The following is a 72,089-nucleotide window of genomic DNA, read 5'->3' as shown; positions in this document are numbered from 1 at the left end:
AACAATAGGTGTTATATAAATCATTTAAACAATATCGAACAAGTGGAGGGTTTATTTTGCAAAAGGACCACTTACAAGTGGGGGCCCTTGTCATTCTTCTCTCTTCCCCTCCTTCCTTTCTTTTCCTGCGCCCCCTCCCTTTTCCTTTGCTTCCGCCAAGAGAGACAGAGAACGAGAGAGTGAGAGAGAGATCTAAACCCCCCGGTGACCGTATTTCACGAAAACGGAGATTTAGGAAGAGGAGCTCAAATCTCGTACATCCATCCGTTCCATCGGTAATTCCCCTTTCTATTTCTCTCTCATTTCGTGATTCCTTGTTTTTAGGGTTTCGGTGAAAACCCGTAGAATCGTACCAAACTTATTATTCCGTGCCTTTGTTGTTTCTATAGTGTAAATTGACTGATTCCGTGTTCCAAAGTGCCACCAAATTTCCAATTTACGGATTTTCCCAAATTTCTCGATTCCGTGTTTTTAGGATTTCAGTGAAAACCCGTAGAATCGTACCAAATTGATTCCGTGCCTTTGTTGTTTCTAAAGTGTAAATTGATTGATTTCGTGTTCCAAAGTGCAACCAAATTTCCAAATTACGGATTTTCCCAAAAATTGATTAGGGTTTAAATTGTAAAAGTGCCGGAATTTAATAAATTGACCTATGGATAGATCCTAACGAGCACGGCTAGCGGGATTGACGAGCTTACCGAGTCACGAGATCACGGACCCTCTACGTGCCCTACATAACCAGGTGCGGGGGTTCACGGGATCTGTTTTGGGGTTTATTCGTAGAACTAAATAACGGTGCATATTATTATATTTATGTTGATTGCTTGATTTAAATAAACTGTGCATAGCATGTTGAATCTCTGATTGAAAGCATTTGTTGCCGCATTGCATTAATTGTGATATTAGTGTAATTGAATTGTATAACTGTTATGATTCTAATGTTGGTACGGTTTATCGATTGTTGATCTGTCGTTTTGAAAAAGTGAGTGGAACCACAGTATGACTTGGATTGATTGTGTGAAGTGAACAGTGTATCATAGTAGAAAGTCTAGCTAGCTACTAGACTTTCATCCAGGACCGTTATGCGCATCTGGAGAATGGCCCTAGTGAACCCAGTACCGGTTGGGTAAGGGAAGTGCAGTGTAATTTTAGGTAGAACTATGGTTCAGTGACTCAGTGAAAGTGTCAGTGATTTCTTATTGAGAAAAGTGATATTCTGTTGCATATTCGCGGAATATGCCCGTGTATATTTTAAGTGATGAATTGATGAGATTGTATGACTTGAAACTAGAAAATAGAACTGTTAAGCCGGAGGTGATCGATAGTTGATATCTGTACCTCATAACCAGACTTATATATATTATATCTGTAAAACCAAATCTTTCTGGAAATTCGTTGATTGATGTTGATTTTTGTGAATTGAAACCGTTTGAATCTATTCCCGGTACATGTGCATTTATTATTATTGGTGAATAAATAAATAGATGCCCTATTGCTAGTGTATTTAGTTCTGGTGATGGATTTCTCACAAATCCAGTAGCCCTTTAAATTCCGCACTGAGAAAACGGATGACAGGTTTTCTCACCCCCTCCCCTCGGGGAATTTTTCCCCTTTGAATTGATATGTGCAGGTAAACGCGAGTGAAGTGGGACTCGGGCTCGACGCGTGAGTTTAGGACGAGCTAATAGGTTATGCCAAACCCTTTATGTCCATTTTGAATGTGTAGTTGAACCCGTAGTCGGTTATTTTGATGTATAGGTTGTTATCGAACCGTGTTATGTTATAAAACCCTAACGGTATGTTTTAAATTGTTGTTATGACTTAAATGTTGAAATTGCATATTCAACGTCACTAAAATTGCTAGTGAATGGGGAATAATTGTTTAATTATACGGGAATTTGATCGGGTTTGAAAACGGGGTGAAATTTCACGAAAATGGGCAAAGGAATGAAAAACAGTACCCTTATTGCGGGCCGCAATAACCCTATTGCGGGCCGCAATGAGAGTAGACAGAGAAAAATTTGCAGCTTAAAAAGCCAACTAGGTCATTGCGGGCCGCAATAAATTCATTGCGGGCCGCAATGAATGGAGGCAGAAGTGCTGTGCAGAGGCTGGGAATTTTGGAATTTGTTGCGGGCCGCAATAAATTCATTGCGGGCCGCAATGAATGGAGACAGAGGCAAATTTCAAAGGCTGGAAATTTTGAGAAGTGTTGCGGGCCGCAATGGGTTCTGAAAAATGCTGTTTTAGGGTATAACTTAGTCAAATTAAATCGGTTTTGAACCAAACTTGTTATAAATCAAATCATATGATAATTTGACTAATCTGGGCCGTCGGTAAAAGGATTTTCATACCATTTGACCTCTCCAAAACAACGCTCGCAGACAACGCTCGCAGGGGGCTGCCGCCCCCCTGCTTCGTAACCTCAGACAACGCTCGCAGGGGGCTGCCGCCCCCCTGCCACCCCCCGCATACTAATAGAATCAGGCCCACCCACATAAAAATATAATAATATAAATATAAATCCGCATGCATGAACAAAACCGCATTTTAAAACAAAACTGCGCGACCCCCTGTTCCGGGGTTTGACAGTTTTAAGTTGGTATCAGAGCCATGGTTTAAACCCTAACCAGACCGAACCATAATCAGACTTGATAGGATTCGCGAGTGGGGTAATCTAGATTGGGACGGTAGTGTAAGTTATTGTGAGTCGTAACGTGAATGTGTTGAGTTTTCAGAAATGGAGAGAACTCTCGAAGAGATGCTAATTGCGGCCTACGAGCGAGGTCGTAGTACTGAGCAGCAGGCTCAAGGACCACCAGGGCCAACCGTACCAGTGATTCCAGTGGTACCGGGGGAAGAGTTCAGACAACTCTATGAGGCATTCATGCGCCTTGCGCCCCCTCGGTTTGACGGGTCGGGAGGATACCCGGAAGCGGAGGAATGGATGGTGAGTCTCAAGGCTAAGTTCACCCTGTGCCGGGTGCCTGAGGTAAATAAAGTTGAGCTGGCAGTGCAGTTGTTGGAGAAGTCGGGTAGACACTGGTGGGAAGGCGTGAAGATGGAATTTGAGGGAGTGGAACAAGAGATCCCTTGGACCTGGTTCGAGCAAAGGTTCGGGGAGCAATATTTAAGTGATCTGCATCAGGAGGCTCTGAGGAGCCAGTTCCTGAACCTCCGCCAGCGTGAAAGGTCGGTTGAGGAATACAACAGGAAATTCTTTGATCTGGCACGATATGCCCCGGATGTGAAAGGGGATCCGGTAAGGTACCGAAGACAGTACCTAGACGGGTTGGACCCGGCCATTGCCCTAGCGATTCATCACTCATTAGCTGCTGGAGTTCCTGCCCTAATGAAACAAGCTGAGCAGACGGAGGTGTATCTCAAGAGGAGTGCACAACAGACCAATACCCGCAACGTGAGACTCAAGTTCGATCATAAGAAAGAAGCTAGCGGGTCAGGAACTCGACCCCAACCTGCGGGTCAGCCAACAGGGCAAATGGTGGTATCCGGGTTTACCCCGAGAGCCGCTAAACCGTGGTGCAATGTGTGCAGGATGGCACACACACAGTCAGAATGCCGCCGCCTCAGGGGTGCGTGTATCATGTGCGGCAGTATGGACCATTGGGCGAAAGATAAAATTTTGCTCTGTTGAGCGATGCACACACACATTTGACTTCTCCAAAATAAAATTTTCCGTGCTCTATTGAGCGGTGCTTCGTAACCTCAGACAACGCTCGCAGGGGGCTGCCGCCCCCCTGCCACCCCCCGCATACTAATAGAATCAGGCCCACCCACATAAAAATATAATAATATAAATATAAATCCGCATGCATGAACAAAACCGCATTTTAAAACAAAACTGCGCGACCCCCTGTTCCGGGGTGTGACAGTTGTATATACTATATATAAAGGAGACATGTATATACTATCATATAAATTTTTCAATCAACGAACGAGGACCAATTTCATAATATTCATTGTATTTCACTCTAAACAATACATAGAATTTTGTATAAATACAGAAATTTTGGAAATGGAAGTCAATTGGCCTCCCTTCAATATACTAATGGATTCAACCCTGCATGTGATGAAGACGTCTGCTTATGGGCATGATCCCTATTTTTTTCTCAAAAAAGACGTCTGGTGGTTAGCCCATGAATATTTAGCCTTCGAAGAGAGTGATGCTCGTCTGTGCCTTCCACTGAAGTAGAACTAATGAATACAATATTTGATACATGGTTGATAAGCACCTATGTATATATATTACATTATTACCCAATTTTATTTTTGGAAAACTTCAGTCGTCCACTACTTTTATTGTTGATTTCTTTTCATCGTTTATATTTTTATCTTTTGATGATAATCATTTATGTGTCAATTAAAACTATATAATAATTAAGAGCAAGTTAAAATGCCCCATTATTTCCGTGCCATAATCAATCCTGACATCCTTAATTATTTGTTTTCAAAATTTTTAATAGTCGATCCAAAGTGCTCAATATTGTCTCCATATTAAAATGTGTGTGCAAACCAAATTTTATATTTAAAAAAAAAAACAATATTAGTTTTGAATGATCCATAATCTTATGAAAATAGTGATATTGTACCTATTCAAAAAAAAATTGTAGAAAAAAGTTCCAGAAAACATATATATTGTCTTCAAGCAAATTTTTATTATAAAAATTATGTTTGAATTTTAATTATAAAAATCATGTGGTGCAAGTTATGAAATTATTAGGACCTGACAATTTGAGCATGCACTAACACGTGTCCGATTTTTTTATTTATATCCAAAAAAAAATATAAATTTAAAAAACTAACCAAACCGTTTGTTATTTTCCAAAACTACCCAAACCGGAAAAAAAATTTCCGGTTTCAATACCAATTTCCGGAAAAAAAATTTCCGGAAATTGGATCCTAAATCCGGAATAATTTTTTCCGGATTTAGGATTTCTTTTTTTTCTTTTTTTTTTTTTGCTAAATCCGGAATAATTTTTTCAGGATTTAGGATTTTTTTTTTTTTTTACGAATTTTTTTTTTCAGTTTTTATTTATAATTTATTTATTTTTTGTATTGAAGTATTACAAATATTTAATATATTTTTTAAAAAATAGATGGAATACTATATAATTTGATTTATTCGGAAGACTGCTACAAATAATCCGCATCAATATTTTTCATGCCGGATTTTTTACGGCCGTAAAAAAAAATAATATAATATAATATATGTATATGTATATATAATATAATATATGTATATATATGTATATATAATATAATATATATGAAAATGAAGATATAAAATATGAGGTATGATGAGGTATAAAAAATATGAGGTATTGGAACCCTCGTTTAGTGCCTCAAAACTTCAGTTTAAGTTTTCGTTCAACGGTAGGCATTCAACGATCGGTATTTTCAAAGTTTTCAAAGTCCAAACAGTCGATCCAAACCGTTCAACATGATGGATATTTTAAAATGTGCTTGCAGATCAAATTTTACATTTTTCTAAATTTTTTTAGTATTTATTAAGATGGGTACAAAAATTCAATGGTCTGAATATAGAAAGCGATTTTATTAAATACTTAATAAATAGTAAAAAAATTCAAAAAAATATAAAATTTGATATGCAAGCACATTTTAACATATATATTATATTATATATATATATATTATATTATAAATACATATACATATATTATATTATATTATTTTTTCTTACGGTCATAAAAAATCCAGCATGAAAAATGTTAATCCGGATTATTTGTAGCAGTCTTTCGAATAAATCAAATTATATAGTATTTCATCTATTTTTTTTTAAATATATTAAATATTTGTAATACTTCAATACAAAAAATAAATAAAAACTGAAAAATGAAAAAAAAAAATTTCCTAAAAAAAAAAAAAAAAATCCTAAAACCGGAAAAAATTATTCTGGATTTAGCAAAAAAAAAAAAAAAAAAGAAATCCTAAATCCGGAAAAAATTATTCCGGATTTAGGATCCAATTTCCGGAAACTTTTTTTCCGGAAATTGGTATTGAAACCGGAAAAACATTTTCCGGTTTGGGTAGTTTTGAAAAAAGACAAGCTGTTTGGTTAGTTTTTTGAAATTTATATTTTTTTTTGGATATAAATAAAAAAATCGGGACACGTGTTGTACCATGTAGGATGTCAGCATTTCATGGTGTTATATATTCCACAATTATTAGGACCCCATAATTAGAAAACATTCTACCAATCGCACATGGAGGACCTGGCTTGATGACAAACCATGAAATGTACGACGCTGGCAAATTGCAGTCGTTAATGGCAATTACTTATATTTGTACGTAGTATAAATTTTGGACCAATATTTTACTGTAGAGCTACAGTTTTAGAGAGATGTATCCGACAGGTGGGCCGACTCTGTGACTATTTTCCTTGTACGTATGTATAAAAATGTTTCTGGTGATCAAATTTATTTAGATACGTAGAAAATCACTTCATCTAAATTTTTTGAACTATCCAAAAACAATGATTTTCTATAAATCTAAAAAAATAATACAAAAAATCTAAAAAATGTTAAGTACTTTTCTTGATTTCAATTTGTACTAAGTTTACATATAATTAACATCAAAAGAATTAGATATATGTGGTTTACACAATTTGTAGGATATCAGCATTTCATGGTGTTATATATTCCACAATTATTAGGACCCCACAATTAGAAAACATTCTACCAATCGCACCTGGCTTGATGGCAAACCATGAAATGTACGCTACTGGCAAATTGCAGTTGTTAATGGCAATTACTTATATTTGTACGTAGTATAAATTTGGGACCAATATTTTACTGTAGAGCTACAGTTTTAGAGAGATGGATCCGACAGGTGGGCCAACTCTGTGACTATTTTCCTTGTACGTATGTACGGAACATTTAATTAATTCGAACGTACTCCAATTAATCGGTCCAGAGCCAAATTGCTACAAAACAGTCGAGGTGTTAAAACTTAGGTATGACCAATTTTTTAAACTTGAAAAGCAGTATTTCAATCCTCATTAATGTGAAAACACATTGCGCTCATTTAATTAGACAAATACAGTTAGAGATAGTGTATTGATGACAATCTTTAGTTAAGGGACATGTATATACTATATATAACGGAGGCATACATTTACACTTTTTAATATTTTGGTTGGTAATAGTTCCCCAATGAGCAGGGATGGTAATACTTAAATTATAATATTTCTGGTTTTCTGCGTTAAATTCAACAACTAGAGCAATAAAGGGGATTTGAGATTTTGTAGAATTTTTATACGCGTTAACTACCTTTTTTTTCCATGATTTCAAATTTATTGCTCAATTTTGTAGAGCGCAAGCTATACATTGGCTTGCTTGATCGCAAAGACTCACAACAAACCAAGAAAGGTACAATGTCTTGACTGTATCGCTCCCTCTCTATCTTCTTATGGTTAATGGCAGTCCTAGGATATGTCCCAACTTGTCGAAAGGGGTGTTGTATCTGAAAAATATGATTAAGAGTAAAAATTTTTTCATTAACTTATCGGATACGAATAGGAATAATAATTTTTTTTGTGATCTTATCCGTTATCATATAAAATAATATTTAAAAATAAAATTATATATATAGATATATATTTTGTATAATGATGATACATGATACAATAAAATTATATATTTATTAAATTGTCATAATACAAATTAGTTGTATTCATTATTTTTTTTCTTATTTTAGAAACTTTTTTATCGAAAACACAAATTAAGATGTTAATGACACTTTTTTATCAGTTTACCCTACCCGTACCGTATTCGAATGATAGAATTACACTTTTGTGTGGAGTTAACTATATATTTTATCATCACCAAAATTTAACTTCAATCAAATATCTTGACTTTCTCCTTGATAGCACCATAGCTATTAGATAAGAATTGACAAAAAGAAAATCTTGTAATGCAAAGCTCAATATCTCGTACGAAATATATATAAAATCATCATATTTTGTGGAATTTATATTTTATATAAAATAATTTTAAGAAGAGAGATATTATCTTCTCTTCATTGTCGCTCTTTATCATCCACATAAATTTTGTCTCATTATCATGCTGAAAAAAGTATGACGACAAACATATATAGCTTTTCATCATAATAGAGTGAGACTATGATAAAGATAAGTTAGAATAGCTAAATTAATATATTAATTTTAGAGTGATGCTTCTATGGACATAAGGACCTATTTGTAAAATGAATATATTTTTATTTTCAAAGTTCAAACAGTCGATCCGAACCGTTCATCTTGTTCTCCATATTAATATGTGCTTGGAGACCAAAATTTACATTTTTCTGAATTTTTTTACTATTTATTAAGATGGGTACAAAAAATATCAAATTCAGACCATTGAATTTTGTACCCATCTTAATAAATAGTAAAAAAAATCAGAAAAATGTAAATTTTGGTCTCCAAGCACATATTAATATGGAGAACAAGATGAACGGTTCGGATCGACTGTTTGAACTTTGAAAATAAAAATATGTTCATTTTACAAATAGGTACTTATGTCCATAGAAGCCTTTGCCTTAATTTTATTATAATATTTGAATTAGAAGTTTGAATTATATGTATATTCGTATTCGTATTTGTTTAATAACCGGTTCATATTTATATTAATTTAATATATGCTTCATCTAATTAAGACACGTACTGTTACCGCGTTAGAACTCTCTGGACGATCAAAATTGAATTATTTCTTTCAACTACTAACTATATATGCTGTAGCCCTACAGTAAAATATTGGTCTAAAATTAATACTATAATAAAGATAAGTTATCAAATTATTAGGACCTATCAATTTGAGCATGCGCTGACACGTGTTGTACCATGATACGTAGGATGTCAGCATTTCATGGTGTTAATTATATATTCCACAATTATTAGGAACACATCACATGTTGGTTCTAATGATTCTAATATTTGAATTCAACTGCTTTGGAGTCCAGCCCTCCGTTTTTAATGTCTCCATTATGATAGTGGAACCCATCTATGTGCTGTGTTCGTACAATATATAGCATTTATATAATCTGACATAAATATATTTTAACTATAATAAAAAAAAACATTCATTAGTCAACACTACTAGTACAACAATAAATGAGCAAATTATTTTAAACGAAATAAAAGATAAATAAATTAAACGATGGATAAGCCTAATTCATTTCCAAAATTATGTAGAATCAAAACAAAATTCAGACCTTTTCCAGAAATTAACGGGTATATTTTTTAAAATCCATACATATCCTCTTCAGTAAGTATAGGTAGACAACTGCATTTATTAATCATACAACGTTTAATATATACAAAATTTATAACAAAAAAAAGTATATACATGTAGTGCTAGATTTTGGCAATGATTTTGGTTATTTTCATAATAAAGTTGTTTATTTTATTAAATTTTCATAATACAAATTAGTTGTATTCATTATTATTATTTTCTTTTTTTTATTGTTGTAGAAACTTTTTTTATCAAAAGCACAAATTAAAATGTTAATGACATTTTTTTATCAGTTTACCCTATCCGTACCGTATTCGAAAAAACTGGCTAAAGGTAAAACAAATTTCCCATTATCATTACGGGTACGGATATAAAAATGCTTCCACCAAACTTGTACCGTACCTGTTAACACCCCTAGTTGTCGGGGCTATTAATATTTATTTTTCCTGCTGTGACCTCTGTACAAAATTTCATTTAACAAACAATTTCCTGCGGTTAATTTCTGCAATAATTATCCGCTCCAATATGTGGTCTTTTAACCCCAACAGATCATGAGAGTATTTATTTATCGTTCTTGATGACATCAGACGTTGAAGGAGAAAGGGAGATCCCTTTGGGACATCATAGTTTCACTGTCATATGACATCATGCACTCATTTATTCACAACTGTATGCAAGTAAACAGATAAGTTGATCAATAATAAAACAATTACTAGCTAGTTCATCATTTAAACAAAAGGGTGCGAAGTGGTTCTGGGGTAAGTTTAGCCGGGCTGATAGCGGTCAAGGTATTGGGTTGGGTTGGGTTGTGAAATGGGCTTGAGAGAGAAGCATAAAGAGAGTGGTTGTGTGGAGAGAAAATAATAATTTGGGCTGCTGGAAATTATTAACAAAATATTGGAATATTCTTATAATATTTAAGTATGAACTTGTTAATAATATGATGCAAAATAATATATATTTTTACGTATGTTACAGATCTGTCAACAGCGGAGATTGAAAGATAAATTTTTGAATTGAATATCAACCCTCCATCACATAATATGTCTTATTTTGATTAAATACATCTATTTCATATGTAGAAGTCTATATTCAGTTAAAAAATATGCTCGCTATACAGACTGAGACATTTCCTCCTTGCAACTATTTTGATTCTTGCAATTAAATTATTTCATTATATCTCTATTTCCCCTGTTTCATTTCTTCTCTTCCTCTATAGTTTCGACAATGAAAATGAAAATAATCATATATTTCTGTATTTTGTTTAGGGTTGTTGTATATTTGTGAATAGATGAATACAGATCTTGTGCTGATGGAAACAATCATATATTTCTGATCTGGAGAGAAAATGAAGAATATCTAGAACTTTCGTGTAGAGCAATAATATGTAGAGAAACTTTTATTGTTAAAATAATTTCAATCAAGAATATATACGTAAAGAAAATCCTTATTTGAATCATTAATTTAATCATATCTTTTTCAATTTTGTTTCTTTACATATCATTTCTACTCTAATCGTTTAATGACATGTCTTGGTTGTGGAGAAAATTAGATATTATTTGGATATGTTATATTTAATATGTTTTTTTTCATGTTATATTTAATATTTGATATTTTTCTTTTATATATTTTTTTTTACATTTGTTGTTTTTTTTTATTTTTATATATTATTTGGATTTCTGCTTTTTTTCATTTGTCTTTTATTTTCATTTAAATATTTTTTTATTTTGTGTGAATGTCAAACAAACAAGTCTCTTCATATTCTATTCAATCTTAATTATAATATGTCTCCGTTGCAATGTATAGCATGATACTAGTAATGTATGTATGTGATTTATTAGTTTGAACATCCTTCATTATGTAATACACCAACCTATAAATTACATATTGAAGGTTATGACATACCGCGCGGCTGGAAGGTACTTCCAATTCTTTCCGCTGCTCATTTGGATGGATCAATTCCCAAAAATCCCCAAGAGTTCAATCCTTGGAGGTGGCAGGTCAGTAAACAATGAAGGGATAAAAACCACAAATAATTTAGGGTACAATTCGATCATTTGGAGGTTGTAATAAAAACCAAATAATATTTGTTTCTATCGATATTAACTGTATTGGTACAACTTCAAAATAAATTTGATACAAATGTCCTCAATGTTTACATATCTGAGATCACACAAATTCTTAATTAATTGGACCATTATTTTTATACATATAGAACAAGTCAACAACACTATCAGCAATAGAATTTATGCCATTCGGAGCTGGTCATCGTATGTGTTGCGGAGCAGAGCAAGTAAAGATGGAGTTATCCATCTTCCTACATCATCTTGTTCTTCAAATCATTGAAGTATTTAAATCCTTTGATTAAAGGCCATATAAATTTAAATTATATACACTACTACAGATAACCAAATTGGCATTTAATTAACAAGTATTTTTGAACCGTTGGTCATCGGGTCGTTAGCATTAGTATGATGGACCAATGCCGATAGTGTTGTCAACAACCATTGGTGTTGGATCATTATACCAACGGTTCATTAGTCTGATGGACGGTGTTGGCTATCTTTTACCATCAGTTCGACCTAATGACCAGATGGTGTAACAAGGAGAATGACATCCTTGCGCAACGAAGCGATGGCGTTGAGCATACAACACCGTCAGTTCTTTGGCACATACACCTGTTTTGGAAAATAAACCTTTGCTGTTCAGCATGCTTTGCTCTTTAAAATCACTTTGCATGTGGCTAGCCATAAATATTAATTTCAACAATGTGAAAATAATAAATAACAAAAAAATAATATCATATTTTCCAAATTACATGTACACAATACAAATTATATGATCCAATTCCATAAAGCAGTCTACCAAAATTACAAAAATATAAACATAAAACATACACAATTTCATAACTGAAATCAATTATAACATCAGTTATTTAATGCTTATTAGTCCTTCAAACATACATTTGAATCCAATCCCCCAAATCTGCATATCTTACCACAAAATCAACTATAAAATCATGAAAGTTTTTGAAACTAAGTGATGACAGTCAAACGTATCACAACTTACATAGGCTTTTGGCTTACGTTTATTTGAATATATCACCTTTATGTTATTTTGCATGAGAAATCGGTTACTGTTGTGTTCTTTATGTTTTATTACAGAAAACATGATTTGGGGCTGTTTTACATCAATTGGAGCAAGAATTAGGGCAAACCAACTACCCGTGAAGCAACGGGAGTTCACTATTACGGACCGTATTTATCAATACAGACCTAACAGCTCCAGTACAGACCATACTTAGATGAATAATCATTACGTGTTGAAACGTCTAGTTCACAAGGCTGAATACACACCGTATTAGCAAATACAGTCCGTATTAGATGTGAATTTTTGTTTGAATTTGTGAGAGCTGTCTCCTGATCAAATTTCTTGGAATTCATTTTATTTCCAAACACCCCCAGACTCCTATATAACACTTCTGGACAGAAGTAGAAGATATCTTTAGATCCTTAGAATAGTAGATTAGTGGAACAAAGAATACGCTTCTATTTCATATTCTTTTTGTGTTAGACAAGTTTAAAACAGTGAATGAGTGAAATTGGATCTATTCCAAAAAAAAAATATTTCACAATTCCACGTTGAATGAATTTAACATACATCTTTCAACTATTCTTGCCTAGTCGAACATGCTCTTGGAACATTTTTTAAATATATAGGAGAAAAATATAACTTAGGAATTGAATTTCATACTTTTCCTTGCTATTTTCTCCATCTTCACTCTTCAATCTCCAAATTTAATTTTGAAAATGACTTGGATTAATAGAGACATTTTGGAGTGATACAAGGGCCCAGTACTTGAGCCCACAAGTCTAATTAAGTTATGCAGCTCTCCAGTTCTAACCATCGTTTAATTAAATAAAAAGCTACATATATAAAATCAACAAGACTAGAGAAAGAGGACTTATTAGTTATCATAAAAAGAAATATAAATATCCCAAAAACATATGCCAACATTGAACTAATAAACTCAAGCAAGCCGGCTCAATATCTCTTATTTTATAACAATTAAACATGATGCCACAAATTTTATAATTTCCTGGCTAACACACAAATGTAATCAAACAATTAACAAAATGAACCAAACTATTATATCTTCATGCAAACAAATGGCTCAAAAGAAGAAACTTAAGACAAGCAAAGCAAGAGAGGCAACGATAGCATATGCCGGTACAATGGTTGATGCATCTGACATCGGCCTTGGTAATGTGCTTGGAGCACTTGCAGGCGGTACAGCCTCTGTCAGGAGTGCCATGATACCGAACATGACAATCACCACGAAAAATCGCTTTGCTGCAGCCGCTTCCATCTCGCTCCTTTTTTTCTCTCTTTTTCCTTGTGTGGAATATGGTAATCCTTTGTGAAATTTACAAGAGAAAGGGTTGAAGGGTTGATTCTAAATAAAACCACACTGATAAGTATTATGAAAATATAGTTTTTATATATTAAGGCAAAATATTTTAAATGCTAAACACGGAGTGTCTCTCTCATACTTTATGGCACATTTAGTTAATCATTTTTTGACTATGTATATATTTTTACATAAATAAAGTGTGACAATATAATTTAGAGGAAAATATATTTAGTATATTTCTTTTTGCACTCTCTTAATTAAATTAAAAAAAATGTTTATGGGTTTTTAGAATTACAAATTTAAATAATGTATATACATACATTATGAAAGACTTCATATTAAGTACAATTTTGCTTAATTGCACAAGTCAATATGAAAAAGAAGAAAATTTGATCCATCATTATCAGAGATACATACATAATTTAACATAAATAACATGAAAACTTGATTTATCAGTATCAGAGTTAATATCTCTATTAATAAGAAGAGGGATTGTAATACCAGCAACTACACAAATAATTCATCATTATATAGAAGTAAGAGAAATATACTTGGTTCAATATTGAACTGATATAATGATATTTATTAACAAATTCGATCGTTAATTACCTTTGATGTAAATTCGTTTACAGTGTGATGAACAATGCAAAAACCTAAAAATATCGACAAACCAACTATTATCCAATCCATCAACAACTAGAATTATAAAATGACAACTATATATATCCCACTCCAAAAATTTTATTCATAGGAAAATGATAAAAGAAAAAATTAGAAATAGGAAATGCTTTTTAGGAAATTCAAAAATAGAAAGGTACGAAGGAGCCATGGCATCCCTTAAGACATCTCAAACAAACAAAAAAATAAAAATATTACACATGGGACGCCATGTCCCATCCAAACCCACTTATTTAATTGAAGGAATGATAGACATGATAGACTTCAGTAACACAAGTAACAAAAATCCATAAAGTAAAAACTCTGTGGGTATGAATGGCTCATGGCGGCCTATTTTTTTTTTTCTTCTTCCTGATTTGAGATGTGCTATGGTGTCCTGCAGGGACGCCATGACTCCTTTTGCCTTTCCATTTTTCAATTTCCCATACAACATTTTCTATTTTTAATTTTTTCTTTTTTCATTTTCCTATAATAAAAATTTCGGCCATACCCCACTCCCCCTCCCCCCCTTTAAATTAAATATATATCAACAAATGAAATTTTTAAAATTTGTAATGAAATTGTATTTTTTTTTCTTTTCTTTTTCATTTGTAATGAAATTGTTAACATTCAACCAATTAAATATATATCAACAAATGTTCAACTAACATTACATAACAAATATTACAATTAAACACATGGAAACGAAAAAAAAAACATTCCCCAAAAAACCTAAAATAGCTAATAGCTCTATGCATTAAAATAATTAAGGGGTTGACATGCAATAGTAGCAGCATTCTCCTATAGAAGAAACCAGTCAGGATCTTCTGTCAACAAGTTGTCGAATACGATCATAGCGATAGAGGAAGTGGCCACTGCCGACAACAAGCGCTGTTAATATTCCATCTGACCTCGTCAATGCCAAGCGTTTTATTGTATATGGTACAATGATGCCAAATTTCTTGAAAATAGATGGCCAACGGAAATTGAGGAAATACATGAAAAGAAGCACGGCTACATTCGTCATCTTCACCGACACAAGAAGTGGTGTGTATGCCAGGACGGAGATGAAAATCACGATGTTCAACATCACACACGCCATGAAAAATCTATCCATTATTACGGCTACTTCTGTCTCACTCTGTTCTCTCTCTCTCTCTCTCTCTCTTTGTTGTTTGCAAGTAAGGCAATTGATGCTTTGTGCAATTTTCACAATGCAAAAATGGGAGAGGAAAGGTGGAATATATAGGAAAATTTCCAAGGATTGATTCCAAATAAAGACACGGTAAATACATAAAAATAGTTTTTTTTTTTTTTTTGTTCTTGAAAAGAAAGTTTGAAATGCTACACAGGGAATGTCTTTATTTTCCCGATTTAATATTTATATCTATTTAAATTCATAACACCTTTTTAGGATTCGAAATCTAGTTTCTAGCTGAGAAATTTATAGTTAGTTATATATATAATTAATTCAGAAATAGACAAGTTAAAAATAGTAATTGCATGGATATATTTTTCCTACTTCTATTGGACTGGGCAACCCTTTATTCTAAAAACATCATTGAGAAATATGGCTCTTATAACTGGCTTAATGTTTGTTGAATTATAAATTAAATCAGGCTAGAAATTTTGACACATCCGATAATAAAAACCAACATTCCTTAATTGAAGCTCTAATTTGGGGAGATATTTATGTCTATAGGATTGTATAAATATCTTTTAAATTAAATCTTAATTCAACCAATTTGATCTGACCACATTGCACATACATAATGCATTTAAATTCAAGGGGACATTTCATGAATACCCTTCAAAAAGCTCCGACATAATTTATTTCCCTCTGAAATTCCTATAAGTATGGCTACGGTGCTTTACAAAGCGCGGATCAGTCCATACTATAGATTCATATTATGTTTTTGAAGTAATTAAAACAATCCTTCTAAACTGCTCAGCATGATCTCTATTTGAAAATATAGTTGGAGACCGGATATTACTTTTTTAGAACATTTTTCACTATTTTTTTATAGGTTGAGAATCACTAGTCTTGGATGGTCCAAAAAAAATGTTGATGTCCAAGCACATTTCCATATAAAGATCATGTTGAACGGTTCATTGTAAATAATGATATGGATCCATAGTATAGATCGATGTGTGCTTTGCGAATTGAAATGAAGAGAAAATGTACTGACAAAGGGAGGGAGCCAGACTTAAGTCTATGTGAAGAGGCACGAATGAATCGTACACGGCTTCTACTAAAAAACAGTGTTTGAAAACTGAGCAAAAACATACACAGATTTTTGAGAAAAATTATTTATGAAGTAGTACAATGGTACATAATTTATTAATAATAAATCGTGTACAAATATGAGTGCGTTTAGTACACGGTTGTTTTTTAAAGGACCATGTGTGTATGGTTGACCTTATTTTTACACGAGAGTCTCCTTCCATTGCACACTGTTTATTTAGAATTTTCTTGCATCCGTGTATGATATGTTGTTTATAGTTGAGGTTTTGTAGTAGTGGTAGGTCTATATCTAGTTAATTATATATATTATCAAGAACTTTTAAGGCTTGGTAGCGCCTATAGAAATCATTTAATTCATTAAAAGAGGGAAATAAGTGCACTTGCCTTAAGAATAAACTTCTGATCTAGTGACTATATGCAATGTCCTCTGTTTAGGAGGTTAGAGATTAATTTGTACTTGGAACGGTGACATATTTTTTTAAAAATAACAATGCACAAATAAGAGATGAAAGCTTGACCTTCAATTTTTTTTTTAAAAAGTATATTTGGAATGTCTGGTTTCCAATCAAACATTTCATAATTGAGAAAGAAAGTAGGAATTATATATTATACAAATTATCGTCCCTCAAATACTCCTAATTGATTTTTCCACCTATCCAAAATTCAACATATAAGGTTGCATTTTATAATAAGTAATTATAAATTCTATGCTATAGACAAGTATGTAATATATAATAACTAATTGCATATATTAAAATTGATTAGAGAACGTTTGGCAAAGGTAAAAACTAAACTATTTTTCAATAAACAAGTATGTAGTTTTCAACAAATTAAATAAGTTGCATACTGTAATTCTTTAATAGTTAAATATGTATTTTGAAGATATGATGATAAGTCTGGATGCATGTTCCAATTGACTGTGAACAGCTGTCACAAATGATTATGAGTCTAGATGCTCATAAAAGAAAAAGAAAAAAAAAACAATATGTTCTTTAGTTATCAAATATGCATAATGTAAAAATCAAATATATATTTCAGAATAAGGGAAGAATAAAATTGAGATTCTTATATGTAATATTTCTACCTTCAGTTAAATATTTACTCTCCAACAACAAATATCCTACAAATATACACTTGTTGTTTCTCATAAAAGGAGACGTAAATTATAATGAACCATTGACAAAATAAACCTAACTAAATTACCTATTATTAACTCCATGTAAATATGGGGCTGAAAATAGTAGCAGCAAACTCCTATAGAACAAAAACCAGTCAGAATCCTCCCTGAAGAAGTGACCGATAACAATAACAGTGATAGAGAAAGTAGCCTAAAAAAAACACATAGGTGACTGCTACTGATATCTGTTATGTATGTGGGCCTGATTCTAGGAGTATGCAGGGGGTGGCAGGGGGGCGGCAGCCCCCTGCGAGCGGTGTCTGAGGTCACGAAGCATAAAAATCCTTTCACCGACGGCCCAGATTAGTCAAATTGCCCATTAAGATGTGCGGTCCAGATTAGTCTGTTTTTTGCACCCTTTCAATGGTTTTGTATTTTATATATGCATTAAATCTCTCTGTAATTGTTGTAACTGACTTTGAGAAATAGTGGATTTTGTTTGGCGAGCGGCCGTGGGTTTTCTTCCCCTAGAGGGTTCCCACGTAAAATCTGTGTGTTCTGATTGTGATTCTCTCTCTATTTTCTTTCCTTTTGTGTTGTGTGATTGCTCTCGGGTACTCATATTGTCAACAATATCGTCAAGGAAAATCGGGGTGGTGTATGTTCCTTGATGGTCTGAAGAAGTCGCTGAAAACTAACACAGAAGGAGACCAAGTTGTTGAAAACAAACATGGTGATGGATACATCTAACATTTTAGCCAATGACAATGGGGCTGGTACACATGCTATGGCCATTGCTGTCATAACGAAGAAGATAATAAATGTCACCAAACATCGATCCATCACGGCTTCTTCCATCTCACTATTTTATGTCACTTCTTGTTGTGTGTAGTAAGGTCAAAATATTTTATGAATTTGGAACAATGGGAGCTTGAGAGATAAATGGTCCAATTGATAGGTAAATTTTTCTTGGATGGATTTCAAATAAAGCCATGATACTACAATAAAAATAGTTATTATCAAGAAAAGAAAAATTTTAAAGGCAAAGCACGGATTGTATATTTTTATATTTACCAATTTAATATCAATGTCTGATTAAATTCTTTATTGGATGTCATTTTCAATTGTTATGGATTCCAAATTAAGGTTTTAGCTGACCAATTTAGAGTTTTCTTATAGTTAATACATAAATAGAGAACTTATAAATAGCGTTAAAATTTTCAGCTTATTTTGATTTTTTTCACAATAGCTAACTTAATGGTGCTGATTCATTTTATTTTTATTACTGCAATACGTAACTTGGTAAAGAAAAAGAAAATATTTTGTTGTTGCCGCCATTTTTTGTCTAAAATTGAAAGCTACAATTCTGCTCCAGAGCAACAATACCTCACCTCATCATAATCTGTTAATGTCCTATGGAATTACAAACTAAGTTGACTTAGTTAAATTTTCTTAATAACTCATTAAATTCACCTATTTTTAACCTATATAAAAAATAGTAAAAAAACATTCTAAAAAATGTAAAATTTGGTAAGCAAGTATTTTTCATATGGGGATGATGTTTAAAGGTTCGGAATGACTTTTGAACTTCAGAAATAGAGATATTGAGCCACAGCACGAGCCGATCGAATCCCAATGAAGTTTAACAGTTGGATCGGAATAACATGTTCTCCATTGGAATAACAGCAGATTTGCGTTTATTGTTTCCTACAAATAGTACTATATGAATATGGTTATGCTAACCAAAGAAATTTTGATGTGAAAATGTGATATATCTTTTTCTAATTAAATATATATTTTAAATATAAAATGTAAGCTTCAAATAATGATCTTATTGTTTCTACAAGAATTGCGTTACATACAAAATTTCATAATGTTTATTTTGTTCATTTTATATATACTAAATCAAGGATTCAAAAAATAAATAGTGTAATTATTTTTCTATCATTAACTAAATTCCTTCATTACATGGAATTTTGATCTTGTTTTAAATTAGCCAAATACATATAGTTACTTCCATTATGCGACATGCCCATTTCATTGTTGACTTTTGTTGAGAAAGAAGATCAAGATCTCAGTCCTACATCATTGATCAAGCGATCATTATAATTTGTATTATTTCAAGAATTGATGAGTACAGCTGTATAGAGTTGTTAGAGCATTAATTAGGAAAGTTACCAACGGTACACTATTCTAGCCATTGGAATATTGTAATATAAATAGAGAGAAGTCACCACTGTAAGAAAAAGAGATCAATATACAAAAAAATACAATGCATTTTTACCATAAACCATTCTCTCTGTCTCTTCTCTATTTTCCTCAAAAATTCAACAACTTTTCAGAGATAATCTCGGGATCTTGACTTAATTGTATATTTCTATATATAGTCTAGTTTTTATAAGCATGGATTCCTACTGGTAACTAATATTTTTTTTTTCTAGTGTAAGATCTGAAGGCGCTGACTTCTTGAAGTCAAGTCATTTAACATTTATTGTTTTCTACCACCAGTATTATAGATAGTGTTCTGCTAATTAACATATAAGTTTGATGTCCAAATGTGATATTTTTGATACATTTATATTTTAAATATAAAATTTCAGCATCAAATATTGATCTTAGTCATGAAACTGTGTGCATACTCTATATTAAGCTGATTTATTACATAATAAAACAAAGGCAGAATGAATACATTCGTTTATTCGTAGGGAAAACAATTTTATATTATAGTTCCATACAGCTTTTTATTAACATAAAACGACTAGTTAACACAAGAATTGAACATATTGCATTCTATAATACTCCAAAAAAATTCAACGAAATAAGAGACAAAAAAAAGTTAGTTTCATTTCATGGCATGAACAAATTCTTTTTATGTTATATAATCCACAACTTATTTAAGAAAAATCGAACAAACATTAATTTTTCCTAAGAACTATTGCAACAATTTGACAACATTTGTCATTTAAAAATAACAAAATAAATATTATTTTGGAAATCAGCTATTACACATATTTTAATTAATTTAATCCGCATATATTTGAAAAAGGTTGTGGATACGAACACACTATAAAAAAATATGAATATTTGTGATATGTCAAAATTAGACCACCGTAAAAAAACTATACGAACATTTGCCATGTTTTAGAATTATACGAACACTAAAAAAATATATATGAGTACGATACTAATAGCAGAAGACACATGTAAAGAATACAAATATTTTGCAGATAATTAATTATTATTGATTAAAAAGTTATCAGGGTCTTTATGCAAATATGCCGGGATCTATATGTTGGTAATGTTGAGACTTTTGTAGCGAACAGAAAAATAATTAATTATCAGCTTCAACACAAAAAATATGTAACAACATCATCACAGAACATCGGGAGTATACAAGTGTGTACTTCTGGATTCAAAATATCTTTTAGATCTAGTGGTATTTTAATTAAACTTGTGTCTACTTTTGAATGAAAATAAGGCCCACTTCTGAATTTGAGTCATGGCACAGCAGAAAAGGAAGTCAGCCTGTACTAATTCGGGTAAAAGAAAAAAAAGAAAATGACATGGTCTAATTCACTACTTCACTCAGAAGAATCATGATTTGTCATGAGAAAAAAGAGGTATACTACTAAGGATCAAAAATATGTATCGTGCTGTGCCTTTGATCAGGTGCCGTGTCGTGCCGTGACAAAGTCAGATTTTATACATGTCGTGTTGTGATCAAATTTGAAAAAATGGTCATAGCACGTGAATGGTCATAACATATTGCTCACGCCGTGACCAAATGTGACGTGTCCAAATATGGCCGGTCACGTTTAACTATTTTTTTTTTTATATAATTTAAGTTAGTTTATTCAAGATTCACAATTCGATCAAGATCTAACAGTCCCAATTATACATAACTCACATGACCATGTGTAGTTCCGTGACCAAATCTTTTGCATGATATGTCCTGCCAAATTGTCGAAACATGATCATGTCACTTGAAATGTCATGGCACGGGACACGTGACCGACATACATGCCATGTCGTGCCGTGATGTATCCGGTCATGCCATGACTTTTTAGAGCCGTATCCACTACTTACGTTCCGATTCGCATGGAGAACAAAAAATTACACTCTTGTCAATATTTTGTAGCTACCCCATATCGAAACTTTTTCTTTATCAGTAAACTGTTGAATGCCCAAATTTGGCCACAGAGAATTAGAAGCAGGAGTATTAATGCAAAACAGAAGTAAGAGAACGTAGTTTATTCGAACATAAGAGTACATCATATTATGCTAATAATCTTCATTAATCTAAAATCTGTACCCTTCAGCAGAGATTTAACTAATTAATCACATCTGTAAAGCATCTGTGATATGAAAAACTCAGTAGATGGTAAATAAGATACATGCATTCAAATATAATTATTGAGTAGACGCTGAAAATGCATTTTAATGCATCCCCACAAGTACAACGAATCATCGACGCCATGGTCAAGTACCCCTCTCGAATACGCCCTGGAATACGAGAGCCGTCCGGTCTTGCTTTGGGCTGTAATCATCCACAGTGCCCCGATAATGCTTCAATGCTAAACTGGTGCAGTTTGGTCTCGGCACTAGAACATCCATGTCAAGATCATAGTGTGTATAAATGAGCAGATCATGAAGTAGCGTGACAGGGTCCTTGTCAAAGTAGAACTGTACTAAGCCCCCTGTGACATTGAAAAGGACAATGTGGGAGTTTGTCTTGTTGTTGTACCAGTTGACGGTGGCGTTGGCCATGATAAAAATTTCTGGCGATGCGGCCTGTGGTTCGCTCATCGGTCGAGGCCATGTTTCACGATACCATTGCACCGAGGGGTTGACGAGTGCGAGCAGTAGCAGAAGAAGAATGGAGGCCCTCATCTTTACTCAAGTGTCTCTTTCTTTTGTTTCACTGTACATGTTCTCCTGTTTTCTTTCTTCATATAGATAAATCTCTGATGGTAATGAAGGGTATATATGTCATATGTGAATTGTAGCCCACGGTTTTGACATGAAGTTGTTAAATATATATATTAGTAATTGTCTTAAATGCATTCATTACCGGGCGTTGGACTTTGTATTTTTGTTGACTTTTCACCAAAAAAAAGTGTTCCGTGGCACTGATTGCAGAGTTTAATAGCTTTCAAATTAGTGCCACTTGTGCATTTTATTGTTGAATTTGATAAAAAAAAAATCTCAAGATCTTGACTGAATTGTGCATTTCTATATAATCTAGCTTTTTATTCATGGATTCCTGGTATATACGGTGGTAATTTAATATTTTGTCTAGTGTAAGATCTCGCTCTGACTTCTGAAAGTCAAATCATTTGGCATTTATTGTTTCCTAACAACAGTTTTATATGAGTAGGGTTCTGCTACCCATATAATTTTGATGTCAAAATGTGATTCTTCTTTTCAAATTTTATAATTTAAATCTAAAATTTAAACTTCAAATATTGATTATATATATATATATATAGAGAGAGAGAGAGGGAGAGGGAGAGATAGATAGAGTTGAGCTATGGTGAGTTGCGAATGAGGACCTTGTTTTACTTCACGCTCATATTTTCTATATTGAATTTTCTATGGTGAGTTGCGAATAAGAGCCTTGTTTTACTATATTTTTAGGATATTTCAAAATCACTGTTTTTTTGTAATTCACAATCCATTCAAAAACAACAGTTTTCTATCTATCTAAAACAAATAGTAAAAAAGTTTTCAAAAAATGTAAAATTTCATCTCCAAGCACATTTCAACAAACATTCACATATACAAATATATGCATTTTTTACATATATGTATATGTGTGTGTATATGTGTGTGTACACACGCACATATATCAACAAACATTCTATACATAACAAATTTTACAGTTTTGACACATGGAAACGTAAAAAAACCATTCACAAAAGAAACACAAGTAAAATAGCTAATAACTTCATTTAAATAAATGACTGACAATAGTAGAAGCATACTCTTATATAAGAAATCAGTCAAAATCATCCCTGAACAAGTGGCCAAATACAATAATAGCAATAGAGGCCGTACCCAAAACAATCACGGTGATTGCTTCATTTGCGATATATTTGTATGCTTCAATGTTATCAGAACCGGACCGGACATCGAACCGGTAAAGTCCTAGGTCAATGGTTCATCGGTCGAACCATTGGATCAACTGGTTCAACTGCTAATTTTTTAAAAAACAACTCTAATTTATATAGAGTACAGATATACTCGTAAGAGATCAAGTAAGAAACGTATAACTACACTGTCCCTCCCATAAATTGTTAGAAACATGAAATAAAAAACTTCCCTTAAAACCACAAAAAAAATCAAAATTAAGAAGAAACCTGATATGTGCTCTCTAAGCACTGTTCTCAAATATACATAAAATAGAAAAATTAAAAACCTGATATGTGCTGCCCGAGCACTGTTCCCAAAATATACACAACCAACAAATTAGAAAAATTAAGAATTAGCATTTTCAAGTGTACGTAATTTCACATGCTAAGTACCAATAGCATGAATGCTAAATACCGGATAGGGAGAATACCAATATCTTTGATCCAAAACCAGTAAGCTTAGAAAATAAAATGTTCAATATTTCTAATGGCTAAGTAAATAAACCAACATCAAAATTAAAATGCTAAAACTAAAATTATAGCTAAGTGAAATTCTACTCGGTAATTGAAACAAAATTATGATTTCTAACATCAGCACTTTGATTTTATTGATCTCCAGCTTTTTTCGTGTTGTTTGGTCTTCAACTTCATCTCCAGAATCAAATTCATTCAATTTCAAAAATTCATTTAAAAAATCATGAGTTCAAGTAGTATGTAATTAGAATTTAAAATAAATTATATTGAATTTCATAATTCAAGCTAGTTTACAAAAAAAAAATACCATTGTCTTCATTAATTTGTATCTTGAGTGCAGTCATTTGTTTGCAAAATTCCTCATTTTCATCAATCGTCAAGAGTGGTAAATCATCCTCCAAACTCAACTTGCTATCAACAATAAAATCTTCAAAGCTAATAGGATCATAATTTTTCCCACGGAATGATATCATACAATACAACAACTTCTTTCATACTTTTGTTGGAAAATTTTATTTTATTTTACTTGCAACACTTTTCATACATTTGATGCAATCTCAAGTTATAGCGAACATACAAAAGATCATTCAACTTTTGGTGCTCAATTATGTTCCTTTTTTTCTGAGTGAATGAACTCAAACACACTCCAATTTCTCTCACAGGAAATCTAGGTACTATGTCGGTACAGGAAATCTGGATACTGGGTACTATGTCGGTACAGGAAATCTGATCAGACTCGCTGATGGAGTTTCGCTCAAGGGGAAGTTTGAATACTGATGTTAGGGTTAATATCATGTTGTGTACTTGGTGGTGGATTTTAAGATAGCGAAACCATGTAATCATTAAGGGCAGTACGGTACCGGCTGAGGTTTTGGAGCACAAAGTTTTGCAGGAGGGAACTCTTTGATTTAAATTTTGTTAGCGTAGTATGGAGGCACTGTTTCACCATGTATCAACATATTTTTTAATCAAACAAACTGATGAGAAACCAACATGATGATTAATCAATTTGGTTTATCTAACTGGTGCCAAAGCACCATGATATGTTACAAACCGTGATTCTGCACGGTCAAGTATCAGACCTGAATGATACTAAATTGATATTTAAGATTCATTTATATAACAAAATAACATTGACATTTACTTTTAGAAAATCGATATGTATGTGGTAAAAAATATGCACATCAAATTCACAATTAATTTCTAAATAGTGGTTCTCACAAAGCAGTAAGATCTCAAAAAAATTAAATTCTATTTCATTTGAGCATTTCATCGAACACTTACAAGGCACGAATCAATACAATAAAATTAACTCAAAAATTGAAGCCTTTCACATATTTTACAAATTCAAATTAAAGGATTAAATAAACTTACAGTATTTGATAATTGCCGCCACTTCTTTTCAAAGCTAATCCTTGAGAATTGAGATTGATAAGCACCACCGTGAAAGACAAATAAATAGATCAAGAAAGGACCCATCCAAATTGAGAATTCAGAGGTTGTAGGAGGAAGGAGATTCCAATTCTCAGTGCTTTCCATCTTAATGATTTGAGAAATAGCAAGAAATTTAGAAAATCATGACAGAAATACGTGATTTCTGTAAGTTATGTAAAATCAGTTTTGAACCGGATTTTTAAGGCGGTCTTGTTCGGCAGTTTTATAAAAAAACCAACCGATTAAATCGGTTTTTACTGATTCAACTACTTAAGTAATCTTTTAAAAGAATCAAACCGTACAGGGGTCCGGTTCCGGTTTTTTTCGATTTAACTGGCGGTCCGGTCCGATAACACTGGTATGCTTCATTTGCTTCATTTGCCGAAAACAATCACGGTGAACACATTAAAAAGAATGTGAATATATTTGTATGTTTTGTCACATTTAATTTGTTGTTGATCATATTTATTTTCGTTTCATTATACGATATAATGTGGTCAACTATAATTGCATGGCTATGTATAAGTCACAAATACCCAGCTTAAGATGGGCTAATTTCACAATAAACATATTTGTAAATGGGATATTTTATAAAAAAAAATTATCAAACAAAAGACCTTAATTTTATCTGTAATTCTGCCGATCCGATTTTAAACGAGTTAAACGACTTTTCAGCAGAAAATGTGGACCAATTCTATTTGGCCCAAAATAGCCCAATAGAAGCCCAGCAAGTAATCACAATTCTATTACAAAGGAAAGTGGGTAGTATATAATTCTCCGAGTTCTATGTAGGCCTAGCTAACTTGAGCTCCAGAGTCCAGACCATGTTTTTTTCATTAATTTTCATGCATTAGATATATGGATATATTGATTAATTTGTCTAAACAACCAACAATTAGTAATTCCAACTGGGATTATATTTTCAGTTCCATCAAGCAATTACTGAACATTATTAGTAACAAGCTTATATCCACTCATTATTTCCAATTAACTCGATCGGATTATATTTTGATCAATTAGTCATAACAATATTATATTAATCAATTTGTCTAAACTCATGCAACCCAACAAAATGGATACAAGCATCTTCTAAACGATATTTTGTTAGTAATTTTAGATGAGTATTTTATTTTATAATATTCAAAAGAAATATATTAAATAAGATTTTCTAAACATTGCACATGCTTTTAAATTCAGAACCTTTTTTTTCTTCTAATTAACATGAAACAGTAAAAGGTTTCACCAACTATGGCGAGGTCATGATGACTAGAAATCAAGCTATGAGCTAATTCATATATTTTTTAATTACCATATCAGTTGGGTTATGTACTAAAAAAATGCTAAATATTTTAAAAATAGAAGACTTGCTTTCACCATCTATGGCGGTATTTAATTTTTTTCATTAGGACAAAAATAAAGCGATTTGGACATAGAAAGGAACATTGATGTGTTTTGTTATTGTAATTAAGATGGTACAGGATCAAGTCATAGAAAATATTGTTGATGTTACACCAATAATTTCTTTACCATTGAAAGCTAGTAAGCTACAATTCCATGCATGTCTCGTATATGAATCCATTTATTGCTAACACAATCAATGAAATGCAAACGTACGATGAAGGCATATTCAATTCCATGTGTATCGTTATTATTTCTCTTTCTTCGGAATTTCTTTTTTTTTGGGTGTGTGTGTGTGTGGGGGGGGGGGGGGGGGGGGGGGGGGGGTTAGGTAGCGTAGAATCTCTATTTCATTAATTAAATGTTTTTAAGGGTTGAAAGTGCCTATATAATTAATTTGTTACTCCATTAAAAGAGAAAATAAGTACATTTGATATATATATTAAGAATTAATCTTTAGTCTAATAGCGAAAGGTATAAGACATCTTTTTATGTGGACGTCGCAGGTTTGAAACATGGATATCAAATATGCATTATGCAAATATATATTTTCAGATGCTCATATATCAAGTTTGGAAGTTCAATTCAAATAGCCGAATAAATTAAATATAATTAGAAATCTAAATGCAAGTAGAACAAAAAGATTCGAAATAATAATTTGGTAATTAAACTCTTAAATCAATCCCTAGACGAAAGTTGAATTATTTAAGAGAAAATTGAGGTAGATCTTCTAAAATCAATTTTCTATATATATGACATTTCTTCATCTAAATATTTTCTCCAGCAATAAAACTCTTATATTTAGCAATTTAATATCTATTTATTTTTAAATTCTTAATTGGATTGATGTAATTAAATTTCATGACCTATTATAGATTTCAAATCAAGGATTATTTTAGCTGACAATTTATATTTATTAATAAAGAAATAGAGAAGTAAAATATATACATTACTCTACTAAATATCTTGAGAATTGTGACTCCTAATTTACAAATTAGATGCGCTAAAATACAAAGATGTTCTATAAATATCTTCAACTTAGAGCTTCAATTCTATAAATATCTTAATTGAATTTCTAAGTTGAGAAGATATTTATGTCTATAGGAATGTATAACAAAATTGTAGACTAAGTCTTAATTCAACCAATTTGATGTGACATTGTACATACATGCATTTAAATTCAAAATATTTTTCTGATGAAAAAAAAAGTAAAAGGTTTGACCAACTTACATGTGGTCATGACTAGAAATCAAGCTATGATCTAATTTATATATTTGAAATAAAAAATAAGTTTAGTCCCCAAACAACAATCGGAAGAGAAATTTTTTAATTTATTGGCATGAATGGTTCAAGGCCAATTGATTTTTTTTTAGCTTGAGGTTTTATGCTAGAAAAGACACTTCATATTTTTCTTTAAAAATAGAAGGGACATTGTATGTATAACTCTCAAAACCATGAAATTAGGTAATTTCCCTTCTAAAATTTATAGTTTTATACTATCTTATTGGCCCTTTTAAACTTTAAGGGGGGATTTTATGTATACCCCTCAAAAACTTCAAATTATGTAATCGACCTCCAATGTTTTTATTATCATATTCACCCTTTAAATTTAGAAAACTCGCAAATTACCACTTTATTGTGTTTACTATTAAAACACATTTTAAATTTAAAGAGCACCAATTTTAACCTTTATTAAGAAAATTTAAAAGTACGTAACATGTTAATTTTAGAAAATAGTCAGCAAATGGATTATTTATCTACTAATGATACATACACAAGCATATACTTAAATGTTACTATGTATGCATCAAAAATAGAAAGTTGAGTCATTTGGCCTCGAAAGGTGACCAATTAGAAGACTAATAGTTTTTCTTAAACATGCTACATATTTTGTGTTTCTTTATTCGAGGGTAAAATGCGTACTTTATAAATTTAAAATGTGTTATCATAGAAAAGATAATAAAATGGATAAACTTGTGGGATTTTTTAAATTTTTAAAACGCTAAATATGATATTACAAATTATAGATTGGAGAATATATATTTCGAAGTTTTTGAACTCACAAATTGCTCCAATTTTCAAACTCACAAATTTACCCAATTTATTTATTTCCTATTAATTTTCATTTTAAATTTTAAAGATCCCATGCTATCCTTTATTAAAAATAAAATAAAAAAATATGTAGCTTCTGTGAGATGTGTTCCATCTTCTAATTGCTTAATTTGAGAGAACAAATAATTTCCTACTTATGATACACATAAGTTTCTACCTAAATATCATGTGTCAAAAGTTATAAAATAAATCAATTGTCCACACAAACTAGCAAATTAGGTCTTTTACACCTGCTAGATATTTTTTCTTTTAATAAAGTGTGAAACAGAAACGTTTTCAATTTTAAATGAGTTTTAAATAAGAAAATAAACAAACTGAGTTAATTTGTTAGTTTTTTTAAATTACAAAGGTAAATATAATATTATGAATTATATAAGGACAAACATAATTTCCCAAAATAAAAAATAGATACTTCATATTTGACAAACTAACAACCTTAATTAGTCTCTTATTAATGAATAAGACAGCTCTCCTTACACTTTTGTTTTAATTAAATCCATATAATTGTAGAGAATCTGAAATGCCAATAGTGAACAAATTAATTCATATTTGACAAACTAACAACCTTAATTAGTCTCTTAAAAATTTCAGCTTTGACCAACGCTTGTTTATTCTTTTTTTTTTTTAATAATATCTAACTTTATGGTGGCATTTCATTGTTTTAATTAATTATTACAATTTGCAGCGTGCAGCTGGGTCAAGTCAAATGAAATATTTAATTTGATGTTAACGCTATTCTTTAGTTAAAAATTGAAAGCCACAATTGGATGCTTGTTTTATTTTATGTCGCCATAATTGAAAATATAATTAATGAATCATATTCAACGCCATCAAGGTATAGACTAAATTTCATATGGGCCCCCTCCCCTCCCCTTCCATTATTTTTTTTTTTTTTTTTTTTTGGGGGGGGGGGGGGGGGGGGGGGTTAACTTGTATAGAAGCTCTATATTTTAAATTATTTGAATAACATGCATATTTTTTTTTTATAATATATAAAAAACCCAATAATGTTTTTCAAATTTTTTGTCTAATTTGTCTTAAGTTTGTATACATTATATAAAAAAATGATGACAACAAATCAATAAAAGATACTCCAACAGATTAATTTTAAGTGGAGTCATATTATTTTAGGAAAAAATGCGGTGTGAATTGTCCAATACTAATGCAGTGAACTAGATTCAACATATAATGAACCTATAGCTGTGTTAAAAAAAATGACAAGTTAAGGATATAAGAATAAATATAATACACAATATCGAAAATTTTTATTCGAAAATAGTACATGTAAAATAAAAAAATAATTCATTTTCTTATAATGCACATAAACATATCAACATTGTAACTTTTTAGAAAGGAAACAAATTCAGCGAACAATTTTAAAATAATTTCTAAAATTCGTGAATAATCAAAGAAGAGTATTATTTAATTTATATATTTGTTAGAAAAGATATAAGTACTCACGAATTATTCAATAAAAAAGCTGGAGGACATGCTCCTAAGTCCTAATCAAACATTTATAAATTTTAAAATAACAACTACTAATTAAAATGAATTCAGCATTAGACAGCTGCAATGTAATGCTATGCAACTTGACATATGATATGTCATGGAAGCTATTATTTTCCTGTTTCCAATATTCAACCTTCTCAATTTTATATACACTGTACAATAATAGAAATTTGAATGGTAGCCCTATACATCATTTCTTAATTATACAACTAACGTGACATTAACTAATTACTTGTCAAGAAGACATGGTATAAACTGTAAAGTATGTATTCTTTGGTGTATAAATAAATAATACTTTTAAGAAGTCGTTCTCCTTTTGTTTCAGATAAAATAATAATTTCAGAGAATTTCATGCATACCCTTCAATTATTTTGATATTATGTTTTTTGTTCTTTTAAATTCATAATATTATATTTATCCTTCTAAATTTTAAAAAAACTGACAAATTTAACTGAACATTTCACGTACACGAACGACATATTTTTATTATTTTAATAAAGAGTAAAATGAAAAATTTATAAATGTAAGCAATAAGATAGTAAATATGAAATACTTAATAAATAGTACAAAATTTCAAAAAAAAATGTAAATTTTGATCTCTTAGCACATTTTAATATATCTATCATGTTGAACGATTTGGTCGACAGTTTGTACTTTGAAAAATCATGTTGCAATATATTGTGTAACTTTAGAATGTTGTAGATCGATATCTGCTCATTATATAGTATTAGGAATTTTAGAACAAAAGGTTCGTAATTTTGAAAATTTTGAAGGCTACTCATGAAATTTTCTCTACTCATAAAACATGTCACTGTCACGGGAAGGAAGGGCAGAACGGGCAGATTGGCCAAGTCTAAGAAACGCGCTTCCTGGTACCCTATATAAGATGCCCTTCCTTCAAAGTACATCAAAACATAAACCAATAAACCTCATCTCTCTTCTACAAATACAAGCTTTAACAAAAACAAGGAAGAAGAGAAATATAACCAATGGCGGCACCAGCATTCAAATCCTTCGTCTTAGCAATGGCCGTTGTTTTTGCCACTTTGGTGATGTCCGATGCGCAAACAGCAGCGGCCCCCGCACCAACTCAGTCAGATGCTGTTGCCATAATCCCAGGTTTTGCTGTGGCCGCTTCAATGGTTGCGCTCGTGTTTGGTTACATTCTTCATTGATTAATTAGCACACTTGCTTTCATGATGAAGATTTAAAAGATTGTGGGTATATATCTATGTTTTGTGATATTTATTCTATGATATACTGTGTATATGTCGAATGTTCTAATTAAATTTAATAAGAAAAACAGTGATAATATACTTCTGGATGCTGGATCTTTTAATTTTTCTTTTATTTCCTTTTTGATTTGTATTTTTTTTTTTTGGAGTAAATGTAATCTGCTTGCAGTATTCATGAAATAAAAACAATTAAGATAACGTGTTATTGTATGGATAAATATTTTACAAGCACCAAAAACTTATTCTGACCAATTAAAAAATTACATGACGTTTACAGTTTACCAGAAGAACAAAATTATATACAGTCAAACATTGATTACAGACCTTGATATGATTTGACTTTTTAATTATAACTTATAAGTAATCCCATACAATAAAAACAATTGCAATCAATTAACGAAATAAACTTCACCCAAAATATCGTAAACAATTTGCAATTCTAATGCATATATATATACCAATTGTAATTTTAGCTTCAAGCAACACAAGGACTTTAGAATCAAAAGAACATTCGATCGCTGCATGATGTCAAAACTGCTCTCTTCATTAATGATATTACCAGGAAGAATGTACCAAGTTGAGAAATAATGTAGCATCATCAACTATAACTTGTGTTTCTCTTTATGAACAAGCAGCAACATTGTATAGTACACCAAATGAACTGTATAACCACAATTCCACTAACAAAAATTAATATTGAAAAATGTACTTACCGGATCACATACTATTAAACAAATATACCGAAACATTTAAATAATTTACTAGTACTTAATAAGAAATATTTAAATCAGCAATGACATTACGCATTAATTACAAAATAAAACGTACCGACTACAGCCACCTAATTAATTCCAATCAACAAATATTAAACTAACGTGACATTAATTTATTGGTCAATAACACATGGTCTAAAGTATGTATTCTTTGAAGAAGTTGTGTTTTTGTTTCAGAGATAATAATAATTTCCGCTAATTTCATGCATACCCTTTAATTATTTCGATATTACATTATTTTCTCTTTTAAAATTCATTATATTATATTTATCCTTTTAAATTTCAAAAGCTCACAAATTTAACTACACATTTGTCACACACGAACAACATATTTTTATTTTCTTGATATATATATATATATATAAAGAATAAAATGAAAACTTATAAATGTAAGCAGCCAAATAGAATAAATAGATAATTGCTTACATGCAACAATGGTTTAGTTTATTCAGCAGTTAAAAAATTATCAAAATAAATGTACTAAAATAACTTAAATATTTATTTACACTTTAAAAAATAATTCAAAAATTTGTGAATTTTACATGGACATGTATGACGTATTACTCCTAAGATGTTTTGAATTTGTCATTTAAAATTAATCAGATAATTTTTTATTTATTAAACTCAAAAATACGGTAGCTCAAAAGCCGATTTTTTTATTTTTATCCAAAATTTAAATTGAATTTCAAAAATAAACCGAACCGCATTTCAAATTTTAAAACTACCCAAACCGCTAAACGGTTAACCGGACCCTAGGTTCGGTTAACGGTTTAGCGGACCAAGGGTTCGGTTAACCGTTTAGCGAACCCTTGGTTCGGTTAACCGTTTAGCGGACCAAGGCTTTGGGTTCGGTTAACGGTTAACCGGATTCGTTGGTTCGCTGAACCGTTAACCGAACCCATTTTTTTTTTTTTTTTTTTTAACTTTTTTTTAAAACAGAAAATTTTCAATTTTTTTTTTCTATTGAAAATATACATGAAAATTCGTATTTAGATTTATCAAATTTACACCAAAAATTTTTGTAAATCAAATATGAAATTTAAAATTATAGAAAAATATACATACACATACACATATACATATACATATACATAAATAATATACAGTTACCAATTTTTTTTATTTTTTTTTACTTTTTTTTACTTTTTTTGAAATATGTTACTAATTTAAACTGAGAAATTCATTTTGATGGTTCATGATTACGGATCTTATACGACGAATTTAAACTGAGAAATTCATTTTGGACGAATTTTGGATTAATCCGAGAGTAATTTTTTTTTTGGGATTAATTACTAATTTTAATCGGAGAATTATTAATTTTATTTAATTCTTTGGTTCGTATAAATTTTGAGAATTATTATTCTTGAATCAATTCATAATTATTCTCTATTATTAAAATTTATGGGAGATGCAAAAGTTGGAGACCTTTAACCTCCCAAGAGGCCTCACATGTGCATCTCTATTTTTGCTATATTGGATCTAATACAACTTAAGATGAACAAAAATTCGGTCCAACCTCAATGACAGCCATGCGTTTTGGCAAAATGGGCCGAACTTGCTGAATTTTGGCCAAAAGTTGATTGCATGGCTAATAAAGGGGAAGGACCGAACTATGTGTTATATGTGTTGTATTGGATCTTGACTATATGTTATATGATAGGATAAGATGGGATTGCATGTACAAAAAACTATATGTGTGTATATGTTGCACAAATTGTATTATGTTGGTATTTTCTATGATTTTATATGAATTCATATATAATTTTCGGCCTAATTAATTTTCTGTTGCAGAAATTTATTATATATATTTTCATATAAATAATTTTAGACCTTATTATTATTATTATTATTTTAGACCTTAATAATTGGATGTTGCAGAAACTATATATATTCTGTCGGAATATTTATTTTATTAATATTCTATATAATCTATATACACTAACCCTAAACCCTAAACACTATATATTCTATATAATCTACATATACATATAAAATAAAATTCGTATTTAGATTTATCAAATTTACACAAAAAAAAAATTTGTAAATCAAATCTGAAATTTAAAATTATAGAAAAATATACATACACATATACATATACATATAAAATAAAAAAATACATATACATATGCATTTAAAATTTTCTGTTTTTAAAAAAAAAAAAAAAAAAAAAAAAAAAAAAAAAAAAAATTGGGTTCGGTTAACGGTTCAGCGAACCAACGAATCCGGTTAACCGTTAACCGGACCCATGGTTTGGGTCCGGTTAATGGTTAACCGAACCATTTTGAAAAGGTCCGGTTAACCGTTAACCGGAAATTTGGTCCGGTTAACGGTTAACCGGTTTGGGTAGATTTCAAATTTGACATCCGGTTCGGTTATTTTTTGAAATTTAATTTAATTTTTGGATATAAATAAAAAAATCGGCTCAAAAGCGATCTCCATCAATTAGCCACCATTAATTGTCCTGATATAATCTCATTCCCTCAAATCTTCAATAATTAGTCCTACTTTCTCAATAAATTAAAATAAGGGGTATGCAATCAATTGTGGAGCAAAACAAAATATTGACTCACAAGTCCATGTCTTTGCGTCAATTAACCGTGTCCATCGGCAAAATTTAAGATGAGTAAACAACATTCCAAATTAACACTGTATGCGTGATAATAACCCCTCATCATGTTTACATTCCAAATCAATTGAAATTGAAAATCCAATATATCAAACCGTCATTTTTACAACGACCAGCCATAATATATCTTTCTTTATCGATACTAGTAGTTGGACCTTTTTTTTTCTTTTTTTGTATTTTTTTTTTTTGGTTCATATTCCATGACCGTAGGCCAAGTTGGAACGGTCAGATTGACCAAGTCTAGGAAACGTGCTTGCTTGTATAATATAACATGCTCTAGATCTTATTTAAAGAATGCTTTTGTTTTAGAGATAATAATAAGTTCCGAGAATTTCATGTATACCCTTAATTATTTTGATATTACATATTTTTCGTTTAAAATTCATAATATTATATTACACTTCTAAATTTCAAAAGATCACAAATTAATATATATAACTGAACATTTTTCATACATGAACTGAGTAGTAAATTCGTGAGTTATTGAAATTTAAAAAGATAAATAAAAGATTATAAATTATTGAAGGGAAAATTCATAATTTTGAAATTTTTGAAGAGTATACATGAAATTCTATGATAATAAAACCTATCACAGTCACTGGCAGAACGGGCAGATTTGCCAAGTCTAACAAACGCGCTTCCTTGTACCCTATATAAACATGCTCTTCCTTCAACCAACATCAACACAAACCAAACAAACCTCATCTCTCTTCTCCAAATACGAACTTAAACAAGGAAGAAGAGAAATATAACCAATGGCATCACCGGCTTTCAACTCGTTCGTCTTAGCAATGGTCGTTGTTTTCGCAACTTTGGTGATGGCCAATGCGCAAACAGCACCGGCCCCGGCACCAACTCAATCAGATGCTGTTGCCACATTCCCAGGTTTTGCTGTGGCCGCCTCAATGGTTGTGCTCGTGTTTGGTTACATTCTTCATTGATAAAGCACTCTTGCATGTTGCTTTCATAATGATGATTAAAAAGATTGTGGGTACACATATATATCTATGTTTTGTGATATTTTTAATTTGTTAATGTTCAATTTCGTTTTATTCTATGATATACAGACATACAGTATTACAGTGTACATGTCGAATGTTTATGTTGTGATTAAATTTATTTATAAAAAAAAACAGAGAAAATACATCTGGATGCTGGAGCTTTTAATATTTCTTCTTTTCTTAAATTTTTGCATTTTTTTTTTTTTGGTGGTTCGAGTAAATGTAGCCTCCTTTCGATGTATTCATTTAGGATTTATAGTTTTATGGCTAATTTACAAGCATCAAAAGATTATTTTGATCAATTAAAAAATTATTTGATGTTTACGGTTTACCAGAAAAACAAAATTATATACAGTCAAACATTGGTTACAGACCTTGATATGATTTGAATTTTATAATAAAATTAATAAAAGCAATTGCAATCAATTCACCAAATATATTTCACCAAAAAAATAATAAAAATTCTATACATTCTAATTGTCGTTTAGCTAGTAAGAATTTTACAGAGTAGATTTAGCTTCATGCAACGCACATACTTTAGAATCAAAATAACATTCAAAAACACATCATGAAGTCAGAACTGCTCTGAAATTCTACCAATTTGCATAAAGAAAATGAAAAAAATTGGACAAGGTTTTCTGGACCGAATTTAACAATGTTCACAAATTTTGATATTTTGTGACGTGAACATTTATCATTAGCACCCAAATAAACAAGCCGAGTAACCAACGATTAGGGTCTCACTAGTACTAGATCTCCCCTCGTCAGCACAATAAATTTGATTTGAACTTTTCATTAGAAGGATTTACCAGTAAACACAGCAACCTCTCATGCATAAAAGACCCAAACAAAAATATCACAAACAACACAGATTATAACAAAACAACATAGTATTCATTGTACCATCACAATTCCACTAACAAAAATTAATACTAAAAAGTACTCGACAAAAGCAATACTGCCCCTACAAGACAACCAATTTTTTTTTAAGGAAAAACTCAAGCATCCTGCTTGTTGTAGAGATAAGTCAGCCCGCACTTACCGCAGTAATGCCTATCAAAGTGATTCGCCATAAAAGTACCGGCACCACAATCAGCATTCGGGCACTCTTTCCTGAGACGAGTGACCTTACCAGTAGAATCATCTACCTTGTAGAACTGGAGCACTGCAAGCTTCACCTTCTTGTGCTTGTGCTTGATCTTCTTCGGCTTGGTGTATGTCTTCTTCTTCCTCTTCTTGGCCCCACCACGCAACCGGAGAACTAAGTGGAGGGTTGATTCCTTTTGGATGTTGTAGTCGGCAAGGGTTCGGCCGTCTTCCAATTGCTTACCAGCAAATATCAGCCTCTGCTGGTCCGGTGGAATCCCTGTTCAAGCAATAAATATTAGAAGGCACAACATATAAACTGTTCACATGGCTCTGAATCCTCTGATGTCACATATTGATCAGGAGAACATTTTTTGTCCTCTCAAATTATATAATAAACTAAATTTTCCAGTGTCAAATTTCTAATTGGAAAGATTATAGATAAACAACCCAGATTTGCTTTTAAATAACTGGGGCAAGAAAATTTACAGGTTTACATCAGACATAATCTAGGTACTCTTAAGAGATCAACAGTTCAAGCTACACAGTACAAAATCACACACAAACAAAAAGTAAAAAAAGATTAAAAAGACAAGTAAAAACTGTAACCTCCAAACCTTGCAAACATTTTCGACAATGTCAAAATTACAATAGGAAAAATCCTAACTGGAGTACTCAAATTAACCAGATTTACCTTAAACTTATCTTATTGGACTCAAGATTACCTAAACTCGGAAGAAATTAACTGGTTAATCTAACTACAGATTGTTTTTATTGAAATTATGTAATACAAGCCATCTAATAACTAGAAACGAGCAAGGATGCCAGGTAATTTACTAGCAGCTCATAAGAAATATTTAAATTGGCAAAGGCATGAAGGTATTCTAAAACAAAATATATTGCTGATATACTGGCAACAGAAACCCACCAGTTTTCACAATATGAACATCCTAATCAGAAATATCCTAAATAAACCCTCCTATTTGCTTTCAAATAACTAAAGAACTAACATTTACTGGCAGCAGATCAGAAATATTTATATCAGCCATGGCACCATTAACATTTAACATTAAACAGGTTTCAATCAGACAAATTAATAGTTCCATTTCTGGCACCATTAACATTTAACATTTAACAGGTTTCACACAGACAAATTAACAGTTCCATTGCTGGCACAATTAACATTTAACATTTAACAGGTTTCAATCAGACAAATTAACGTTTCCATTGCTGGCACCATTAACATTTAACATTAATAAGGTTTCACTTGGACAAATTAACAGTTCCATTTCTGGCACCGTTAACATTTACTGGCACCATCAACCTGTTAAATGTTAATTGTTAATGGTGCGAGTTATACCCAAGGACTAACATTTAACAGTAATCCTGATGCGGTATTACCTAAGAACTAATATTTATCAGGTTTCACTGAGAAAAATTAACAGTTCAACCTACTTATTTACTATAAACAACTGGGGCAATGAAATTAACAGTACAAATTAACAGTCACCATTAACATTTAACATTAAACAGGTTTCAACCACACAAATTAACAGTTCCATTTCTGGCAACATGAACATTTACTGGCACCATTAACATTTAACATTTAACAGGTTTCACTCAGACAAGTTAACAGTTCCAATGCTTGCACCATTAACATATACTGGCACCATTAATATTTAACAGCAATGAAATTAACAGTACAAATTAACAGTCACCATTAACATTTAACATTAAACAGGTTTCAACCAGACAAATTAACGTTTCCATTGCTGGCACCATTAATATTTACTGGCACCACTAACATTTAACATTAAAAAGGTTTCACTCAGACAAATTAACAGTTCCATTGCAGGCACCATTAACCTTAAATGTCAATGGTGCCAGTAATACCTAAGGGCTAACATTTAACAGTAATCCTGATGCGGTATTACCTAAGAACTAATATTTAGCAGGTTTCACTCATTAAAATTAACAGTTCAACTTACTTATTTACTATAAACAACTGGAGCAATGAAATTAACAGTACAAAACGCGGGATTGAAACGAGATTATTAACAAAAGAAAGTAGAAAAAAGGTAATGTGAAATCTGAGTACCTTCCTTGTCTTGGATCTTGGCCTTGACATTGTCGATTGTGTCAGACGACTCCACCTCAAGGGTGATAGTCTTCCCCGTTAGGGTTTTCACGAAGATTTGCATCTCTCTCTCCTCTCTCTCTCAGGCGCTCCAATGCGGCGGCGGCGCTGGAACTCTCGCTAGGGTTAGGGTTTTCAAACAGGAGGCGCAATTTGCAGTCGCACGGTGTATTTATAATGTTCGAAATAAAATCTCCTATAGTAACACAAATTTTGTGCTTATATCTGAACCATCATGTGTCACTTTAATTATCGTGTCAGGCAGATTGAACAGTTACGATGCATTCTCAAAATATAGAGGTACTTTAGGGATTTCGAATTCGAATTTCCAAAGAGAAAGAGGGAGGTCGGAAACCATTTCCGATCCGTTCGATGTGCGTCGATATTCGTGTGTGCGTTTCGATTCATGTTGAAGGATTAAATAAATCTTTTACGCTATCGTAAAGCAATCGAACGGTTGGTTACGACAACCCCCGTCCCTTTTGAAGGGCTCATACCAGGCCGTTATTTGGGCCTCAAGAAGGGTTTTGTTTAATTAATTGAGCCTGTTTCTTTTAGCCCAATAATTAGATTTGGGCTCTATCTCGGTGGCTATTCAAATTTAAAGTTTGTATGGGTCAAAAATATTCACAAATTGGTTGCTTTCTTTGTTGAAGAGAAACCCGTAGGTATACAAATTGGTTCTGTTATTATCTTAAACTTTTTTGATAATTTTTAGAGCATTCTAGTATTTTCGAATTTTTTGGTAAATCTTGGTAATTTCTAGACAATTATGGTATTTTATAAACTATTTTGATAGCTTTCTGGACCATTATTGTATTTTTTTTTAACTATTTTGGTAATTTTGGAGACCATTACGATATTTTCGAAGCTACTTATCTATTAAAATATTAAATTAGAAGTTAAACAAAAAGTAATCTTGATCAAAGCCATAGACCGCAGAGCAAGATATTGAACCAGATTTGAATGGTGGCTTTAAAAATTGGAGCAAGTTTTAGAAAGTGGGCAAATTGAGTTTAAAAAAAAAAGTGATTTTAAGTTTTACAAATGAATAAGTGTTTGACAAGCTTAAGACTCCTTAGTTTCTTAAGGAGCTCTAAGTACTTTTAAAGAGAGTGTGCCAAACATTATATACCAGTGTTGCAAAAAACATATGTTTAAGCTGATTAATCAGCCAATTAGTTATTAACGGTGATTAAATCGTCATAGATTTTTCTGATTGATCGCACGATTATTTATGAATGTAACCGATTATTCTCGATTATTCCCGATTAATCTCTTTGCGGTACCTTGTCCGTCTGACGACCGCATACTGTTATTTACAACACTGCTATATACCGGCCTACTAGCTAAACGACAATTGGCATGCATTAAAATTGTTTATCATGATATTATGGGTGAAGTTTATTTGGTGAATTTATTGCAATTGCTTTTATTGTTTTCAAATCATATCAAGGTCTGTAATTAATGTTGGCTCCTCTTCCGTCTGATTAGCTTCTAGATTAGCTCCTCTTCTTCGTTCATTCCTTCAATCCTCCGTTTCGCCTCTGCTTCCGTCTGACCTAAATCTATGCTTCCGCCAAACCTAAACACACGCCTCCGCCTTTGGCCTAACCTAAACTTTTCCTTCCGCCCTCTCCTCTGTCTCTTCTCTTCTCTCCTGTCTCCGACCCGTCGGCAGTTGCTCCACCTTACGACAGCCTCTCTTTCCGTTTTGTTTGCTAATATTCCAGCTAGAAGGGAGGAAAGCAGTCCAGTATATATATAATTATGGTTGGTGTTCTAGTATATATATAATTTTGTTCTTCTGGTAAGCCGTAAACATCATTTAATATTTTCATTGATCATATATATATATATACACACACACAAATAGCACGTTCCCTTGTTTGTATTTCATGAATACTGCAAGGATGCTACATTTACTCAAATCACCAAAAACGAAAAGAAAAATTAAAAGCCCCAGCATCCAGAAGTATTATATATGTTTTTTTTTATAATTAAATTTAATCACAACATTAACATTCGACATGCACACTGTATATCATAATATAAAACGAAATTAAACAATAACAAAGAACAAATATCACAAAACATAGTTATATATGTATATATAGGAAAATGCTAATATGTTACGTGTAGCATAGATGGCCTCTGTTCAACGGCTCAATATATGAGTTTTCAAAATTCTAACGGTTGATCCGAACCGTTGAACGGAGGCCCTCTATGCTACGCGTAGCACCGTGGTCAACTCATACATATATATATATACATGTATGTATGTATGTATGTATGTATGTATGTATGTATGTATGTATGTATGTATGTATGTATGTATCCCACAATCTTTTTAATCATAATTATGAAAGTAAGTGTGCTTCATCAATGAAGAATGTAACCAAACACGAGCGCAACCATTGAGGCAGCCGCAGCAAAAGCTGGAACGATGGCAACAGCATCTGACTGGTTCGGTGCAGGGGCCGGTGCTGTTTGCGCATTGGCCATCACCAAAGTGGCGAAAACAACGGCCATTGCTAAGACGAACGAGTTGAACGCCGGTGCCGCCATTGGTTATATATATGTTTCTCTTCTTCCTTGTTTTTGTTTAAGTTTGTATTTGGAGTAGAGAGCTGAGGTTTGTTGGTTTATGTTTTGATATTGTAGGTCGAAGGAAGAGCATCTTATATAGGGTACAAGGAAGCGCGTTTCTTAGACTTGGCCTTTCTGCCCGTTCTGCCCTACCTGCCCATGACAGTGATAGGTTCCAGAAATTTCAAAATTACGAACTTTTCCGTTCTAAAATTTCATAATATTATATATAATATGCACTTTTAAATTTCAGAAGCTCTCATATTTACTCATCTTATTGCTTGCTTTTATAAAATTTCCATTGTCCTCTTTATTAAAATAAATAAAAATATGTCGTTCGTGTATGATAAATGTTCAATTAAATTTGTGTGGTTTTGAAATTTAGAAGGATAAATATAATATTATGAATTTTAAATGAAAAAAACCTAATATTGAAATAATTAAATGGTATGTATGAAATTCAAAAGAGGCTCTCTGCTAGGATTAATTCAAAGATTACCCTAGCTCAATTCTCTGGCTTTCCTTGCCAGAATCAGTTGAATTGGGTTTAATTATCTTGCCTATATATTTCTAGACCAAATATTTATTAAAATCGAAAAAATTATGAAATTTCCAATATACACTCAGTTTGCAAAAAATTCGGAATTTGCCCAATCCGCAAAATAATTTTTCGGAAAAAATTATTCTACGGATTGGTCAGTTTCCGAAATTTTTCCAAATTGGATGTATATTTCGAAATTTTGCAAATTTTTTTAGATATTAATAAAATTTCGGTATTTTCTAGTCTACATGTATTGACAAAATGTCCAACCACTAGCATCGATAAAGAAAGATATATTATTGCTGGTCGTTGTAAAAATGATGGTTTTGATATATTGGAATTTCAATTGATTTGGAATGTAAATATGATGAGGGGTCATTATCATGCATACAGTGTTAATTTTGAATGGTATTTATTGATCTATTAATTGACAGAAAGAATTGGACTTGATTGGATGTCAATATTTTGTTTTGCTCAACAATTGATTGCACGCCCCTTAAATTTATTTAAAATGTAGGACAAATTATTTGATTGATTTTAAATGACAAATTCCAAGTGTTAATCCGAACCATCTTACAAGTAATATACATGTGCATGTAAAATTTATAATTTTTTTTATTATCTTAGTATAAACTATAAAGCAAATAAGTTAAGAAAATTATATTTAAGTTATTTTAGAACATTTGTTTTGGCCATTTTTAACTGCTTAATAAACTAAACAAAATTGAAATTTTACATTACATGCAGATCAAGTAAGAAAATATAATGTTTGGATAAGATAATTTCTTTGTTCTTGAGATTTATTTTTTTAATCTATACATGCTTTATATCTCTTGAGGTTGCTTAATTAGTTCATAATGAATAGAAAAATCAATTAAAAGTTTAATAAAATCTTGCTGGTTATATCCTTCTAATGAGAAGTTCAATTCAATTAATCAAATTCATTGAACTTAAGAGGGGAGATTTAGTACTAGTGAAACCCTAATCCTTGGCTAGTTTATTTGGGTGCTAATGATAAAAATGTTCATACCACAAAAACAGAGTAGTTTTGACTTCATGCAGTGTTTGAATGTTGTTTTGATTCTAAAGTCTGTGTGTTGCATAAAGCTAAAATTGCTCTTTTAAAATCTTTGCCCACAGGCTTACTAGCCAAATTATAATTGACATGCATTTAGAATTGTTTATGATTTTTTTGGTAAAAGTTTGTTTGGTGAATTGATTGCAATTGCTTTTATTAAATGGGATTACTCGTATAAAATTCAAATCATATATATCAAGGTCTGTAATCAATGTTTGACAATATATAATTTTGTTATTCTGGTAAACCGTAAACATCATTCAATTTTTAATTGATCAGAATAAGAAATTGTTGCTTGTAACGTAGCTATACAACTATAGATGAATATATCACAAATGTTTTTTTTTTAACAAATTACAACCCCCCTAGTGTATATTTCATGATTACTACAGGGAGCCGAAATTTGTTCATATATATCCTCAATTAAAAGAAGTTAATTAAACAAATGCCCAATTTTTCTTTTGTTTTAAAATTTAAGATGTGATATACATATTTTATTATATAAACATCAATGTTTTTGTATTGAAATATTAATACATTTGTGTTATGATTAACCAAGGTATGAGACATCCTTGATTTATCGATGTTTCTGCATTGAAACATAAATGCTTTTGTGCTGGGATTAACCAGTGTATGAAACATGGATGTCCGACATCGCTGTTTTTGCACTAAAAATATTTATACATTAATTGTTCCAAATTTTAAACAACAACAAGTTTTTGCAATAATATATCAGTCCATCATTGATGAGAACTAAAGCTTGCGAAGAGACAGAGGGCCTAGAGTCTGAGGCATAAGCCTTCGGATGTCAAAATAATCAAAATTGTAAAAGAAAAATATTGTTTAGAACCTCAAAAAAATTTCAGTTGAAGTTGTTTCTGAATCTACAATCAGTTAATTATTCATAAAAAATTATATGACAATAATAAACATTCTAAAATTGAGTATCAATATATATTACAAAAAACAAGGGCAGCATTTAGTTTTTTTTTTAACTTTAACTAATACAGTTTTTTTTTCCTATCATTTAATCAGAGTTTATATATTGTGAGGTTGGTATTTATAATTAAAACAATAATGTATTAACAATTTTACTTTTCAATTAATCTTCGATCCATATGCTATTTGTTTGAGAATTTTCAAAAAACCAAGACAACCGCTAGAAAAACCAGTAGTTGGGGCAATTTTTTTTTTATTAAAAAATGTGAGAGCATCTGTGTAATTTTTTAATTGAGGTACAAATTTCAGTACAAGAGACGACATTTACCAACACCAAAAATAAAAAGAAAAGAAAAGAAAAATTAAAAGCACCAGTATCCAGAAGTATTTTGTATCTGTTTTGTTTTATTAAATTTAATCAGAACATTCGACATGTACACAGTATATCATAGAATAAAACGAAATTAAACATCAACAAAGAATAAATTAATATAAAAAAACATACATCTATACGCACAATCATTTAAATAATAATCATCATCATTAATATAATTATTCCATTGGTTATATATGTTTCTCTTCTGCCTTGTTATTTTTTTGTTTAAGTTTGTATTTGGAGAAGAGAGCTGAGGTTTTGTTTGGTTTGTGTGGATAAAGAAAGATAAAGAAAGATATATTAAAAATGTATTGAAAAATGTTCAACCACTAGTATGGATAAAGGAAGATATATTATGGCTGGTTGTTGTAAACATGATGATTTGATATATTATGGTTGGTCATTATCATGCATAAAGTGTTAATTTGTAATGTTGTTTATTGATTTGAAATTTTACCGATGAACACGGTTAATTAATTGACAAAAAGAATTGGACTTGGAAGTCAATATTTGACAGGCATGCATTTAGAATTGTTTATGATTTTTAGGTAGAAGTTTGTTAATTTGGTGATGAATTGATTGCAATTGCTTTTGTTGTATGGGATTACTCGTATAAAATTCAAATCATAGCAAGGTCTGTAATCAATGTTTGACAATATATATATAATTTGTTATTCTGGTAAACCGTAAACATCATTCAATTTTTTAATTGATCCGTATAAGAATTTTTTAATTGATCCGTATAGATGAATACATCACAAATGTTTTTTTTACAAATTACAAGTCCCCTTGTTTTATTTCATGAAATTTACAAGGAGCCGAATTTTTTATCCACATGCTCAATTAAAAAAAAATTACACAAATACCTTACCATTTTTAAAAAAAAAATTTAGATGTGCCGCACGCATTTTATTATAGAAACATCATTGTTTTCTATTGAAATATGGATACGCTTGTGTTGGGATTCACCAGTGCGTCATTTATAATTTTGCAATAAAATAGTACAGTTGTGCTAAAATTAACCAGGGTAAAAAAATATAGGCGCGACATCGATGTTTTTGCAATGAAACTTCCATGTACTTGTCCTGAAATTAACCATGGTAAAAAATATAGACGTGTCATCAATGTTTTTGTAATGAAACATCGATGCACTTGTGTTGAAATTAACCAGGGTAAAAAATGTCGCCGATTCGTCATTTTTTTGCAATGTTAAAACATTGATACACTTGTGCTGAGATTGACCGGGGTAAAACACATCGGCGCATCATCGATGTTTTTGTAATAAAACATTGATACATTGTTCCAAACTTTTAACGACAATAAATGTTGGTAGGAAACTCCGATTTTAACATTTGATGACAATTCATAAAATTTGCGAATAGACGGGGGTCTAGATTTTGAGGCATAAACGTTCGGACGTCGAAAGAATCAAAATTGCAAAAAAAATATCTTTTAGGGTTTCAAAACTTTAGTAGAAACAACCAAAATTGTAGAAAAAATGTCGTTTAGGGTTTCAAAACTTTAGTTGAAGTTGTTTCTGATTCTATGATCAATTAATTGTTTTGATACTTATACAATTGAGTATCAATATTACAAAAATTAAGAAGCATCATTTTTTTTTTACTTTAACTAGTTAATGCAGTGTTTCTGTATTTTTCTGATATTTACCCAGGGTTATATATTGTGAAGTTGTTGTTGATCATTAAAAAAATTAATAAATGAACAATTTTACTTCTCAATTAATTCTCCTTTCACATTCTATTTGTTTGAGAATTTAAAAAAAAAAAAAAAAGAGAAGAAGAAAACTGTTGGAGAAACCAGCGGTTGGAGCATTTTTTTTTTTAATAAAAAAATTTGAGGGCATATGTGTAACTTTTTTAATTGAGGATGTGAATAAAAATTTCGGTACAAAAGTTACCAAATCACTTCCCCTCGAAAGGAAAAAGAAAAGAAAAGAAAAAGTAATATCATTCTCTTTCTTTTATTAAATTTAATCAGTATCATAGAATAAAATGAAATTAAACATTAAAACATAAATATATACGCACAATCTTTATAATCATCATCATTATTAGTATTCCATTAACCTTGTAAGAAAGAAAGTGTGCTTAATTAATGAAGAATGTAACCAAACACGAGCGCAACCATTGACGCGGCGACAGCAAAACCTGGGAATGTGGCAACAGCATCTGACGGAGTCGGTGCGGGTGCCGGTGCTGTTTGCGCATCGGCCATCACCAGAGTGGCGAAAACAACTGCCATTGCGAAGACGAACGAGTTGAATGCTGGTGCTGCCATTGGTTATATTTCTCTTCTTGTTTTTGTTTAAGTTTGTATTTGGAGAAGAGAGCTGAAGTTTGTTTGGTTTGTTTTGATGTAGGTTGAAGGAAGAGCATCTTATATAGGGTACAATAAAAGGCAGCGCGTTTCTTAGACTTGGCCAACCTGCCCGTTCTGCCCGTGGTCATGATAGGTTTTATTATGAGCCCTTAAATTTTTCAAAATTATGAATTTGCTCTTCAATATTTTATAATATTTTATTTACCTTTTTAAAATTTCAAAAATTAACTCACGAATTTATAACTCATCTAAGTAATTGCTTACATTTTTAAGTTTTTAATTTAACCTTTTATTAGAAAAAGAAAATTATATGTTCATGTATGAGAAATGTTCAGTGAAATTAATTTGTGAGTTTTTTAAATTTAGAAGAATAAATATAATATTATGAATTTTAAATGGAAAATATAGGCAATATTGAAATAATTAAGGGTATACATGAAATTCTCGGAAGGCACAACGACTTCTTTAAACTATTATTCATTTATTTAATTATGTTCTATTGTAGGTTGAAAGAAAAACATGTTATATAAGGTACAAGGAAGCAAGGTTCTTAGACTTGGTTAATCTGCCCCTTCTGACCGTGACCGTGAAAGGTTTTATTATTGGAGAGAATTTCATGTATACCCTTCAAAAAATTATAATATTTTATTTATCCTTTTATGTTTTAAAAACTCACAAATTTACTCATCTTATTGCCTACATTTAGATGTTTTCATTTTACCCTTTATCAAATTAAAAAAAAAATATGATGCATGTTCATGTGTGAGAAATGTTCAGTTAATTAAATTTGTGAGTTTTTGAAATTTTAAATGATAAATATAAAATTATGAATTTTAAAAGAGATATTACGAAATAATTTAAGGGTATACAAGAAATTCTCTGAAACTATTATTATATTTTGTTAAAGGACAACGACTTCTTTAAACCATTATTTATTTATACCTCAAAGAAAACAGACTTTATGTGTTGTTTTCTTGACCAGTAATTAGTTAATGTCACGTTAGTTGTATAATTAAAAAATGATGTAGGGGGCTACCAGTCAAATTTCTATTATTGCAAACAGATAAATAATAGCTGGCATGACATATCACATGTCATGATGCATAGCATTGCATTGCAGCTGTATAATGCTGAATTCAGCGTATGTCATTTTTATTTTATTTAAAATTAATGAATGTTTAATGAGCCGATTTTTTTAAAAATACTCAAAAAAATAATTATTTTATTAAAAATAACCAGGTTTTGGATGAAATTTTAAAAATACCCAGGCCGCAGATTTTTTCTGCACTCCGGAATTTTTATTCCGGGCCGCAGAAAAAATTTGCGTCCCGAATATTTTTTTTTTTTTTTTTTTTAGAATTTTTTATTCCGAGCGCAGATTTTTTCTGCGGCCCGATTTTTTTTTTTTTTTTTTTTTTTTTTTTTTAGAGTTTGGAGAAAAAAAATCCATCATGTATATATATGTATATGTATGTATACGTGTATGTGTATGTATATGTATGTATATGTATATGTATGTGTATGTATATGTATATGTATATGTATATGTATATGTATCTGTATGTATATGTATTTGTATATGTATATATATGTATATATGTGTATATAATATATGTATAATATATGTATATGTATATGTATATGTATATAATATTTATGTTTATGTATATGTATATAATATTTATGTTTATGTATATGTAGATGTATATGTATATTTTTTTTTATTTTTTTTAGAGTTTGGAGAAAGAAAATATCCATGATCTGATTTTTTTTAATAATATATGTGTATGTATATATAATATAATATGTGTATAATATATGTATATGTATATATGTGTATATAATATATGTGTACATAGACATAGACATAGACATATACATAGACATATACATATACATATACATATACATATACATAGACATAGACATAGACATAGACATAGACATAGACATATACATATACATATACATATACATATACATATACATATACATATACATATACATATACATATACATATACATATACATATACATATACATATACATATACATATACATATACATATACATATACATATACATATACATATACATATACATATACATATACATATACATATACATATACATATACATATACATATACATATACATATACATAGACATATACATATACATATACATATACATAGACATATACATATACATAGACATATACATATACATATACATAGACATATACATATACATATACATAGACATACACATACACATAGACATACACATACACATACACATACACATACACATACACATACACATACACATACACATACACATACACATACACATACACATACACATACACATACACATAGACATACACACATACACATACACATACACATACACATACACATACACATACACATACACATACACATACACATACACACACACACATACACATACATATACATACATACATATACATATACATACATATACATAATGGATTTTTTTTCTCCAAACTCTAAAAAAAAAAAAAAAAAAAAAAAAAAAAAAAAATCCGGGCCGCAGAAAAAATCTGCGCTCGGAATAAAAAATTCTCAAAAAAAAATATATATATATATATATTTTCGGGGCGCAAATTTTTTCTGCGGCCCGTAATAAAAATTTCGGAGCGCAGAAAAAATCTGCGGCCTGGGTATTTTTAAAATTCCATCAAAAACCTGGTTATTATTAATAAAATAATTATTTTTTGGGGTATTTTTAAAAAAATCGGTTTAATGAGGACTTTGGAGCATGTCGTCTAGCTTTCCTATTAAATAATTTGTGAATAATATATTTTCAAACAAATTGATAAATTAAATAGTATTTGTAATTATTTGTGAATTTTCAGAAATTATTATAAAATTGTTCACATAATATTTTATTTCTATTTTTTAATAAATTTTGGTATATATATTTATATGCATGTACTATAATCAATTTTTTTATAATGTATGCAAACTCCATTATATTAAATAAGAACACAAAAAAGAATATATCCTCAAAAAAATTAAGAAAATATTCTTTTTGTTTAAATAATTATAAATTATGCTATATTTTTAAAATGTTATCTCACTCTTACCCTTTTTATGCTTTTCTCTTGTTTGAATTCTATCATCCTTGGTTATCTTTTTTTGAAGTAGAAGTGTGCTTGAATATTTGTAGAGGAGTGAGGAAAGAAAATAAAGGCACTTTAACAACATATCATTCACCAGGGAATTAAAGCCAACATTTTTTTTTATTAAAAGTAGACAAAAATTAAGACGAGACATAATTTTATAATTATTTTTAAATTTATGTATATTTTAATATTTTTATTGAGAGAAGCATATATATTGAAGCAAATTTGGGAAAACATTTCAGGGTGAGGTGTAATTTTATAATATTTTAAATCTTAAGTATAATTTATGATTATTTTTTTTTTGAAAAAGGTATAAAAATAAAAGTATATTTTTGAAATTCTTTTCAATCAAGAATTTGCACAAAGCTCTATTTAATATATTTAAATTGTCTGATTGGTGTCAAAATTTAGGCTGACATTTTAGATTCACGAAGTTGTTTAAATTTATTAAATTCTAAATTATTCACATGAATCTCGAATTCTGGAAGCAAATTGAATGAGTTGAATTCCGACTTAATTTGGATAAAGTTTTGGACCCTTTTGAACAAAATCCAATTTCTTTCAATAGGCGCCTTAAATTTTTTTTTTTTTAAAATATAAAGCTTCTATAAAACAAGCTTAAACCTCACCAACCCCCTAAAAAATTAATTAAGGATTTGACTATATACCTTGATAGCGTTGAATTTGATTCATTAATTATATTTACAATTTTGGCGACATAAAACTTCCAATTGTAGCTTTCAATTTAAAACAAAGAATGGTTGTAACATCATTTAAAAGTTTTTATTTGATTTGACCCGGTTGCATGCATATTGCAATAATGAAAAACAAAAGAAATACCACCACAAAGTTAAATATTGTGACAGAATTCATGACTTTCCCCATGGTTAATTTACGAATTATTTTTTTCACCATTTGCATTTCAGATTCTCTACTATTATATGGATTTAATTAAAAGAAAATTGTAAGGAGAGCTGTCTTATTCATTAATCAGAGACCAAGGTTTAAGAGTTTGCCAAATATGAAAACATCTCTTTCTTCCTTTTTTTGGGAAATTTTATGTATACTCATAAAAAATCAATTATGTATTTTTCCTTCTAAAATTCATAATATTATATTAACCTTTCTAACTTTCAAAAATTCACAAATTTAGCTAATATGTTATTTTTTCTTATTTAAACTTATTTAAAATGTAAAAAACCTAATTGGTTAGTATGTGAGGACAAAAAATTTATTTTTTAACTAATCACATCTACACGATAACATTTAGGCAGACGCTTGTGTATATATCAGTATGTAAGAAATCATTTATTTACTCAAACTGGCCAATTAGAAGACAAAATACTTTTACACAAGCTATATATATTTTTTTTTAATAAAGAGAAAAATGCAATCTCTAAAAATTAGTAAATGGAAGTGTTGTACAATTGGTCTTCTCGTCGTGCGTTGAATTGATCGGCACCCATAAAAGTAATATGTTATTTATTTTGAAATGTCACGTCAAACCAAACATTTTGTTTAACTTAAATATTACAAAAGAGAGAGACGCGGCGATAAAGGAAGAAAGCAATATATAATAGATTGGAATTTTATTAATAGCTTTCTCTGTCTTTTGACGAAGGAGAGTCTGTTCTAGCATTGAATTTGTCTTCTGAGCAAGAAGAAAGAGAGGAGAAGAATTGAGAATTCGTATCCTCTGCATTAACTCAAAAAAGAATATTTTGAGTTAATGTATCTGGACTGTCTGATTTGCTTTAAGATTTGTGCTGACCGGATTTACACTAATATTAAAGGGCCCCTGAATTATAGACTGTGGCTGAATTGGTTCCGTTCAAAATCAGACAGTCGAGTAACATAGTGTATCATGGGTAAGTCGGGTACCCCCGGTAAAATGTAAATACTTTTCTTATTTATACAATCGTTAGTAGGCTATCAGCTACTAACCTTCAAAAAAACAAAATCAAACAGTCAAGATGCGTTATCTCAAAAGATGCTCTTTGAATTAATGCAGACGACGTGGACTCAGGAAATGAGGAGGTAGCGGCGCTAGTGATGATGCGAAAACAAGTGCGTGCGCTGCTTGAGACCATGTTTGCTACCCGGATGCCATCGACACCGTATGTCCATTGACAATCTAAATTTTTTTGTGTGTTCTTTCTTCTTTTGTGTGTTCTTCTTAATTCATTCATTCATTACTATTGCATTTTTTAGGGGGAATTTCATGTATAACCTTTAAAAAGTTTGAAATGACTTGTATCACCCTCTAAATTTTACAATATCATATTTAGCCTTTCAAATTTTAAAAACTCACAAATTTATCCATTTTAATGTCTCTTTATATTGAAACTCATTATAAATTTATAAAATATCCATTTACTCTTTATTTATAAAATATGACAGTTTGAATTGGTCAGTTTCCAGAAAAAAAATAGTTAATTTGTGTACTTTTGAAGTATATATGGTGACATTTAGATATACCCTCGTGTATGCTTACTTAATTAATTTATTAGTTAATTAGTTAACATTGCAATTTGATTTACTGTTACTGAAATGAATATATGATGCAAGTTTTAGGGCTTGTACCTGGGTTCTTTCGGAGCAGCAAAGAACCGGGTGAAGCTCAAGACCGTAAACATCACCCACATTCTCCACTGTCGCCGCATCCCTCAACCCCGCTTTTCCTGATGAATTCATCTACAAGAATATTGATGGTCTTTCTCACTACTTCTTAATTTCTTCCTTCAATTTCAATTTCTACATCTACATGAAATTAAGTGACTCACTGTTATTATTTTTATTTTGCAATCCAAGACACCCCACAAACACGTCTAGATACCTACTTCCAAGACTGCATTGATTTTATCAACCAAGCAAAGATCTCTGGTGGCGCCGTCTTCTTCCATTGCTTTGCAGGAAGGTCCAGAAAGGTAATTTATCATCTTCAATTCACCTGTTCTTGTTGCATAATATTAATGGTACATTAGGTGGTGATCTACTCTAAATTTGGAATTTCTTCAAATTAGAGCATCAGCTGAAGGCTAATGTGTACATAATGATGCTAATTAATTGCTGTTCGTGTGTTATTTAGGATTTATTTCAGTGCGACGATAGTTGTTGCATATCTAATGAAGAAAAACAGAATGACTCGACAAGCTGCTTTGTCACTAGTTAGGAGCAGAAGGCCGCTGGCTGCTCCTAATCATGGTTTCATGATTTCATCAGACAGCTTGATAATTTTGAGACATCATTGGGTGTTAGCAAATATGCTACTTCTTCTATTTGCCATATCTTTCCTTAAAAGATCTGAAGAAATGTACAATCTCGCTTGTATTTTTAACTGTGATGATATCTTCTTCTTTTTTTTGTTTTCTTATATATAAATGAATACAAGTGTGGTGCATTCTATAAAGTCACCCGCTGTGCATATATATTATGGCCTCTTTAATTTCCTGACGAGGTTCTTCCATATCTGTAATCAACTAATCATTCATGTATAAAACACATTTTGATGGGATTTGACGGTGTGAATGGATGTTGATTTCATTCCGCATCCATTTGAAATTTGCATTGACGTTAGCTTTGTTGAAAGAAATAAAAAGTTATATATAATTCTTGTTATGTGCTCGTTTCTTGTACTAATAATATAAAAGAAGCAATCGGTAGGTCTATGTTTGGTCATAGAGCAATGGAAGGATGGAAATTGAGTCTACAATTCTGGAAAACAAATTTAAGGCCGACAAGCCCTGAAAAGCCCAAGAGGAAAAAATAACAGAAAAAAAAAGAAAAAAAGCAGGCATGAAGATGATGCTCTTCTTCCACAACACCGACACCTCTCTCTCTCTCCCTCTCTGGTTCTTCCTCATCTAGCACTTATCGATCGATCCATTGATCCTTCCATCCTTCTATTCATCCACATCCATCCATCCATCCATCCATCAATCTATCACTTAATTTATTCATATATGCTCCCTAATGCCGATCTTGTTGCGTAGGATCAGAGCAGCAACAACATCAACAACAACAACAACAGGAGGCTGCGTTGAATCCCCTTGTGGAACCTACCTGGTACTAGCACATACCATACTGTCGTCTCTTCTTTGTATTTTTGTACTACTATCAGTCTATCAATATTATCACTAATTCACTTTGACACTTTGACACTTTGACACTTTGACACACTTTGACACTTTTCCTGATGAAATCATTCTACAAGAGCCTAAGACTTTGATACCACTGTACGTAGGATACCAGCACAAGCAATAAAACATGAGTTTAAATAAATTTCTTGCTTCAAATTAATGCAATGATCTACTCATAGACTAGATCAATCAAGCCACACCAAGAATGGCAAGCTAGCGCTTGAGTCTCTCTTGAGATTTCTTCCCGAAGCCTCTAATGGAAGAGGCCTCCAAGATAGTCCGGCAAGATTTCCCAAGCTAGAGGTACTATCAAGTATCAACACTTATCTTCAATTTTTTTCTTTAATATTTAAATTTGAATAAAATCTTTTAAACTAGATCTAGAAGGTCCACATATAGTGTTATGCATCCGCATGATTCCATATGTGGCTGTATATAAAAACACTGCATGTCAAACATGCATATTAAATTCTAGGATTCTATCTATTTGACCCCTATGACATAATAGTATCATCACATCACATGACATCTCAATACAATTAACTATTTTGGTGTGACCGTTTTGAATCTGTATCATGTTGGCAATGGAATCATTATTCCATAAATCATAAGAGGAGCATAAAATTCGGCCCCCCTACAAGTAGAAATCTTCCATGGTGTATTTGAACCCGAAATTTACTTAAAGATACCTTGTAGTGTTGGTTGTTGGTTTTTAAAATATAATAGGAGCATAAAGGTAGAAGTTTGTAGGGAGCTTCCTCCATGGTGTATTTTAACCCGAAATTTTTAAAGTTATCATCTTAATATTTCAAATTCTGATTTTACCAGTGTTGTTTTGAAAAGTCAAACTATCTACCATCCACATAGATTATATCTGCTCAGAACCAAGGGGTTCTATGCATAGAAGGAAAAATCGAAATCGAAATCGGGATTGGTCCTGGCCAATTCCGATTTGGAATTAGTGAATCGGCTAATTCAGCTTGGAAAATCAGACTTTTTTGCCAGAAACTTGTTTTATGCTAAAAAATCGAAAAAAAATGATAAAAATATAATTTGCCAATAATTTATGTTTAATTAAATAATTACAATCAAATAATTCATTAAAAAAATATAATACAAACATTTCAATAATTGTATATAGTACAAATTACAAGGTTTATATATAAATATAGTTGTGTTTCTAACAAATAAGGCTAGTATGTTGGGATGGTAGTTGTATGGACCTTTATTGAAGAGATTTAGAGTTCAATTCACGTTGTGGACAATTTTTTTTTTTTAGATTGTTATATTGCTGTTTCGGTGGAATTGGATTATTTCAGCTGAAATTTGACTGGAATCAATATCTTCCGGCCGGAATTTGAATGGATTTGGACCGTTTCAGACGAAATTTGACTGAAATTGAACCATTTCAGCTGGAATTTGACTGAAATTGGACCATTTCGGCTGTAACTCGGTCAAAAATCAGATCGGTACCATCCGATTCTGAATCGGAACGGCCGATTTTTCCTTCTATGATTCTACGCTTATCAATCTCCGTAGAACTTCTTTTATTTTTAAAAAAGAGGGTTCCACACACATTGAATGAATCTGCGTGGAACTCATTTTTATTTTTGGGAAATGGGATTTCACGCAAAGCTCCAAATTTACGTGCGCTTGTGCTGTGGTGAACCTGAACAAAAAATGCCGATATAGATCTGTCTTGTGCTGATTTACTAAACAACTGGTCCATACAACACTTTGGTACATATCTATCCTGCGTCGAAAAGTGAGATTTATTAATTGTTGCAGTTTAGGTTCATGTTCGTTTGTATCTATCCTGCCTCGAGGAGTGAGCTTTGTCATTACAATTGAGAACTAGTTTACTAATGAAAAAAAAAATGGGTTCCACACAAATTAAATATGTTTGGAACTTCATTTTCATTGATGTTTTTGTAACGAAACATCGATATACTTGTTCTAAGATTAACCAGGGTGAATATCAGTACGTGATCAATATTTTTGCAATAAAGCATTGATACATTGTTCAAAACTTTAAATGACAATAAGTGTTGGTTGAAAACCCTAATTTTACCGTTTGATAACAATTTAGAAAGCTTGCGAAGAGATAGAGAGCCTGGAGTCCGAGGCATACGCCTTCCGACGTCGGAAAAATCATAATTGCAAGTCAAAGTCAAAGGTCAAATTCAAGGTCAAAGTCAAAGTCAAGGTCAAAGTCAAGGTCAAGCTGCTTATATAACATTGGATGAGATCACCGGTATAGTGAAATGAGATATTTGTATAGCAATTGTTTTCTCTTTTCTTTGTACCACATGTTGCTTCAGTTTAAGTTTTACATTTTATTCTGGTCTGAATAACTTGCGTAATTGTCCTCTCCAACCGCGTTAAAAGGTCATTGGAGATATCAGAAAGATGTGAACTGTCATGCATGGGTTTATGACTTTATTCTCTTGTTAGTTTTTCTCAGTTTACTTGATCACAGTCAATGGTACGTAGGACCGAGGTGATTTAAAGAGAGAATAATGTTAAAGACTTGTACCATTTACTTCACAGTCAATGGTAAAGACTTGTACTTGTCGACAAGAAAGGACCTTGACAAAGTCAACTATCTTTTAATCCCAAAGAAAAATTATGCTTACAGTAATATAATTATGTTAGCTTGCTGGTGAAAATTTTCACCAGGAAACCAGACTAAAGTCGCGGGAAAAAGATTGTAGTATACCTTTTTCTAACATTTATGCCAAAGTTACCTGGTCTACAAGTTATTCTACCTTTTCCAAAATTCTTTCTCAAAGAATAAAATATTCCAAAATTAACACACTGAGATAACTTTTTCAAGATATAATTGATTAGTTTCTTTCCCATCTGAAATGAAATCAGGGGATCTTCCACTATATATGACTTGAATCCATGATAATTCTTCCATGTTTTTTTTTTCTTGTAAAAGAGACCCGGTACATATTAAATGTTGTTATTATGATTTTGTTATGAATTTACCCTAGATTAGTGTCAAGCTTTGGGTAGTTAAAGACATGCAAATAGAGGTGTTCAAATGGCCGGTTCAATAAAAACGTATTTAAAATAATCAAATCAAAATTTTATTTGGTTTTTAAAAATCTAACTGAACCAACCGAATAACATCCGAACAAAAAAAAACTGAACTGAAATTTGTTTTTTTGGTTGAAGCAATATAAGAGAGATTAAATTTCAAAAGGTCAAAACTCAATACATAGACAAATACATTTAATAATTAATAGTCATAGAAATAAATATCATGATATATGTATTAGTCAAACTGGAATAAGAAATTTTAAACCAAACCAACTATATAGAAAACCTGAAATAATTCAAGTATAAAGTAAATATTGATTTATTTGGTTCAACCAAAATAAGACATATTAAATCGAACCAAATAGAAAACCAAAGTAATTCAAAAATTTAAACAGAAAAATCAAACCATTTAATCCAAAATTTGTCAGATCGATTGAAAACCAGATAAATCGGATCCAATAAACACCTCTAGATGCAAATAGTGTACAAACTAAGCTATTCCTCAATATGAACGGAACTGTACTATCTTTAAAATAACCCAGTCAAGGTCAGCCTATTCCTCAATATGAACGGAACTGTGCTATCAAACTATCGTCAATCCATGGAAAATTATATAAGACGTTGCAAGAATAGCATGTCTGTATCCTTTGTCTTCTCCAAAATATAGAAATAGCTATAAGTTATTTTCTCAGTTGATTTTCTTTAATGGCCGCTTCAGTACTGACTTGTCTTTTTTTCATTTTCTTCCTTCCCTACTTCACCAACTCATGTAGAACTACACATACATGTGGTGATCGTTCTATTCAAATTAAGGCTCCTTTCAACTTCCAATCAGACATTACTAAGGGTCCTAATTGTCAGGGTAATTTAACGATTTTATGTGACAACGGTAAACCATTTCTCGTATTGCTTCCTAATCCATTACCATTGGAAAGCATCTCATATGAAAACAAAACCATTACAGTTCGAGATCCTTATCTTAGTTGTTCATTGAAAAAATCTGGTTGTGGTAATCTGTATTTTAATTTTTCTAGTCCTATTAACTTGTATTATGGGATGTATGGTTTATGGAATAGTAGCCTTGCTTCTGTGAGATGTGACCCTATTAATCAGATACAATCACCACCCAAGATATTTAGAAAGGACTACAACCTTAGCTACACGCCATTTCCTGATGAAACTCATAAACCTCCACCAAATTGTCAGAATTCCCATGCGCCGTCTTTGGAGTACACTTACTCATTTAATGACAGCGGACAGCTTTCGGTGCTATCAACTAATTACTCAGGTGACCTATTGGCGCAGCCCGGTTGCATTGCAAATTGGACAGAAGTTGTAGATCCTGAAGATGGTAAAGGTTAGTAGTTTGCAGATTTCATCAATTTATCCTGTTAATATTTTTAATCTCTTCGTAATTATGAACAGTTCATGTTCATTCCCCTTTGGCATAATTAATGGGGTCTTGACATAACAGCTCTAATAGAGACATAATACAAGTCTTTGACTGATTAACTAATCTTTAAGCCTATGACTGTCCTAATTTCACTTTGAAAGTTTCCTGGTCTTACTTTCATGTGAAAAAATCCCAATTTTCCCATACTTTTTGAAAAGGATGGTTACCTTTTTTCCAATAGACGATTAGTCTTTTCCCTTCTAAAATCAAATCAAAAGCCTTTACTTTATGCCTAACTCAAATGTTTAGCAAAAGAATTCTATAACATATGACCTCACCAACATCATCATGGTTAAAGATTCATCTCACAATAGTTCTTGCAACAACTACTGGAATTCATATCACGTAAGGTAACATAATATGTTTGTTTAGATCCGGACCGTTATAATATGAACTATTTGATAAATGGGGATGATGATAGTAGTGTTCTGACAAACTGTTCAAGTCATAATATCAGCTCTAATTATTCGACAATTGGGGATGATGATAGTAGTGTTCTTTGAGTTAACATTGTCCTTCAATTATGATAATCGAGATCATTCTGTGATAGAAGCTAATTATTCAAATCATCTTTTACCAGAGCCTGATCGATTTGCTAACATCACACCAGGAACCACTTGTGATCGACAGTGTAAAGGTTAATCACTTTGCTCACATTATTCCATTCTTTACTACTAAATTTTATTTTTTATTTAGTTATTGTACTTAAAACTTATTCACTTTCAGTCCAGTGAAAAGAAATATAATGTCTATCTAAATCGATGATTCATTTATGACATTTCTTTCTTTATCCATATTGCAGGTCAATTACGAATGAGAATCATAACAGGCAAGTATCACTTCTCTTTTAGTTTTTGAGTAAAATTAACTAAACGTACATGTTCTCTTTACCATTTTTTACAAGAAAGTATGAAACTTTCAATACGACCCTTATGTTTTGTGCCTTTTATGTTAGTACCCTTTATCCTCTTTTGGATGCAAATTAATATTTTGAAATTCTCAATTGGAATAAAGAACAATTAGCATGCTAGCGTTGAAACTTCAATAAACCTACTTGGAAGTTGGAATATAACCTTCATCTAGTTTACAAAATGTTCAATTTTAAACATTTTATTACCCTTTGATATGATTCTCACTTGATTTGATTACCCTTCAGGATGCGTTGTGGGAGTCACATTTGTGCTTGCATTTGGTGGATTGTTACTTTTCTTCTACAAGCGAAATAAACTGAGATTCATCTCATCATCGTCAAAGAGTATGGTACAAAGAGAAGATTCTGATCAATACTTTCATGACCTTGAGATGGTGGGGTCAGAGTACACTCAGATTTTCTCCTACGAGGAACTTCACCAGGCAACTGAAGGATTTAGTAAATCAAAAGAGCTCGGTAATGGAGGTTTTGGCATTGTATATAAAGGTAAATACTATCACTTGTAATGTAAGGTAAATGTTTTACCTATTAAGAAAATTAAGGTACGTAAATGTTTTGGCTTTTTTGTTCAACATTGATCTCATTTATTAATTTTTTTTTCAAAATTCCTTATTAATTATTTGAAAATAAAATTATTGTTTTGGAGAAAAATATCTCTGTTTTAAGTCTGAGCCAACTAAGTCAGATATACATACTTCGGAATTATCACCTGAGTTAACTCTAATTTTGAGTTTAGATTTGGACCGTTCAATCTGTTTAAAGGGTTCCCGTGAATTCAATCTCATCTGGCCGGGAATTTTATCGGATGGTACAGATGTAAATATAAAGTTTTAGTTTTTTTAGAGTAATAACACAAAGTTTGAGTTACTTCAGAGAATCCGGACTCCTAACTTAGGGCCTTGAATTCTATTGGAGCACTTATCATATGTTTTTTAAAAGCATTTTTGGATATTAATTAGGTTATTAATCAGTGATTAACTATTAACAATGGAAAATTCTCTAGGAATACTCAAGGATGGACGTACAGTCGCAGTAAAGCGCCTTTACAAGAATAGCTACAAAAGCACCGAGCAATTTATGAATGAAATCGAAATTCTCTCCCGTCTCCACCACCCGAATCTCGTTACCCTCTATGGCAGCACCGCATGCTCCAGCCAGGAGCTGCTACTCGTCTTCGAGTTTGTCTCCAATGGCACCGTTGCTGACCACCTCCACAGGCCCCGCTCTAGTGAGAATGTACTATCCTGGTCGGTTCGCTTGTCAGTTGCTATCGAGACGGCAAATGCTCTTGCTTATTTACATGCAGTTGAACCCCCGATAATTCATCGAGATGTCAAGACAAATAATATATTACTAGATGATGGTTTTCATGTCAAGGTTGGTGATTTTGGTTTGTCGCGTTTGTTCCCATTGGATGTGACACATGTTTCAACAGTTCCTCAGGGTACACCTGGGTATGTGGATCCGGTATACTACCAGTGCTACCATCTTACTGACAAGAGTGATGTGTACAGTTTTGGAGTCGTTTTGATTGAGTTGATTTCATCAAAACAGGCTGTAGATTTGAGTAGGAGCAAAGATGAGATCAACCTTGCTAATATGGCGTTAAACAAAATACAGAGGTGTCAGCTGGACGAGTTGGTCGACCCGGCTCTTGGGATTAGTTCAAATTGGGAAGTGCGGTGCATGGTTTCTTTGGTTGCTGAGCTGGCATTTCGATGCTTGCAACCTGATAGGGAAATGAGACCATCCATAAAGGAGGTTTTGGAGACACTAAAAGTGATCCAAAAAAGCAATTATAATGGAGATAAAATGGTTAAAGAAAATATGATAATGGAAGAAGCTTATCTGCTAAAGGGTGAAACAAACTTTTCTTCTCATACTATGACTGAAAGTTGGAAGAGTAGCTCGACAACACCTAATCCAAGCGGATGAGGTACTAACATTTTACTGCTCAATTAAAACTATTTTTATATTTGCTAGGGGGATGTACATATATAGTATTTGAGTAAATTACATGAGAGTGCATCTGTACTATTGCGCGACTGTTGTACAATTTTTCTTTTTCTTTTATGAAAAACATGTTTTGAATATTTTCCAACACACTTCACTATTCTTGGAATATTGTTCAGATACTAAGAGACGATTTTTTGAAATTCGCAATTTGAATTTACTTTTAGTATGACACATACTATGTTCTTCAATTCATGGCAATCCATGGTGCAGAGTAATACATTGTACTGGTTATGGAAATGGATCATGTATTTAATGTAGTTATCGTTCAATCCTCGAATTTCGGATTGAATTATACATCATTGTCAAAACTGGTGGGCAAAAGATATTGACAGAAAAGGTTTGTGCTTGATGCAGCGCAAGAGTCGCATGCAGTTCTGTTTTAGTTCTAATATTCGTGCACTGCATGAAGTAAAAACTATCTGTCAATAACTTCACCCAAAACTGATTATGTTTGTAAAACTTGAAAGAAACTAGGCCATTGTTCAAGCCTATTGCTAACTTGCTAGAATTTAGAGCCTGTTGCTCGATTGAAATTAAAACCTACTACCGAATATGTCTTTGAAGTCTCTATCGCTTGTTTGATGGTTGCTCCGAGTTCCACCTCTGATGAATTAGCTCAGATATCATATGGACCATGCACGACTCCAGAAGCCATCTCCCAATAAACAATCCTTAATGAATCATTAGATCTTCTTTCTTATTGTCAAAAAAAAAAAAAAATCTTCTTTCTAGGTTTTCAAAACCCATATCTTTTTTGTTTTCCCATTAGCTTGTTTTTTAGTCAACCATCAAGTCAATTTTAAGAAAAGCTTTAACACTAAAAGTAACGTGCCGAACATTTCTCTTTTGGGTTTGTTTGAAAAAAATCAATGTGATGGTGGTTTTCTGATGTTGACAAGAGAAGACTTTGACCAAGTCCACTGTATTTTTTGTCCTTGTCTATTATTGCTTTCCTTCTTTTCTACTTCCTCTTTAATGATTTTTGTCGCATAATTTGACAATTTAACGTCTTATTAAATATTGACGATGACTTTGAATTTCAATAGTTGAATTCACTGTTACATAATTTAAAGTAAAATTCTGAAATGCTCTTTATAATTAGTTGGGCATCTATTAGATATTTTCAGAGAAGTACCTTATTCTGCAATATGCTGCTAAACATTAATAAAGTCATGAAATTGCATGTAACAAAAAATCATTTATGCCATCATAAGTTAACACACCTAGATAAGGTGGATTAACTTATTCCACATTGTTGTTTTTTATCATTATTATCTTTGTCATCATCATGGTCATTATTTATTATTATTACTACTACTATTACTATTACTATTACTGTTGTTATATTTGTTAATAATAATTATTATTACTCTTTATAATATTACTGTTGCGTACTCCATATATATATATAGAAAACTTGGGACAGTGCAAGGTAATTAAAATAAGGTACGTAGTTTCCGAGTTAGGTGCTTTGGAAGTTTCCATGATGCTAAGGCTAAGTAATTTTGTGCAAAAAATATTTATTTAAATAAATTGAAGAATTGCCTAGTAAGTTGACACCAGGCATCAACTTAGCCAAAGCAAACGATATTATAAATGCAACTAATGACTTCAGAGAATACAGGTAAGCAACGAATATTATATCAAGTTGCAATTTGTATATGAATTTGTATCTTCATTAATTTGGTACTCCATTGGCATATGATCTAATTAATTAGATATAATTCCCAAATCATTTTATACATGAGAAAATCCCAGAGTAATTTTTTTTTTTTTGGGCTTGCTTTACATTCACGCCCAAATCCCATCAAAATGTGTTTTTACACATGAACATATATATTACAAATTTGGAAGAACCTCACTAGAAAATTAAAGACGCCAAAATGTGCACAGTGGGTGACTTTATGGAATGCATCACACTAGTACTCATTTATATATAAGAAAAACAAACCATGAAGAACATATATATTAGCACCTATTTGCTAAGACTCAATGATTTCTCAAAATTATCAAGTTGTCTGATGAAACCAGGATTAGGAGCTGCCAGCGGCCTTCTGCTCGTAACCAGCGACAAAGCATCTTGTCGTGTCATTCTATTCTTCTTCATCAGATATGCAACAACTATGGTTGCACTGAAAGAAATTCCAAATAACAGACAAACAGCAATTAATAATTAGCATCATTTTGTACATAATAGCCTTCATCTGACGGTCTAATTTGCAGAAATCCGAAATTTAGAGTAGAACACTTCTTTATGTGCCATTAATTATGCAACAACAAAAGGTGAATTGAAGATGATAGATTACCTTCTGGACCTTCCGGCAAAGCAATGGACGAAAACGGCACCACCAGAGGCCTTTGCTTGGTCAATAAAATCAAAGCAGTCTTGGAAGTAGGCATCTAGACAGGTTTCTGGGGTGTCAAGGACTGCAAAAATAAAATAAAAAATGAAGTCACTTAATTACATGTTGATGTAGAAGTAGATATTGAAGGAAGAATCGAAGGAAGCAGCAAGAGAGACCTACCGTCGATATTCTTGTACATGAATTCATCGGGAAAAACGGGATCAAGAGATGAAGCGACAGTGAGAACATGGGTGATGTTTACAGCCTTGAGCTGCTCCCGGTTCTGCGCTGCTCCGAAAGAACCCAGGTACAAACCCTAAACCATGCATAATATTATTAATTCAGAAATAGTAAATCAAAATGCAATATTAATTAATTAATTATTTGATTAGTTAAACAGAACAAACAAAGAAAAGACATACGCTGTCAATGAGGCAGGGGAGGTTGTACTCCTTGACCCTCCGATTGGCGAACATTGTCTTCAGCAGCGCACGCACTTGCTTCCACTTCATCACCTGCACTGCCGCTGCTTCCTCCTCAATTGCTCTCTCTCTTCTCGCTTACCAGGAAACGGATCAATTGCTCAGCTGGAGTCAGATAACAGATGCTCCTTCCTCAAAAGGCAATCAAAGCTATTAAAATTCCAATCTATTATTCCCTTCTTTTTTTTGTGTTTACAATTGACCGGATCAGATTTAATATGCACAATAATAGTTGTTATATTTCAGTTAAATAAATAAATAATGGATTACTTTAATATGTACCGATCAATCCAACGCATGACGACAGATTCATTATCTATATATTTTCTAATTAAAATTTATATTACAACTTCAACGCTTTTATATAAATATACCATTAATTTGGCATATACTGAGTCAGGCATTTTGAATATATATCTAGTATGATAAACAGCTGTACGCGAATTAAAAATCATACATATATTCCTACTAAATTCTTCGCAAGTAAAGTAAAAGATATATAGACACGGAGTAGACATGTTGCATGCCTCATGGCTGGGAATAACAATTTTTAGATTTACTTTCAAATGAAAGTACAAATTTTATAAATAATTATACAATGAAGTTCTCTAACATTTGCATTTATTTTTTTCATTCTGTTTGCCACCGCATGAAAGTATTTCGTGTTTTTATCCCACAACTTTAGCCACGTGTTCCCGTATCTCTGTTTCCATCTCGCCTCGATGTCCACAGTTATTGCAAATATATGTTCCCTCAGTCTAATCCGTAGTCTAAATTCGATGGTGTTCAGTGTTTAGAGTTCCTCTACCCTGTCCAACTCTTGCAAAAGGACAACTGCGTTCTCGCTTCTTGAATTTTCCGTGCGCCCATGCTCGCAGCACCTTCTGCACAGCATAAATTATGTTCTGCACATGGTTCTGAAAATCGGCCGATTTCGAGTCAACTCGGCCGGTCAACTCGGAATCGGACTGGACCGGGCCGAGTTTCACCCGAGTTTCTTGCTCGTACGAGTTTTTCGACAAAACTCGGATGAACAGTGCTTGATTCAGCTGAGTTAGCCAATTTTTAGGCCGAGTCAACCGAGTTCTCGCCGATTCAACTGGAGGCGAGCCGATTTTTCCCGAGTTAACTCGGTTGTGCGAGTTATGTGCAGAAAAATAATAAAATTGACAATCGTCAAGAAGGCTTGAGTTGCTGAGGAGAAGGCTTGAGTTGACGGGGAAACAGCAAAATTTTGGAGAAGAAGCGAGAGAGGGGCGTGCGACTTTCCTTCTCCAGGAAGGAAATGAGATGGAGAAGAAGAGATTAAATGGGTGAGGTCCGCGGGTCAGTGAGAGAGACTACAAAAGAGATAAATGAATTAATGAAGGTGGGGTCCATTTGTAAGAGGAATAGAAAAAGAGGCACGGATTTGAATCCAAAATTGAATTGGATTTTTTTTGGCAGCCAATGCCTTCTCCAAGAAATAAGGGAAGAGAATAGATGGGCTTTAAAGATGTGGGGTCCGGGAAGGAAATGAAGACAAAAAGAAAAGAAATATGGTGAGGATGGAGATGTGTGGTATTTCGTGTGGTCACATAGTTATTTTGTTTCTTCATTAAAAACTTAGTCGTTATGTAAGTTTGATCTATGTTGAACTTTCAGTTTCGAATCGTTAATTATTCTAATTTATAACTCTGATTTATAGTTTTTAGAAAATTCTTTTTAATAATCATATTATTTAAATGAAACCTAACATTCTTAACATGTCAGAAGAATTAGGATTTCTAAATGAGGAGGGTGATGCCTCCATTTTTTTGTGCCTCCACCATGCCTCCATTTTTTAAAACTGTAATAACTCAAAATTTAAAACTTAGAAGTCAAAATAAAACCGTTAGATATGATCTATATTATTTTCTCTATGTACTCATAAAAAATCATTACATTCCAATTTTGTTTTTATGTAAATCAATAAGCTCAAAAATCAATGTCTAGAAATCATCAACATTAGTGCGTTTTTTACAAGCTCTTGATGACAATCAAAATAAAATTGACATGCTATAATTTTTTGCACGTGCATAAATAAAATAATGTATATCACATCCAACGGTTTTATTTTGACTTTTAAGTTTTAAATTTTGAATTATTAAAGTTTTAAAAAATGGAGGGATGGTGGAGGCACAAAAAATGGAGGCATTTGAACCCTCCTCTTTCTAAATATGCAATTGTATTTATAACAATTAATTTTATAAATTTCAAACTTTTAAATTGGTTTAAGAATAATTATATATACATCAAATTTATTGTTCAGATGTTTCTAACTCATAATATGTTTCGATCCACTAAATTTGATTTCAGTTACAAATTATAATTTTATAGTTGCCCATTTATTTAATTCGTTAGTGAATTTTATTTCGTTGAATCTTAGTATAAAATTTCCTTTTGAAATTTCAAAAGTTTTAATTAGCCGAGATTTTATTATCAATAATTTGTTTAAATTTACTTAACATTAATTAAAATTACGGGTTATAACAAGATAGAAGAAAGAAAATCAAATTTATATGGAAACAAGATAGAAGAAAGACAATTTATAACAGAGGACGATGAGATGATCCAGCCAGCTCGGCATAGCTTCTGGCAATAAAAATGTGTTCTATTTGTAATGTTTGTAATATATTATATAATTAGTGGATTATGTGAGTGTAATATTGTCTTAATTAAGATAGTTTTTTTTCAAATTATTTTTATTAATTTTTTCTTATTTTTTGGCTACAAAACAAGGCTTCTGCTAAAAAATCCCGAGTTACCGATCCGATTCCTCCGATTCCGACCGATTCATCCAATTCTGACTCGGCGGTCAAAAATCCGATTCCGATTCCGAGTTTCAAAACTATGGTTCTGCAGTCTTTTGGCCGGATTATGACCGGAGACATCTGCTTTGTAAGTTGACCAGGCACAAACTTGGCCAAAACAAACAGAGAATACAGGTTAAGCAAACAATGTTATATGAAGATGCACTTTGTATATGAATTAAAAACAGAGATGACCCTTGACTCTGCTATCTTCATTTGGTACTCCGTGACACATTATATAGTTAATTAGATATTTTCCTACTAATATATGTTAGTGTGTGACTTAGGAGCCAATAGTTAGATTATTACACAATATGCTTTTGTTCATATATTGGATGATGTAGTATACCATTTTGTTTCTTGAGTTTGATCATTTTATGAATTATTTTAGTTCATGACTTCAATTGTGAAACTCCATAGTTAAGTATGGTAATAACTCTATATAGATTATCTCTAATCTTGGTAATTAGTAAGAAACACTAATTTAACATTATAAGGTTCACATGAGGATTAAATGTTGGTTATATTTCACAAGCTAAATGATAAGATTATCAGTTTCATCTCATGGAATCATATTAGAGAAAACATCATTGAATAGACATAGCGTGAGACATTATATGTATTGTGTTTTGTGTTATTAATTGTTTCACATAGTGTTAAGTTTGAAGGTCTGATATATTCATTTATTCTACATGAGAAATGTGTATTTGTAAACATTGTCCAACACTCACCTTGATCGGAATCATAACGATGGTGTTTCGAGTAACATGACTTGTGCAGAGGAAACATGCATGCTCATCAAGAAGATTAATATCCCTTGTGTTTTAACTAAATGTGAGTCATGATGATATCTTTGGGCCTCATGATAAAGTAGAATTATAAGGGTGCTACATGATTAAGGAGTCTATCAGAAAATATAATCTACTTTGGAGATCAAGAAAGAAATAAATCGCAAGAATAACATATTCCTATCTTCGACTTACTAGTAATAGGCATAATTATTAACACGAACAAATATATTGTTTTACATATCATCTATATTGTTGGCTAGTCATAATGTATTATGTTAGGTTTGACTTATGGAATTAAAAGGAGTATTGATTTCATTGTCATCAACACAATATGAATCTCAAGGGGTTACACCAAAAAGTTGTTAATTTAAGGAATAAATTTTAGTGTCATAAGGTGATTGATTATAAAATAATATGTGTCATAGAGATTACATACATTAGATCCTAATAAATTTATATGCATGTGTGACATGTCAATTAAATTTATACTCAACACACATGGAAGGAATAACTACTTGAGTTAATTACTTGCGTACATATATAGGATATACAAATAATAGGCTAATCAGTTAAGAAGAGAAATTTATTTATTAAATTAATTTAATGGAGGAGTTAATTAATTTGGCTCATTATTTAGTCACATGGCCATGTTTGGTTGTGTAGTAAAATAGAAGTAAAATGGAGTAAGAGGTGAGCTAATATAGATCAAGTTACTCCACCTCTTCGGGTGGATTAACTTACTCCACACTTACACAATCTATAGAGCTCACTATCACAGGTATAGGTTCGTTTTCCAACATCTTACTCATCTGCATGAATTAATTTAATCTACGACTTAAATTACTAAACAAAGTGTAAAATATGAGGATTAAGATGAAGTAATAAGCAATTTAATCTTCATTAATTGCGCTCTATAACCAAACATGACCATGAGATGTTTATATAATGGGCTTTTAATTAATTAATTAATATATGCATTGTTTGTTGGGAGCAAATGGGCTAGAGAGCCCAATAAATTCCAGCTATGGGCTAGGGAGTGGCATTTACGTAAATAGTGATAGTAATGGAGATGATTAGTTGATTTGGTGAGGAGGTTAGTTGACTAATCAAAGATGGAAATCTTTAGCTTCTTGAATAGACAAATGGGTCCAATAGACCAATCTTTAGCTTCTTCTCCCAAGACACCACTCTCCACCCTTGGCTGAAACCACACCTAGGTTCGGCCCCAACCCGAACCCAATCCGCTCCAAGCTGTGGCCGACCACCCTAAGCTAGGCCGATCAGCTTTGAACTTGTCCCTAGCTAGGCCAATACCCCTCTTATGTACACTTAATTCCGCACAAATAAGTTGAAATTGAGATAGCTATATGCTGGACCTGGTTAAAAGAATTATTTAAAATCCACCTGTTTTGTTGTATTTAATGGAGGTGATGTGGTTGCGCTTGCAGAATTGCAGACTCAATTTTCACCCTTTATTTGCTCTCTAATCGAACATAAACCCGCCCGATTGCTTCTTCTTTTACATTATTAGTACAAGAGACAAGCTCCTAACACGAATTATATATAACATTTTATTTCTTTCAACAGAGGATTCATGCAAATTCCAAATAGATTCTAAATGAAATTTACATACATTCACACTGCCAAATCCCATCAAAATGTGTTTTATACATGAATGATTACATATATGGAAGAACCTAATTAGCAAAATAAAGAGGCCAGAATATGCAAATCGGGCTACTTTATAGAATGCATCCCACTTGTACCCATTTATATATTAGAAAAACAAACCAAGAAGAAGATACTATCGTAGTTAAAAAAAAATAGTAGTAGCACCTATTTGCTAAGACCCAATGATTTCTCAAAATTATCAAGCTGTCTGATGAAACCAGGATTAGGAGCAACCAGCGGCCTTCTGCTCGTAACCAGCGACAGAGCAGCTTGTCGGGTCATTCTGTTCTTCTTCATCAGATATGCAACAACTATCGTTGCACTGAAAGAAATACCAAATAACACACAAAGAGCATGCAATTATTTAGCATCATTATGCCTCTACTCTAAACTAATAGTTGCAATGTCAGCCTCTATTTCAGCACATGTGCACCCAATTAATGGTCAGTTAAGCTCTACTGGAACACAATTTGGCCTGAGTTGGGACTAAATTTAGAGTAGAACACCCCCCTAATATGAAATTAATTATATATGGAACCAAAAAAGGTGAAGTGAAGAATGAAGATGATAGATTACCTTCTGGATCTTCCTGCAAAACAATGGACAAAGACGGCGCCACCAGAGGTCTTTGCTTGGTCAATAAAATCAATGCAGTCTTGGAAGTAGGCATCTAGACAGGTTTGTGGTGTGTCAAGGACTGAAAAAAAAACAATTAGTCACTTAATTACATGTTGATGTAGAAATTGAAGGAAGGAAGCAGCGAGAGAGACCGTCGATATTCTTGTAGATGAATTCATCAGGAAAAGCGGGGTCGAGGGATGCGGCAACAGTGAGAACGTGGGTGATGTTTTCGGCCTTGAGCTTCTCCCGGTTCTGCGATGCTCCGAAAGAACCCAGGTACAAACCCTAAACCATGCATAATATATTAATTCAGTAATAGTAAATCAAAATGCAATATTAATTAATTAAGAAGAGAACAAAAGAAGAAAGGGAAGACATACGGTGTCGATGAGGCAAGGGAGGTTGTCTTCCTTGGCCATCCGAGTGGCGAACATGGCCTCTAGCAGCCCATGCACTCGCTTCCGCATCATCACCGGTGCCCCCTCCTCCTCCTCAATTCCTCTTCTCGTCTCCTCTCTCTCTTCTTGTCCAGCAGGAGATGAATCCATTGCTCAGAAAGGCGAAGAAAGATATTACAATTCCAATCTATTATTCCCTTCTTCTTTTGTGCTTTCAATTAAATGTTTCAGATTTAGTATGCACAACCAAATGGTATATCCGTTAAGGGAGTACCCCCTACTCTCCCCAAATTAAAAGAAGGTATATATAGTTGTTATATATCTGTTAAACAAATTGTTTGGTTTAACGCGACTTTTCAGAATAAATAACATTATTTGTATACGTGCTTCACAATTCAAGGCACGACGTGTGCAGCAATTCTATTTACTAATTTTAATTGCTGTTACAACTTCAACGCTTTTATATATAAATCACAATATTTTGCATAAACCGAGTCATGTATTTATTTTGCCTATCTAGTTGGATATACGAATATACTATGCATGAATTAAAAATGATATATATTACCAAGTAAATTCTTTGCAAGTAAAATAAGAGATAGATATATGCACCACACATTATATAATTGCACTCACCAGCAATGCATAGAGTAGACACGGGGGCAGATGCAAGATTTTTATCCGAGTAGAACAAGAATTATCACCTC

The 72,089-nt window shown here is 31.8% G+C and overlaps 3 protein-coding genes across 7 annotated transcripts; 1 reads left to right on the top strand and 2 right to left on the bottom strand.

Annotated features, from left to right (window-relative positions):
* Positions 1 to 37,249: 37,249 nt before the first annotated feature.
* Positions 37,250 to 39,771, bottom strand: LOC144548950 (ubiquitin-ribosomal protein eS31y fusion protein). Its single transcript, XM_078297686.1, has 2 exons — positions 39,580 to 39,771; positions 37,250 to 37,761 (listed from the first exon to the last, which is right to left on the bottom strand). The coding sequence occupies exons 1-2, from the start codon at positions 39,680 to 39,682 to the stop codon at positions 37,394 to 37,396; spliced, it is 471 nt and encodes a 156-aa protein (XP_078153812.1). The 5' UTR covers positions 39,683 to 39,771; the 3' UTR covers positions 37,250 to 37,393.
* Positions 39,772 to 58,491: 18,720 nt separating this feature from the next.
* Positions 58,492 to 62,647, top strand: LOC144549167 (LEAF RUST 10 DISEASE-RESISTANCE LOCUS RECEPTOR-LIKE PROTEIN KINASE-like 1.1). 3 transcript variants are annotated; one of them, XM_078297901.1, is made up of 6 exons: positions 58,492 to 59,200; positions 59,877 to 59,933; positions 60,099 to 60,125; positions 60,453 to 60,713; positions 61,231 to 62,163; positions 62,502 to 62,647. In XM_078297901.1, the coding sequence occupies exons 1-5, from the start codon at positions 58,549 to 58,551 to the stop codon at positions 62,160 to 62,162; spliced, it is 1,929 nt and encodes a 642-aa protein (XP_078154027.1). In that variant the 5' UTR covers positions 58,492 to 58,548; the 3' UTR covers position 62,163; positions 62,502 to 62,647. The 3 variants fall into 3 exon arrangements, with proteins under 3 accessions (XP_078154027.1, XP_078154026.1, XP_078154028.1); XM_078297900.1 differs by lacking the exon at positions 62,502 to 62,647 and having other exon boundaries at positions 61,231 to 62,352; XM_078297902.1 differs by lacking the exons at positions 59,877 to 59,933; positions 62,502 to 62,647 and having other exon boundaries at positions 58,493 to 59,200; positions 61,231 to 62,351.
* A 1,465-nt stretch (positions 62,648 to 64,112) lies between these two features.
* Positions 64,113 to 71,561, bottom strand: LOC144549050 (dual specificity protein phosphatase 1-like). Of its 3 annotated transcripts, none has more exons than XM_078297811.1 (4): positions 71,365 to 71,561; positions 64,769 to 64,904; positions 64,550 to 64,670; positions 64,113 to 64,375 (listed from the first exon to the last, which is right to left on the bottom strand). In XM_078297811.1, exons 1-4 carry the CDS (start codon positions 71,530 to 71,532, stop codon positions 64,219 to 64,221), a joined length of 582 nt encoding a protein of 193 aa, XP_078153937.1. In that variant the 5' UTR covers positions 71,533 to 71,561; the 3' UTR covers positions 64,113 to 64,218. The 3 variants fall into 3 exon arrangements, with proteins under 3 accessions (XP_078153937.1, XP_078153938.1, XP_078153936.1); XM_078297812.1 differs by lacking the exon at positions 71,365 to 71,561 and adding an exon at positions 65,011 to 65,225; XM_078297810.1 differs by lacking the exons at positions 64,113 to 64,375; positions 64,550 to 64,670; positions 64,769 to 64,904 and adding exons at positions 70,331 to 70,685; positions 70,940 to 71,060; positions 71,134 to 71,269 and having other exon boundaries at positions 71,365 to 71,547.
* Between the last annotated feature and the right edge of the window lie 528 nt (positions 71,562 to 72,089).

This window comes from Carex rostrata, chromosome 34 (assembly GCF_964058835.1).
Source record: "Carex rostrata chromosome 34, lpCarRost1.2, whole genome shotgun sequence".
NCBI lineage: Eukaryota > Viridiplantae > Streptophyta > Magnoliopsida > Poales > Cyperaceae > Carex > Carex rostrata.
Note: the sequence above shows the minus strand (reverse complement) of the source record. Positions and strands in the feature narration are given on the sequence as shown.

Excerpts from the sequence above, each read along its gene's own strand:
- LOC144548950 (XM_078297686.1), bottom strand. The coding sequence starts at position 39,682 with ATGCAAATCTTCGTGAAAACCCTAACGGGGAAGACTATCACCCTTGAG. Across the intron at positions 37,762-39,579 it reads CAAGATCCAAGACAAGGAAG|GGATTCCACCGGACCAGCAG; the intron begins GTACTCAGATTT and ends TTGCTTGAACAG.
- LOC144549050 (XM_078297811.1), bottom strand. The coding sequence starts at position 71,532 with ATGGATTCATCTCCTGCTGGACAAGAAGAGAGAGAGGAGACGAGAAGA. Across the intron at positions 64,671-64,768 it reads CATGTACAAGAATATCGACG|TCCTTGACACCCCAGAAACC; the intron begins GTAGGTCTCTCT and ends TTATTTTTGCAG. Across the intron at positions 64,376-64,549 it reads TTTGCCGGAAGGTCCAGAAG|TGCAACCATAGTTGTTGCAT; the intron begins GTAATCTATCAT and ends AATTTCTTTCAG.
- LOC144549167 (XM_078297901.1), top strand. The coding sequence starts at position 58,549 with ATGGCCGCTTCAGTACTGACTTGTCTTTTTTTCATTTTCTTCCTTCCC. Across the intron at positions 59,934-60,098 it reads TTGTGATCGACAGTGTAAAG|GTCAATTACGAATGAGAATC; the intron begins GTTAATCACTTT and ends TCCATATTGCAG. Across the intron at positions 60,714-61,230 it reads TTTTGGCATTGTATATAAAG|GAATACTCAAGGATGGACGT; the intron begins GTAAATACTATC and ends AAAATTCTCTAG.